The sequence below is a fragment of the Athene noctua genome, chromosome 1 (assembly GCF_965140245.1).
Source record: "Athene noctua chromosome 1, bAthNoc1.hap1.1, whole genome shotgun sequence".
Classification (NCBI taxonomy): domain Eukaryota; kingdom Metazoa; phylum Chordata; class Aves; order Strigiformes; family Strigidae; genus Athene; species Athene noctua.
Window position 1 is genome coordinate 110,203,723 of NC_134037.1, and position 71,313 is coordinate 110,275,035.

At 45.0% G+C, this 71,313-nt stretch overlaps 2 protein-coding genes across 2 annotated transcripts; one reads left to right on the forward strand and one right to left on the reverse strand.

The window, feature by feature from the left end:
• Positions 1–5,592: 5,592 nt before the first annotated feature.
• On the reverse strand, positions 5,593–35,666 carry EHD3 (EH domain containing 3). The gene is made up of 6 exons (XM_074897334.1): positions 35,013–35,666; positions 27,989–28,165; positions 23,057–23,154; positions 10,307–10,719; positions 9,179–9,343; positions 5,593–7,659 (listed from the first exon to the last, which is right to left on the reverse strand). The coding sequence occupies exons 1-6, from the start codon at positions 35,237–35,239 to the stop codon at positions 7,132–7,134; spliced, it is 1,608 nt and encodes a 535-aa protein (XP_074753435.1). The 5' UTR covers positions 35,240–35,666; the 3' UTR covers positions 5,593–7,131.
• Positions 35,667–45,166: 9,500 nt separating this feature from the next.
• Positions 45,167–66,953, forward strand: CAPN14 (calpain 14). The gene is given in 20 exon segments (XM_074926486.1): positions 45,167–45,397; positions 47,747–47,816; positions 48,775–48,893; positions 49,487–49,623; positions 50,681–50,855; positions 51,552–51,617; positions 52,939–53,024; positions 54,276–54,350; positions 54,969–55,132; positions 55,987–56,162; positions 58,853–59,058; positions 59,519–59,555; positions 60,414–60,476; positions 62,067–62,124; positions 63,893–63,957; positions 64,365–64,433; positions 64,561–64,639; positions 65,810–65,926; positions 66,589–66,644; positions 66,927–66,953. Coding segments are annotated over 20 exon segments (2,076 nt in total).
• The last annotated feature ends 4,360 nt before the right edge of the window (positions 66,954–71,313 follow it).

Below are 71,313 nucleotides of genomic sequence, written 5' to 3' on the forward strand. Positions count from 1 at the left end.
GGGAAGAAGGAGAGAAAATGGCCTTGAGAGGAATTGCTATGAAAAACCACAAACGAAGCCTATAACTGCTCCTTCCAGGTTCTCATGAGAGATGTGAAACTCTGACCTTGGGTCTGTACTGAAGTGCTGCCAAGGCTCAGATGCTGTGGTGCTTCTGGGGTTTGACTGAGCTGTGTAAAGGATGGACGGGGAGGGAAAAGCTGTTCGAGCCTAAACTTTGACCACTCACAAGCAGCACATGGCCTCTTCTCTGTGCTGTTCTGCTGAAGTGCTGTGCCTGAGGCTTGGCAGGGTCTCCTCTACAGCATCCCCTCTCCTCATAGATATGGGGAATGTGGCTTGCAGGGCTGGGAAAATACTGAAGGCAAAGGGCTGGAGCAACTGAATCAGCAGAGTTTAAAGGAAAGTACTGCTGTCAAATCTCACTACGTTGTCAGTCGCCATTCCTGCAAAGTGTATACGGGGAGGGGGGACCAAAAACACCAAAAAACCCCACCACTGTAAAGGTTGCATGGTTGCACAGACAGCTTTGAGACTGGCAGTAGCCCATGGACTATGGTTTGGTTACTGTGGGCCTGGATGTTTACAGGGCATTCAGCCACTTTTGTTGCATAGCATTGCTATACTTGATGGCTACAGCTGGTAAGGCAAAGCCCATGTGTAGCTCTGTCAAGAGCTTATTGCTGGTTATAGCACGTACTGCCTGCCTCAGGCTGAAGCAGGTTTGAACCAGAACTTAAAAACTATGTCTCAGTGTACAATCAGTACTTGACCCATAGTGGGATTTTTGATTAAGGTTCCCTGTGAGACCTGGGGTTGACACTCACTGCTTGCATAACTCTTGTTCTGTAAAGATCTCTGTCTACTCCTACGTATGCAAGATATCTCTGGGCAGTAAAATTTCTTTCTCAATTGCTCTTCCAGTCACTGGATTATCTATTGCCCCTGAGCAGTCTACAAAGCTCCAGACTAGCATTAAATAGCAATCACTAGATCATCTCCTTTCCGCTTTCAAGGCTGCTCAGTTTCAGAAGAGTCGGGTCAGGATGAAGGCACGGCTCAGGAGGAAGAAGGGATTTAGGTGTGCATTGCTAATGTATGTTGACTGCTGGTGGGACCCTAGGAAGCATGCAACCATTAATTTTTATAATTTAGTTTGCAAGCTGTGATTTCTTGACAGAGAGGATGGTCATTGGTCTGCTTTTTATTCCTTTGGCAGGATGAGTCATCAAAGATGATGATATTAATTAGAGAACTAATATTCCTTTGTGGAAAATGGTGTGAGTTCCCTAGTTTGCCAAGGGCTTGCTCCACGCTAGAACTGGATTGATGGGTGCTAGTTAGCTATTAGGGATGATTAAGCTGCTTCTGACCTTTCTGCGTATACAGAGGAACTAAAACTCCCAATTGGCATATGAAGGAACTCTTTACTGAGGGATTGGGTCCTTCCATCCTAATGGGAGAGCAGTTCTGCTTTTGAGAATTTAACATACCTGTTAGCTGCCAGCTGGGACTCTAGCTATCCAGTTCTGGTGCAAACTGGAGATGTCTGTGCCATGTGACTTGTAAGCTTTAAAGACGGTTGGATGCAGATAATTGCCCCTTGTCTGTTTTGTGAATGGCTTAAACACTGTATGCAGACAGGCAGCAAGTTCTTATTTTGATACTTTCCCACTGTCTTCAGGAACAAAGCTGCTGAAGCTCTGCCTTGAAAACTAAAGGCTGCAAGAGGTGAAAGAAGTGGCCAGAGAGCCTTCCCTAGGAGCTGCGCTTCCTTCTGGCCTCTGTGCTGCCATCACCTTATAAGGAGCTTCTGTGATTCTCATCTTGCTGATAAATGCATAGGGTGGTAGACTGAGTGGTGGGTAAAAGCTATTTAAAGAGAGTTTTTAATTGGCATTTGCTTGCAATGATCTCGTGAGGTGTAAGGAGAGGAATCCCACGCATACGCCCTTCATTTGAGCAATGGCCCAGGCAAGGAGGACAATATAATCCAAGGTCTATAAATATCTCCCACATCCATGTCTTCAGAAGATGTTAATGGAGTCCTTGCTGACGCTTGTTTACATGACACATAAGTAGCTGGAGAGGAGCCCATTTTAAACCTAGCAACTTCTACAGTGTTTGACGTGCTCCTGACCAGCGAAGGGATCAGTGGAATGGGCATGACGCGGGGAACGCGTGCCGTACTCGCCAGGGATTTCTCTCCCTTCAGGCAGAGAGGAATTGTTTCAAAATGCGTTCATCCTACTTTAAATACTGGCTTCGTTACTCTATTTGCAGTGCCTGAAGCACTGGGAAAGCTACACAGTGATTGACTTGCCTGCACTAGCCTTGAATTTCTTAACACCTCAAGTTTCCAAACTAAGCCTTCTTTTCCCCTACACTGTACAGAGTGGGAAGAGGAGGGAAAGGCTTATAAACACAAGCAAGGAGAGGGAAAGACCAGAAAATAATAGATGCTGTATTATGAAAACTCCACAAAAATAACTTGGATATTATAGTCAAGCTGCTCCTCTGAAATAACTCCATGCTCTTCTCCATGAGTGTTTCCAAACACCCATCTGTCAAGCTTTGGAGGATCTGAGGACTTCTGAGCTCAGGAAGGGGTTAAACAGTCTATCATGTCCCTTAATTTGCCAAAGCCTAAACATGGCGTCACCTAATCCCCCTTCCCACAGTTTGTCCCTATAATAAGAGAAACACTGAGATAAACAATAGCAGAGGAGGAAGCTATCAATGATGCAAGTATGTTCCAAATTCTAGAGAAGCTTGTCCCAGGTTCCTGCTGGGCTTGTAGGAACACAGTCACTCTGTGTCAGGTCAAATGGCCTGTAACTCCATGTTCCCCAACCAAAGGTTACTGTCATATGGACAAAGCATTAAGGCATAATAAGGAGGGCAAGTTAAAAGAACAGTTTCCAGACCTAAATCTGAATTTCATTGTTGTATGATGCTTATGTTGGAACTTAAGGTGATGGAAAAACTGATTCTAACTTTTTCTGTTTGATTAAAAATCCCTCTGAACTCCAGCATGCTGGCTAAATTCCAGCTCACAGAAGTAATTGCCTTTTGCTAAACTACACACCTCATGCGAAATCTTATTCAGGGAACTTAGTGTAATTACTACCCCTCCCTTCAAATAAATGGTTGTATAGCGCTGTTGATCCAATCTGCCTGTCATGTTCCACAGTAGAAGGAACTTTATTTTTAAGAAACCCATATATTAGCCCATATAGCATGTAGGTAGATTTTTCTTTAAATCCTTCCCAGAAAGGAACAGACCAAATACAGTTCCTACTCAGAGCAAGAATCTTTTTGTTCTTCTGACCTTGTGGAAGCTCTTTGTCTGAGGATGGGTAGAGAGGGGCATAAGAGGATCAGAGAAATGAGTGGCACTGGTATGTTCACGAGATAGAATCCCCCACCCACAGACAGGAACAAATGAATAGGTTCCTCTGTATAACTTCCTGGAGAAACCTTGTTTGGTAATTTGGAATTGCTCAGAAAAAGGAAGCACTGTTGGACACAGATTCCCACAGCCTTTGAGAATGTGGCTCTGAACCAGCAGAAGTGTGCACAGCCTGAAGTCCCAGTGGGCTGGGAAAAATCACATCCTTGTCAATGATGTGAGAAAAAAACAGGGGTGGCTGGGATTGCCCAAATAGCTGTCTCTCTGAAGGGAAAAGAAAAAACATGGTGTGTGTGTGTGCAGCTGCAGTCTGTGGGAAGGGGATGGAGAACTACATGCATCGTTTCAGGGCCATACTGGAGAGAGGGTAGCATGTATTTTGTATAGAGAACCTCAGGGTGCCTGAGGTTTGGGTGTGGCTTTTTGGTGGTGTATTGTGTTGGCTTTTTTAATTTCCCTTAGAGCTTAGCAAAAGTGAAATGTGCTGGATAAACCTACCTGAATATGGAGGACTATTTGTAAACTGCCTCTCTGGAGACACAACCTGCTCAACCTCTCAAGCCTGTTCCCCCTCTAACAGGGTTGCTCCATCTCCTGCCTTGTTGCTGAACCGTAGTGCCACCATATTAAGTAACTGCACGTTTGTCACTAAAATGCTTGTGTCGGTTCCCCCACCCCCGATGGGGGAAGTTGCACTCTTGATAGCGCAAGTGGTTTCTGAGCAAGTGTCGAAAGCAAACCCCCACGCTGCAGTGCTGCGGTGGTGTTTTGTGCACTTGACGTGTGCTGGCAGAGCTCTCGGTGCTGCTGTCCCACTGGCCCTTCTCAGGGAATCCTGCCAAAACGTCCCGGAGGGGCTGGCACAGGGATGCAAAGTGCAGGAGCCTCTGCACAACGTGCAGAGCAGGGGCAGGAGCTGTGGCAGGTGCTGTAGCGCTGGCGTGCCTCAGCTGGGGCTGGGTGACTGCTGCTACCAGTGAGCCAGAGAATCTCTTGCTGTTTCCTGTTTAACAGTGAGCCTTTCTTTGAGATGGCTAAGGCACAACCACGGTCAACGCAATGAAAACTAATCTACGACACATGTTTTACCAACAGGCTAGTGGTTTGGTTTGTGAACTTGTATGCACAAACAATCAAGCACAAGAAAGAGGCTTTGTGCTCTGAAAGCCATTTGATACCTCTTATAATGGATTTTTGGCGTACCTACCCGAGCACCTTGCTGGATATACTGGAAAAAGTCTTCAGACCTCGCCTTCTCCCACCCCCTTTGAGAGAACCAGTAATAATCTGCTTTTCAAGCACGTGTTAAATTTCAGCATGACATGACTGGCGCAAGCACCGCGCTGTATGAGCAGCCCGTATAGAGGTAGGGCTGACTCAGGGTGCTCTGCTCAGCCTCAGCCTTGTCCCTCAGGCTGGAGTAGGATGCAAATTCCACAGAAAGACTTGGGCAGCATTAGCAGACATGCACACTGTAATGGCGGTTAAACTGGAGGTTACTGGGTAGTTGAACTGGAGTGACAGTCTGCTGACTGCTCTCTAAATTTGCATTTATTGCTGCTTGCTCTCCACCCTATGATTTCCTCTCCCCTCTCTCACCCTGTATAAATGCTAAAGGGAAACTCAGCCAACCACCACTGCTCACACCCTCTCTGAGTGCTTCCCCAGAACCTCTCGCTGCCTTATTCAGTGCATCTCATTCTGGCGATAACGATCACTGTAATGAACATGCAAAGAAAGGGCAATGAAGACAGAAGAAAAATTAGAGCCAGCAAGATTTAAGACTAACGTTTTTTGTGTCCTTTCCAGATCTTAATAAATGTGTAGCATTCTCATCTGTGACTGACAGGAGAAAACTCTTTCAATATATTCCTTTTCCTAATTAAGTATTTATCTGGTTGTTACCTCTCCCCTATGTTGAACAAGGTGAATCGTGGGTACGATTTCACTTGCTACAGCAAGTATCAAGGTTGTGATTAGACTGCCAAAAGAGAAAGGAGACGTCGCAGATGTGAACCAGTCATTCAGCAGTGCACACCCAAGTCCGGTGAGACTGATCTGTACATGCATGTTTGGGAATGTACTAAGGATGATCTCCTCATTCTGCTGCATGTAGCCATAAGCTTTTTTTTTCTTTTGAGCTGTGTTTTATTTTGCTGTGTAAAGAAATACGACAGATCTGGCCTTTCTTTTTTAATAATGTTTTAGGACCAGGGTACAAAAAAGGTTAATGCATTAATTTTTAAGACAAGTGATAAAGGTACTGCAGTAAGCACATCCTACATACACAGAATATATTTCTCTATATAATATGAACACAGAGATATAAAATAAGTTATACTTGTCTTGGTTTTTCATCACAGTAGGAGCTCAGCTTATATAAAGTGACAACAGGAATCGGAACAACACGCTGCTCCAAAGCAACAAAAACCAGAAGAGTGCCTGCACGCATGTGTGCGTGTGTGCGTGTGTTTGGGAAACAAAAAAAGAAATTGAGGGATTTCTGCCAAAACTGGGTCTTGAAAGTAAAAATTTCATTGAGCATGAAAAGAGGAGAGGGTCTCTTGCCTCAGAGTAGAGGTTCTGGAGAGGATCAAGTGTTACTGTGTGATGAGGAGGAGGGTGGGTGAAGGCTGTCAACATCTCGGCTGTATTTGTGGAGGCACAGGCAGTAGAGCAAGCTCAGCCCATTGCCCCACGGTGTTCTCTGCTCTCCTGATGGACCATCAACCTGACAGTGTGGGGTTCTTATCTTTACAGTAAGAATGGGACCTAAGTAGCTTTCACTGTGCACGATGAGAGTAAACATATCACTTCACAGGAATGATAAACACCACCATTGTTCAAAGAGAAAACACTATCTGCTGGGTGTGAAATGTTCAGTGAGCCTGGGAGTGGCATTCCTCCCTCCCAACCCACCCGACCACTGCCTCTAGTGCCCCCTCCTCCTGTTTCCCTTGGTGGGGTGGCTCTCTTGGCTGTGCCGGCAGAACAAATCTCCCCAGGGGACTGAATGGGAGGTAGAGGTGATTGGGGATTCTCAGTGCTTGTCCCACAGCGAACAATGAGGAACTCCACCTGCCCAGTTTAGAGCCATTTCAGAATTTATTTATTTATTCGGTTTCTTTAAGGACAGGGAAATGCTTGTAAAATTTGCATCTAACAGTTAATCAAGGTTCCTAAAATTCTTAATTCTGGGGCTTAGTATCTGGTATTTTAGTGTGGGCTTATGTTAATTAGGAGGTGCTCTTTAGTTTGGCCAATAACTTGGACACCTTGTGGTTTCCTCTTCACTATCGAGATCTCAGTCTCCTGAAGTTTGCAAGACCCATTAAATAGCAGAAGGTGCAGCCAAAGCTCAGGAGTGATACTGGCAGTTAGCAGATTTCTATTAGTGCCTATTCCACTCTCAAAAAATGTAGTCCACTTCAGTTTTTCTTCTACTCCCGCTTATCAGATTCTCCTAGTCTCAACATCCTTTCTTTACCTTCATGTTTAGACTACATGTTAGAAAGCAGGGGCATTACACTGTAAGAGTTAATTGCATATTATCATGATGAAGGATTGGACTTTTTTGTTCTGCTTCAGTTTTTTTTCTTCATACAGCAAAATAGGTATAAATCCAAAGGTGATCTCACATCTAAAGGTATAATTTAAGTAAACATGTTTTTCTAGATCTTTTTTCCCCCTCCCTTTCCCTCTCCCCTGTAACCTTCCTTTCATTCTGTTATTTTCCTTTTGGATGGAGGGAGGAGATGGGAAGGGAGCTCATTTGGCAGCTCATGACCCTCCAACTTGACTTTAATGAGATGATTCGCCAAGGCAAACTCCTCATCATCCAGCATGCCATCTTTGTCGATGTCAGCCAGTTTCCATATCTTGCCCAGCACTGTGTTAGGCAGCTTAGACCTTACCATCTCCTTCTTTGCATTGGCACCAGTTATTTTACCATCGACCGGTGAGAGTGTGTAGAAGATCTCATCATACATGGGCTTGTCCCTGGCCACCACCCACTCGGCATCATCGATTCCTTCACCAGCGCCTTCACCATAGCCATGGCCAAACGGACCATGCAAGGTGCCCTCGAAGGCTCCTCCCTTCACCATCTGGGTTGGCCGCTGCGACTCTTCCTGGCGGACGAGCACCATGAGCTGGGCGATGTCATTGGCCAGCATGTCTTCCACGGTCTCCAGCAGCTTGCTCTTCAGAGGCTGGAACTTGCTAAAATCCTGGGCTTGCAACTGATCCTTAAAGTGGGACAACATACCAATAGGTGAGTGACACGGCCGTGCACAGTGCAGTAACAGCGTAGAGTGGGATGCCTGTCTGCTGTTTGGCTCAAAGAACTGCTACTGCAGAGGAGTGGGGAGCTCAGCTTTCCCTCCTCTGATTGCCCTGCACCTCAGCATGTGATGGGGTCTCCCTGGCTGGTCTTGCTCTTACTCAAATCTTTAAGCCCTACAGAAAATGATCTTCCCAGCATACAAAGGGGGGCTGACATGGTACAGAGAGGGGAAGTGGTTTACTCAAAGGCCCAGATGATAGCTATACACAAGTAAGACTCCTTCTTTCCAAGCCATGTAGAAGTGCTCTCCCTGAAGACTAAATTGTTCAAGGTAAACTGGTTGTGCAGCCCTTGCTACATCCTCCAGCTAGTGCTCTGCACTCCCTACCTCTCTGCACTTTGGGAAGGAGATGCCATTCTGGCAAAAGACTATTTCACCCATCATCATAATGCAGGGCACCTTTCAGTTGCCATAAAGACAGTAGCACGTCTGTGAAGAGGTGAGTGTGTCTTTGCAGCATGGCTTGGTTTCTCTTAAGTTTCACAGATTAGCAGAAGTGCTTTGAGCAGGGCCTGCCGATAAATCTCTTCTAAAAACTACAAAAATCCTTCACCCTCTACTCATTAAATCCACTCTATTCACTCCTACTGGACCGGTACAGTTATTTTTAAACAAACACACATTTTAACAAGGAGTGAATGGGATCTTCTGTTGGATACACTCCATAGATCTCATTCCCAAGAACTTATGGAAAATATACTTTAAAAAAGAAAAAGAGCAGATGGTGTGTTTTCCATAGGGAGCTAGTAATGACTCCAACAGCTAGCAACTCTGAACAGGTTTCTGCTTGGACTGAAGCCACGCAGCAATGTAACAGCATCCAGCATTGTTTGAATATACAATATAAGGCTCTGATCCAAGGTCCTTTGAAGTCTCTGACTTGCGTGAACACTGGGTCAGGTCTCAGCTCTGAAGAACAGAAAACCTGCTTCTCTGCTTAAAATAGAGAAGAGGCTTTAAGTTTTCACAGCCTCCTTTCTCTCTTTCTAAAAACGAAGAGTGAAGTAGAAGACAAAAAAAAAAAAATACAGCTCTTGAGGGAGTAAGCATATGTAGGCTTTTCAGGATAGAGCTTTCCCTTTAATATAAATTAGCAGTATTCTTAGGCCTGAAAAATCTGCAAATGGAACCTGGTATTAAAAATAAAGAAAAATAGAAGAAATAATTTGCTGTAAAGTGCTATTCAGGCAAAGATTTGAGAAACTAAGGCAGCTGTATCTTCAGACGAGCTCTATGTGCAAAAAGCGTTCATGCCCAAATATTGCCTGCACATAATTCAAGGCCCATTTCAACATTACAACAGGCCTTTCTCCCAAGCAACAACAATCAATGTCTGTGTGGCTTCTGTTGTATTCCCTGTGGTTATTCTAATGCTCTTTCCTCAGATGTTTGGTGCTCCAGCCAAGGTACCACTGCTTACCTGCATCTTTCTCAGATTAGGGAAGTCTCCTGGTGAGATCTGATGCTCCCGTTCAATCCGCGCATAAATCTCTCCCAAGTTGTTAACAAGCTCTTTCTTTTTATTGTCTTTCCCAAACATTGAGGGCATTTCCTTCTTTAGGGAACTGATGATGTAGGCATGGACCTGAAGGGCATTAAATGATATGGAATGAAGAAGATAAGTGTTAAAGAGCGTATCAGAAAATTCCTCCCAGCACAGAGTATCTGTGCCTAGGACTCAACCCCACCTTGTCCCACCCTTGCCTCTATCTACTGGTTATTGCTCCTGGGCCAAGTGCTGCTCAGCTGCACTGAGACAAGGTGAAGACAGTGTATGAGTCCTGGGCATACAGAGAGTAACATCTGTATGTGCTTCATGGAGGGAGTGGTGCTTTGGGTTTTTTTCTTCCACTGGGCAAGGCCTTCCAGGGAATAATCCCTTTCCAGTCCAAACCCAAACATATAGGTTTTGGAACTCTCTAGACTGTTTAATGTTTTAGTATGAATACCAGTCCTTATGACATTCTGTTGTTTGTGGTTTTTTTGAATGGTGGACCAAGCATTTTCTCCTAGAAATGAAAGCCCCTCACACAGAAAGCTTTTTAGGGATCTTTTGATCTCCTCTCTTAACTGATATGGGGTTCTTCCCTGTATTCTGAGGGGTTTCATTCAATTCATTTCAACTATTCAGCATTCTTGTGAGTCCGCACCTCCTCTGCATCCATCGATGTCAGTATCTCTCTTGGCTAAAACAGTTAAGGCAAAAGACCTAGAGCTTACCAATTCCCTTGGTGTGTGTGATTCTGACATACTGAATTGGTCCTAATTCTCAAGATGCTACCACAGAGCAACTGCTTCAAGCGCTCCCTGCTTTGATCTTTGGCTATCTTCCTCACTGTGGCCTGTCATGATTGACACACCAAGCAAAGGAGGTGCTTTCTTCCTCCAAGTGCACAGGACTAATATGCTCGGCCTAAGCGAAATGGGATGGAAAAAGAGTAGGATACACCAGCTCTGCAAGCTGAACTGGCCAAACCCACTTCCCCATAGCCTGCATACTGCAGACACTCTAACCTCAATGCCTGGGGTGTTCTATGCCAACACTCACCTTGGCCAGCCGTGCTCGCTTGATGAGATCATTCAGCTTCCTCAGGGCTGCATTGCGGGGCAGGCTCTGGATATCCCTGAAAAGGTCCTGCTCCTCTGCCTCAAACAACTTGCGGTTGTCGGGGATGAGCAACGGATGGGACCAGAAGGAGCCAATGTAGACCCTGATGACCTCAGGAGTGTTGACGATCTTTCCCAGGGACCACATGAGGGCACCGTACACCCGCATCAGCTGTTGAGTCTCTATCTGGTCAGCCTTGTTGAGAACAACTCTCATCTTGTCCTCATGGTTCTTCAGGGCCTTGATGACCTCAGAGAATTCATCAGAGATGTCCAGCTTGTGTGCATCAAAAAGGAGAATGATGCGGTCAACCCGCTCTGCAAACCACTCCAGTACAGCAGCAAAATCATAACCTGCAAGGGGTGGAGAAAAAGAGATGCACATGCATGGGAGTAGAGAAGCCTACTCACTGTACCTGAACTGTGCCGTCTGAGGGTAAGCTTGTGAAGAGGAAGCTTCACCAGTAGATCAGGTAGCCTTGATAAAGGAAACATTAAACATCACTCCTTGTCCCAAAGAAGGTGGACATGAGGCACCGTCCTTCACACTGCAACGCCCACAATGTGCGGTTGAGGAAGGCTCTCATCTTTTCCACATTAAGAGATCACCCAAAGAAGTCTTGAATTTGTGCTACAGATGCTTCATTAAAATGTATATCATGGGGAAACTGCAGAAGTCTTGCATGTGGCAACTAGAGAGGTCTGGTTTCTGAATTACTGGCCATCAGCATAGCCTACAAAGGCTGTAGAAAGCTGGATAATTGCAATACTTGTAACCAGACTGGTTTGAGATGCATATCTCTACTGCTTAATAATTCTCAGGTTTTGTCTAGTTGTGCAAGACTAACTTTGTCCCATCCAATTCAAAATCCAGGATGCAAGTAAGCTGCCTTACCTCAGTAATCATCCTGTCATACCTGCTGCACGTGCACAAAGCAAAATGAACTGTGTTTACTTTGCCAGGTACTTGATGCTCAGAAGACAGCATTGCTGTGAACACCAGAGGTGGACTCAAGCTACCAACAGTGGGTTCAAATTTCACATGTCTCAGAACTAAGAATAATGGATGCACAGTGTTAGACTTGGGTCCACCTCTAGGCAATGCGGGGCATGATAAATAGCGCGTGTGGAGAGTTTTAAGAACAGCAGCAATGACAGCAACAAAATGACCTTCCTTCCTAGCTCTGTGTGTTTTTTCATTTCTTTAAAGCCTCACCAGGAGACTGGTGCTTTCCCTCTGCTCTGTCAGCCTCTCCTATGCTGTGCAACATTTGGGGTTATCCGTGTTGCCAGAGCACTGCACTCTGTTAGGAGAGATCAAGACAGAGTATATGCTATTTGCATTCAAATCCTTTAACATACTATTTTAATCTTGGCTTTCATGAATAAATGTATGAATTAGTTCCATGCTTTTTTCTTCTCTCTTTTTTCTTTCTGTCCTCTCCAAAACCTAGGCAGCAACCAGTGCATCCTAGTCAGAACTACAGAAGGGAGAACTCCTGAGCTCTGATCTTGATTTTTGCCACTAGCCTTTTCTCCCTTGCGACTAAGCAAATTAGGGTAAAACCCTGGCTCTCAAGTCAGGAGTAAAGCCTATATGAACCCTCTCTTCAACTGGATAAATTAGTATTAATTGTTTACCAATGAAAACTTTTATACAACTGCTAAGTATTATTACTGGGTAGTGTTTTGTCCTGGTCAATTATAGTTTGTTCCTTGATCGGAAAGGAGGGGAGAGGAAGTGCTCTTGGATGTGGACAGCTTGCCTGGCTCTATTCCATGGGATCTACAGAAATCATAGATGAAACAGAGGGATGTTTATCCCACCAGTGGCCTTCTGCTCATTTAGGACACTGGTGCCACCTCCAGCAGCAGCAAGCAATGCTAGGCCATGGCTCTTTGCTCAGCTATGTTTTATGTTGAGAACTTCAGAGAATTCAGAATTAGTATTACCTTTGACAGAGACCTGCTGAGCATTCAATATATTATATTGGTATCTGTATATCTTGCCCATCCATGTGTCTGACCTCAGTAACAATCATGAGTCAGACCCTCTTAGGACTGAAATAAACTTGATCCTGCTTCCTTTCAGATATTAACAGCCTTTTAACCTTAGATGGTCTCACTGTAGGGAGCTCACCTCCACAGGTCTAACTGCATATCTGCTGTAAAGTTATGTATGCTGACTCCTTCCCAAATTGTGCTAGGAGACAGGACAAAGTCAATGCTGATACCTCATTTTACTTGGACTGAGTTCAGGCTGTAAGCTCCCTCTGCAATCAGATCAATGAATTTGCAAATGGGGACACCCCCACTCCCCCACCCCCCCAAACTTTGCTAAACACAGCATGCACACCCACACCTAATGTTCAGTTCTGCCTGAGCTGCACTGGAAGTCATCTAGCATGGCATATTCTTCAGAGACAGAGCTACACAGCTTCTTTTTCACCATGGAAGCAATGAGTCAGGGCAACTTCGTTTGGAGATGTTTGTGCATTTAATCTTGTCAAATCTCATTGACTGGGATGCTTTCATGTCAAACTGACATGTGTTTGAACTGCACCATGACTACTTCTTCCAGTCTTTTTCTTGGGGGGAATCAAGGGGGAAACAGTCATGCTCTCTAGGATACTTCATAATCCTACAGTGATGTCCTGTCACAGATCATGTGGATGGTTTCCCTCTCGCTGTAGAGAAACAGCCACAGTTAGGCTCTGTGTTGTGTTAACAGGGGCTGAGATGAGGTGGGGAAAGTGTCTGCACCTGACACTCAGCCCACCTTCTAGTGATTCAGTAAAAGTGGGGACTGATTATTTTGGGGGGAAAAAAAAAAAGGAGGAGAAAAAAAAAGGTGGCATTGCAGTTTTGGTATTAGCTGAGGACTTGAGAGACTGACCTTAGCCCTTTGATCTGCCCAAGTCTTGGGGTTTGTCTGAAAGTATCTTCAGGTGCTTAGTTCTGTTGATTTTATCATGTATCAAGCCTGGATCTGCAGGAGTACTTAGAGTGTTTCTGTTCTGTGAGCCTCAGTTTCCTATTCACAAACAAAAATGTTGCTCTAACCAACCAGAAAAAGGAATTAATATCGGCTCAGACCTTTTGTATGTTCCCAGCTGCTACAGCAACATACAGTGAATCTTGAATATCCCTGTGGACTTCATTAAATGTCTAGATTGATTAGCAGACTTTTCTTTTCCAGCTTCTTTGCTTGTTTGGAGATACTCTCCTGACAGCTGTCCTGCATATCTCCATTCAAGAGAGAACAAAGCCCTGGGGAGTAACGCTTGCTGCTGTGACTGCTCTGAAACATCACCATGAACTTGTCTGCATCCCATTGCTGTGATAAAAACCCAACCCATACACTCTTCTTGTATGTCCTGCTTGCTTTAGTGCTTAGGGAATATGTGAGACCTCTCTTGTTGGTGCCCAACTAAGCAAGAAACGTGTCTCTCTGTGTGTGCTGTTCTGACAAGTGCTGATCACACCTGCACTCTCCTGTATGGAGGTACTTGGTGGGAAAACCAAAGTGTATGCATTTTCTGAAGTGACAGAACACTTTAGAGGAAAATTATCATGAATGTTATATTGTTCCTTAACAGGTAGCACGACATGTGGAAAGGGCAGGTGGGACAGACCTCTGTTTACAACTATCTACTTGGAGTCACTGACTGTGGTAGTGTTTTTTCTCACACAGAGAAGTGCCTAGAGAATTGCTACACATGTGATTCATAGGATTGACTTTTTAGTTTTGGTTTTAGCATATGAAAGACTAGATTGTTACTAAAGCATTTGGATAGCAGGGTGACAGTGTAAAACTCTAAAGGCAAGCTATTAATAAAGATGTTGAAAAATATGTTCTTAAATTAATAACATTCAGCTTAGAGCTTTCATTTTCAGAGGACTCTTCAACAGCATAGAGAACTCATGACATCGTGCCTGACTCCAGCTAGAGCTCAACATCTGAGAACACACGAAGCTGATTCTGTAACTAAATCCAAGCATTAGCCTCACTTTGTTTTCTTCTCCCCTGCCCCTTTTTTTACTTCACAGATGCATAGGGCCTGACTCTCTTTTCTGGCAGTGTGCGAGCTTAGACCAGGAACTGATCTCGATCTACAGTCAAATTAGGAGTTTTCAAAGCGTGCCCTTGCTCATTCCACTGCAAATGTGTTATGTCTCTTCACGCCCTCTCTTAGTGTTGCAGAGTGTTGCTAAGGCCTCTTACAAAGAAGCCAGTTACTATTTGTGATTTGGCAGCATTTCAGTGATGGGTGAAGCTATCTATATAACATAGAACAGTTTTATTGTGAACTTATAGGGCATTTGGGAAGCCATCTGCTTGCCAAAGCTGCAATAAATGCAAAACCATTATTACAGGGATGTTCAGACAGAAATGTAAAGGGGAGAATTTTCTGTTCAGTAATTCCTGTCTGTTTGTGGTTGCACTTGCATTTCTGTTGAAAAATATGATGCATATTTAAACATTCTCTAATATCACTGATGCAGCTTCTTTCACAACCTCCAGATAAGGTAAACAAGAACAGAAAATGAATCCCAACTGTATAGTACTAGGAGGACAAGATGAACACAATAATAATTTTCTTCTATCAGATGTTTTCTCATGGGACAGATTTCCTTCTGACAGCATGAAAAGGACTTGACAGATTTAACACAAAGCTGACAAGTCAGCACGACTGTCAGTGGATTCAGCCTACAGAGAAAATGATCTTGTTGCAGACACCCTGCCACCTAGACTCCATAAGGCAGACTGGCTTAATGAATACTTCTCCGTGCATTATTGGAATACCTGGCAGCACGCATTTCACTAAGATCTGGCAGGATTATGCAATTATATTTCTGTCAAGTCAGACCAGGCATGATACAGTCTTTATGCTGACTGTGGGAAGATGGATGATATCTGACCCAGCATAAAATCTGCCTGGTTGTAACATTTTAAAGCCAATTTAAACCAGCAATGAGCGTGCATGTATTAGTTCAGCATTTCTCACCATGTAGCTACACTAGTTGTGGTTTTCTGTTTGTTTGGGGGTTTTTTGTCTGATAGTAAGCACACTACTGGGTTTCCTGTCTTGTGGAACCATGGCCACAGCCCCTGTGGCAGTGGAATTCAGATGGAAAGGAATGGGAATAGTAAGATCCAAAAATGCCCAAAACCCCAAAGCTGTTGCTTTGCACCAGATATCTTGCAGCTTGCTGTCACTACTGCCTTAAATTGCACTGCTGCTTTTAGCAATTCACCTCTTTCCCGCTGAATTTTAGTCACGGGGACCTCCCTTCTCATCCTTCTAAAGGTGGTGTTACCCACAGGTTTAAAACTCACCAGACTGCGGGACTCTATAGGGCAGATTTTTTAATGGCTGTGTCCCTATTTGTCAACTGATAGATTGGCTCTGTGTGTCTGAGGACAGCATCAGAAGATTGGATAGTTGGCACAGCAAACACTGACTACACAGAGAGGGAGCAGCTCTTGGAGATGAAATGAATGCCTATTTCAGGGAGCTAATGACTTGATCTGAAGTTTTAAATTGAGTAAGAAGGTCTGGAGGCTTAGTCTAGCTGGTCACAGTGATATCCTGCCTGAAAGCCCTTCGAAGTCTAAGGAAAAAGACTGTATCATGCAAAACACACGGACAGCCCACTTGGAGGGGAAGAATGGGGGAGGGGGCAGGCATTACCTGAGCGTGACAGATGGCTGTAAGCAAAGAAGGAAGGCAAGACAATGGTCAGAAGAAAAGAAGGAGGGGAGAAAGGGAGGGGGAAATGACACCATCCCTTTGAGGACACACAAAGTGAGTGGGAAGCAGGGTGGGTGGCTGTTGTGAGACAAGGGAGGGATGGTGCAGCAGAGAGAAGAGGGTGCTGGGGAAGAGTCAGAGATGAAACAGCTGGGACTGGGTGGAAAAACAGTGATTTGGGCAAGTTTCTTTCAAGGTGAGGAGCTGGCGGTTCCAGCAAGGAGAGGACAGAAGGGAAGATGAAAAGCGAGGGATGGGTATTGGATGTACCTCACTGCAGCTCATCCTAAACCATCTTTGTAAAAAGCTGCCATACTCCTCTCTGGAAGTGGCTGCCTTCCAAGGGGATATAAAGAGATTCCTGTAATACATATCTGTGGGTGTGCTGGGAAGTAGACAGAAGTCCTTCAGGATGGAAAGATTTTTATGAATGTTACATGTCAAAATTTCTAGAGCAGGCCTCAGCGTATTGGTCACTTCTGCCTTTGCCTGTACTTAAAGAAATAATCTGTCCTGGAGCTGCTGATTCTCAGCAATAGGAGCTCCATCCTCCATCCAGTGCTCTGCATTTCCACCCCCTCAATACCAAGAACTAATGGAAATATTACACACATTTGGGAGACCTTAAAGGTTTCCAAAGCAAAGGCAAAAGGACTCAAAGCACAGCAAATCTGCCTATGTTCTCAGCTAGGAAAGATGGGTGGGTGTCAGATTTCTAATGCTAACATTTACATTACCCAGTACCTGGAGCAGCAGATTGCACCGACTTTTGCTTTCATGTTGTTTACTGCAAGGGTTTCAGGGTTGGGAAGGCTGACAGGGCTCTTGCTTTATGTCAGTAGAAACTGAGTGAAACCTCACTATGCATATTCAAATCAGGTGGAGTAAAACTGATGTGACCACTGTCCAAAGAAAAGTTTCCCTTGTAGCAGGCTGTTTAGTTTCTACGTACACACAGCTGAACCTGTCCCCTTACCCTTTACACGTTTATATTTGTCATTTGTGACAGATGGACTGAGCATTTCCTGGTACTTAGGCAATCCTGAAAACAATTCCTAGCCAGATTGAGACCTCCAAAGGCATCTGGATATAGGACAAATTTTCCAAAGAGGTCAGTGTACAGCAGTGTCGATGCATAGCTGGAATTCCAATGAAGTTTTTACTACAGTGTCCAAACACTGAATTCTCCCAGTACACACAGTTTAAATCTGAGAAGAAATCATGTTTGAAAACCTGGCCTGAAATGGCCATCAGTAACTGATAGCTGCTACCAGTGACCAGGAAACACAGTCCTCCTCTGTTGTTACTCGGGATGCTGAAAGAATACATGGTGGGCATAAATAATGCAAACTGATGGGCATGACTATCTTGCTTTGATGAAATAGATACTTAGGATATTTCTGGAGTGCATAGTGAGCAATAAAATGGACAAATTGAACAGGTGTTCTAAAAATCAGACTTGTTTGGTAACACAAATTAAGTGCCTGCTACACATTATCAGGCATAAAAACCAAAAAAAAAGCAAGCACAGCCCTTTCTATGTGTGCAACTATTTAATCTAAGTTCTCTTGCATTATTTTTTCCTCTTCCAGTTCTGGAACTGCAAAATCTAGCAGTATTTCCAACTCAAATCATTAAAACAGGCCCCCCCCCCCCCCCCCCCCTCTAAACAAAATCATGGTTTGGTCTTCCCAAAACCCAAATGTAATCTTGAGCTTTTGTTTGCACCCTGCTTTCAGGTCAGAATAGTTAGGCTTGTGGCTTCATATATTTCTATGAATAAAAAGGACAAATATAAATGCAGATTTTCTGCTCATTTTTGCATTGCTCTTAGAGGAAGTGCAGAAGCATGTGACTGTAGGAGCTGAGCCTTTCAGTGGAACAGTACGCGTTTGTGAGACTGTGATAAAATCAGGCAAGTTGGCAGAGCAGCCACTGCACTGCAGTAATGGAGGTGAACTGAAAACCAACCAGCACACTTTCACCCTCCCAAGCAGAGTAAAATACAAAATATAAGCAAACATCACCAGTGGGGAGTATTATAGCAAATATTTGAAATGCCTGCCTTTTAGAGGCTTTCAGGGTAGATGCTTTCAGTTGTGTATCATGCTGTTGCTAGCACATGTGACAAAACTCTCTGGAAAAAATATTTTTTTGTTGCCATTGTACCCTAAACAACATTGCCTGAAGTAGGAGAACATCAGACCCCTTGGTGTTTGCCTTTCCCTTCCAAGCATGGTTATTTGAGACATAGTGTGAGAGCTCTGCACTGTGTAAGACTGTTGCCATTAGCATTTTTCTTCTCCCTGTCAGGCTGGTGAGTGACTAAATATCCCTGGTGCTGGAACTGCTGGTCACTGGGAATTTTTCCTTCCCAGGAGAGGCAGCAAGGCTAGCGTGTGGTTTCCTTAGCTATGGGAAGCCTGGGCTGCACTGCAGCCAGCAGAATGGAACTGGGTGGAGGGCTGGAAAAATGCTGGAATAGTACATACTGGAAAGAAAGCCAATGGGGAATGATGCTGTCAGTCCTTACCTCCTGGCTAGGATCTTGTGCTCACTGCTAATGCAGGAAAGGGAGGAGACAACATACATAGGGCAAAGATGAAGTAAGTATCCAGGATATATTCAGGAAGTACTACCTGGAAACAGGGATCAAATACAAGTTGGCCAGGGCATCGCTGAACTTGGCAGACTTGGATCTGCTTAGCTCAGGGCATGTGTAGGTCAAGACTGACAGTGAGCAGAGCGTGCAAAGCACAGCCCCCCAGGGATGGGGCCACTACTGAAGCGCATGAGTTGCTGTTACCAGGTAGCTCAATTAGCATGACAGACTGCTTGAGATGATGAAACGAGGAAGTCCTAACTCCTGCCCTGGTTCTGCTGTACCGCATGACCTGACCTGTGATCTTCCCTTTTGTCCTCATTTATTTCAGCACAGTCATCCCTTTCTCATCTTCCTTCCCAGCAGGATGGCCTGGGCTCATTATGTGACACCAGAACAGTGTTTTACAAATGGATTGCATCCATATTATCAAGTTGTCAAACCAGCCAAAACTGTGCTGCTTTGGTACAAATACCTCCCCTACGGGCATTTCTGCAGCTTGCTGTTGCCTCATGCTCAACCAGCAAGTGTAGAAGAAAGGACACAGAGCAAGGGACAAAGCAATGCAATGATTAGCTCTTTACATGTGGACATAGATCCATACCCCAGTATGTGAAAAAGATGAGAAATGGCTGTTCTCCAGGCAAGGATAATACAGGAGCAGTGAAGGGCAGGATGCTTTTGGCTGTGACATCCTAAGAATACTTCCCACCAGGCCTATCAATGAAACCTGTATATCCTAGGGGAGATAGCTACCCCACCTGACACCACGGGTGCCCACCACAAAGAAGCACATGAATCACAGGAGCTCAGCAAGACAAATCACTGCAGGCAGCTCCCTGGCTACACTTTTTACCAGAGTCTGAGAGCAGCAGCTGTGTCAATGCTGGTGATCTCATTGCATGCCGAGGGGATGTGGACTTCAGCTATGACTGACTGCATCACCCTCAACTGCTTGACATGGGCTGCTCTGGGAGTGAGGAGAAAGGGAAGGTGGCTCTTATGATCATGTTGTGGTGTCCTGGAAGAGAGCCAGCGCATAGATCTGTTTCTCAGGATTATACAGCATTCCTTGGAGGAAAGCTTGCTACCCATCTGCAAAACCCTGCTGCTGGCTACATGAGGATGACTGCTGCCAGGACTAACACTAGCGTGCTGGTGCTTCCGCATGCTGTCTGTCCATCAGGGAAGGAATTGCCTTATCTGTCATGTTAGTCCTTCCAACAGCAACGAGGCAGTGAATTTAACTCAAGAATTGAGCTCAGACAAAAGAAAAGCTTCAGAACATGGTCTTGGCCCCTGAATCATTCCTTTAAACCCAGTTTCCTTGCTCCTGCTCCTTGAAACATGGATGCAACACCAGGAACAGCTACTGCCTTGAAATTCAGGCGTACAAGGTGGCCCTCATGGATTGCTAAGCTTTCATACCATGGTATTCTGCTAAGATGGCACTACATAGATTAGCTAATGCTCTTGACATCTAATGGGAAAGGAGACAGACTTGTGATGTTCCCAGTGAGAGGAATTTCCTATTTTTAGAAATGCTGCTGGTTCTCATGGGATGGGCAGGCTGGGAAAGTCTGCCACATCTTTTGCATCTTTCCTTCTCCCCTCAAATTTATGACAGAGAGCTGCTTTACTATTCACTCCCTTCCCTGACCTTGCATCCCAGGTACTCCAGTCTGAGGGTCTTAAAACTTACTACTAGCAAACAACAGGGGTAAGAAGAGCTCCCCTCTTCCCAGCAGCTAGGAAACTTCAAAGTGTCTCTTGGGAAACCTCTGTAAGACTCCCTCAGGTCTTGCTTCATTCCCAAGTGAAATCTGAGCAGGCTGGAAAGGTACAGAAGGGCAGGAGCATTTTCTTGTGTCAGCAGTTTTTAGCACTGTCTTGTTTTCTGCCTAGAAACCACATTATTGCTGTATCTGCCTCCAAAACCAGCTTGCTACTCAGGGCAGCTGGCTCAATAAGCTTGGAGGCAAAGGTGCCAGTCTCACCACTTTTTCATATTCCTCTTCCATGAGAGCTGGAAGGTGAGCACTCCCTTTCTAACACCAGCTTCCCTGAGATAAGTTCAAGCCAAAGCCTGGCAGCAGCCCTTCCTAAACATAAGCAACTCAGCACTCTTTTGACTCTTTTTGCTCCCTGGGCTGAATCCCCTGCAGACACAAATTGCTGGAGTTCTGCCAGCTTCAACAAAGTTATGTTGATCTAAACCAGATGAGGATCTCATCCTGTAGCTATTGAAAGGCCATCCGATGTGGCCCACATGGCCAGTTTCAGGCTGTCCTGGATATAAATGTCAACATAGTGAGATCCCACCTACTCTGTACTTTTAACTGTTGTAATTAGGTCCGTTGACAGCCAGGTTGTGACAGTCCCCTTGTTTCATTGGAGGTGTAACAAAGCAAATTCCTGGGATGGTAGGATGAGCAGGAGATGGCTGTGCTCCATCTAGAGTTCTCAGCTCCTGGCAAAAGGGTGGAGTGACCACACACTGTAGTCATGGAGCCAATGTACAAGCACTTAATTGCACTAAGGGCAGAAAGGTTGCTCAGGAAGAACTGACCCTACACACTGAGACAGGCCTTTAGCCCTACAAATAGGTATCATGTACAAGAGCTTAGAGAATTGGGACTCCTTTTCAGCCTTCTCTGCTTATGAAGAACATTCCCTCAGCTGTTCCCAGATGTTTGGAGAGGTGTTACTGGCTTGAGACAAAGTGCACCAGTGACTTTCCTAACAGCACAAAGCTGTGCATCAGCGTGTTTTGGCATTGCTGGCATTTACTAGAGTAGCTGTAGGAATGAGACACCAAGGCCCACTGGGAGGCTGACGGAGAAATTTTGCAAAAGGAGGAGCAAGAAGTGCCAGTATATTTTGCAGGAGGATATTTTTAGTACTGGAAATAGCTGGAAAATAGGAAAATCTTGCAGTACATTTTACTTTTAACAAGATTAAAATATTACTCACATACATTTTACTTTTAACAAGAATATTTCTTCCTAAGCAAGTTTTGTGCGCAGTGATAGTTCCACAAGAGAACTGGCTGCTTTCAGTGGCATTTTTTGAATTAAAAATGTTTACACCATGTAATACAAATTTTTGTTTATCTCCACTTTTAAACACTTTCTGCTGAAGGGAGGAATGCTTGCAGAGCATGTTTTTCAACCTTCTGATGAGGGCTTACGTATCTTGCTACCTTTTGTAGACTGCCTGGAAGGGATTTATGATCCTCTAGCAGTGCAGAGACCCATGTTGAAAAAGCTTAATGTGAGTTTTCAAATAACTCTGGTTGTCCTTTATAGCTTTACTGATGCTTCTTTAGCTAAGGTCCCTGTGGTGGAAGATCCCAGTAAACCAAATACGATCTGGCTCTGTGCAAGGTGGTTGCTCAGTTAAAAGATTAGAGGAAGTTTCTAAGAAGAGTTTCAATTCAAAGAAGCATTATAAAAGTGGGAAAGGCATGAGTCATCAGAAGTCTTCTGGGACAGAACACTGAAATATGGGAAAGGCCTCGGCACTTTGGGTAGAGCCTGTGCTGCTGAAACTTAATTGTGCATTGTTAATGGGTGGTGTGAATGAGAACTGATCTTCTCAAACCCAAATGCTGCAATTACTCCTCTTGGCTTTCTTCCAATGAAATGATGCATAGCTGCCAGCTTTGTCTAAGGAACCTGCAAGAAGTGTAAGCTATGCCACCTTTACCTTACAGAGTAAGAAAGGACCACAGATGTTAGGTTTAAAGTATCAAGATGTCACCCACTTCAGACGGGTCAGCCTGAAACACTCAGAAGAACACTAAGAGACTCTGTGCTATTCATCAGATCCATTTAGTGTCCCCAGGATTTCCACATTCCTCACTGCAATGAGGAAACTGGGTTCCAATGGTTCTTATGCCCAATCCAGCCCTGCACTAGATTTAGTAAGCCTGGACAGTGCAAGAAACCTGCTAGGTCAACCGGAAAGAAACCAGGTTGATTGCCATGGGAGCCTTGCCTATGGCTCATCAGTAAGTCACTGAAACCAAGTGTTTCTGCAAAGTAGATAGCTATTAACTGACTCCTTCTGATGGAAATCTGTTCCACTGGGAAATATTGGACTGTGACATCAGTACTGCTGACCTTGTAAGCAACCTTCCCTGAAAGCATTTAAATTCTCTATAGCAGATTGCAAATCAACTCCAAAGCAGTACTGGTAAAGTCATGCTCTATCTCTGAGAGGCTCCTACTAGTGCTTCTGTCTACAGCTTGTACAGCTGAGGCAAAACTCTTACAGAGTCCCTTTGGTCTTCACTGCTGCCATTTCTAAAAGAACTGAACTTGGGACTTACCTCTGCTAATTCTCTGTTTTTCTCCAGAAAGGATTCCTGGTGTATCGATGACGCTGATGCTCTCTAACACGGGATTAGGTAGCTGGGCACAAACGAACCTGCATGAAAATAAATGTGTTTAAAATAAAAACAAAAGGTATTTATGATGTGCTGAACATCAGAGGCAGTATGGGACAAACCAGGCTCTGATCTCAGTCTTCAGTTGGAGCTATCATTGATTTAAAGAAATGAGAAAGAAGCCAGAACTGAGCACTTTATTTTGCTGCTTCTGGAACACAGGTTTCAGTCATGACCTATGACAGGTTTTTTTATGTGGCCCCTAAATTGTGAATTATTAGTGAAAATGTGGAAATCCAAACGTTTTCATTTGTTGTTTTGAATTTAGCAAGAAGTGGTATTTGTTTTTCTTCGCTTAAGCATTCCCCCTGCAGAGTTCTGAACTCAAGTGAACTGAAGTTAACTTCTTTTGAAAAAAAAAAAATCAGCAATGTTGTAAGATTTTTGTTCTCTTTCAAATCTGGTCTTAGACAGAAAGTGTGCTATTCTTGCACAGTGGAAATCCTAAAGCATAGGCAGCATGAGATCTCAAGAGGGTGCTTAGTCTATCCTCCTATCTCAAAGCAGGATCAATCAGATGTTTGTCTAAAATGTTCTTCAAATCCATAACAATGCAGACTCACCAACAGTTGCTGGAAGTCTCTTCCATTACTTAATGACGCTTACAGCAAAACCTTTTTCTTAAATGTCTGATCTAAATCTCCCATGCTACAAAGCCTTTCAGACTCAAACACAGTAGATGTGGAAAATTATTTATTTCTCCTCTCTTGTCACAATGTATACTTCTGTCATCCTGTGTACCCTCAGCCTTTCCTCTAAAGAAAACTGTTTGGGATTTCTTTTTCCCCCCTGTATCTCTTTGAGTTCTCTCTAGCTGCCTTCCCAGCTTCTTTTTACATCTCTGAAGACCCATACAGCTTTCCCTTGCGTCCTCTCAAACTGCTCTACATATTTCTTCAGGCATGATGCCCCAAGCTGACGTGCTGTGACCTTGCCAGTGGTGAGCAGAGAGGATGGATTGCTCCTTATCTCTTACATATGACAGTCCTGTTTATGTATCTCAGTAAGATGCTTGCTTTTTTAACAGCAGTATGACACTGTTGACTTACATTCAGTTTGTAATTCACTCCTCCCTCCTCTGCAGCTCCATTTCTGCATAACTGCTCTTTAGCTAGTTGTTTCCCATCCTGTATCGATGCAAATCTCTGCCTAAGAAGAGTAACTTTTGCTTGTTCTTAGTGGGTTGCAGCTCATCTGTTTCAGTTGCTGGTAACAGCGAAGGACAGCAAAAGCCTATCCACTTACGTGGCTCTCAGTAGCATTTCATGGATAGCCTTTTTGTGATGGCATTCCAGGCAGCTATAAATATGTGTGTATATGCATATTAATAGGATGGTGTGACATCCAGGCATAAAAACCATGTTACTGTGGGAGGAAGAAAACCACATAAAGGATGAGGGTTGGCACAAGGGCCATAAGATGCAGTCAAGGCAGACAGAGCCCTGCAGCGCTCTGAGTGGCTGGTTGTGCTGAAGTCCCTGCAACTGTGAACTCCTCCAGGTCATGCTACAACCTCACCCCAATTTTTCTGCTTCTATGACTCCAAGATTCTGACAAGAGTGAATCCTCATGGGTTAGGTAAGTGTCTTCTCTGCTGCCAGCTATTTCAGACCATATATTACAGCCTCTCTCCCACAGTCACAGCTTGGCAGGTGGCAACATGGAGCATTTCTGAATGTGTAACACCTCGTGTTGAAGGAGGAGGCTGGCTTGATTCTTCTGTTGATTGCCAGGCACAGCAGCAGAGAACAAAAGGCTTGGGAGGTCATGTCATTCCCCTGTCCGGCCAGCCCAAGTCTGCTCTCCATGGTTATAGCCTTGAGCATTCCTTGTGGTCTAATATTAAATAGCTCCAGCAAGGGGATTTTCCACCAGTTTCTCTAGGGAAAGTACTCCCCAGCAGATTTCAGATATAAGGTCAGAGGCCAGCATGAGTGAGTGCATTCTGGCTCTGTTGGCAAGGTTGTTAAGGCTGCTGCCTCCCTGCTGTCCCAGCAGAACTGCAGGACCTCAGGGAGCATGACCTAATTCTGTCTGGGGCCATATGAAGGGAAGAAGAAAGTGGTGCCAAACAACTTTCACTACCTCTACAGGCAGAGCATGGGGGTGAAGGAAGATGTCTCCTGCTGGTGACAACACAAAAGTGGGACTGATTCCACCTTAGCTTCCCAAAACAGACTTTGGGGGTAGGAAGAATCTTGCAACAAGACCAATGTGATATGAAAGTAATGGCTGAGATTCCTGATTCCACTCCAGGCCCTTGGTGCCAAACAAGTCCTCCTGATAATGAGGTGCAACCTGTAATCTCTCTGCTGGGATCCCTCCAGAGCTGGGGTATTGCCAGCAGAGATGGAGTGAAAAAAACAAGACCTTCTCAATACCCAGGAACCACCTGGGCAAGAAGAGGCAGACAAGAGACAGGGTACTGCACAGCTGCTATCCTCCTTTCAGCCTGGGGCAGCTCGTCAGCCCTATCTCTGCCCTTAGCCAGGAAGGTATAGGCAGGCACTCCATCTCCTGGGAATGGAGGGAGGGAGGAGACAGGCTCCAACCAGCACAATTACCTGCTGTCTCCCAGCCAAATCCTGACTGTACCACTCTTCCCTGGCTTCCTGTAAGGCAGCCGATACCAGTCTCTGCTGGGAAGGGAGTACCAGCTGACACTGGATGCTTACTCCTCCTGCTCCTCCACTTAGCTCCCCTGGAGCAGCAAGGTCTGCACCCCCACAAGACACAGTGGCATGGGCTGCCACCTCTCAGCCAAGACCAGCATGGTCTGTGTGAATGCTACAGCCTCATGCTGCTCTGTTCCTTTCTACTGGTTCCCATATCCCATTGTTACCTTTGACCACCCACGGGTAAAGCAGACTTGCCCACAGTCACTCTCTTATCTCAGTTTAGAGGGGTGGCTCCTGGAGATTACCACCCTTCTCCAAACCTCCAGCTCAGAGTCTCCTAGCTGAGGTCAGTGCCTTAGCATACACATAGTAGAGACAAGATATGTGCAAGGCAGAGACAGCTCTGCATTGTCTCTTGCCAAGACGCCAGACCTACAACAGGGCTAAGCGTGGGTGGCTTGATCCAGTCCACTGGGTGCACCCTGATTTACATCTGCTACATTTCTGGCCCTCTGAGTCAATTCTTGAATGCACTTAATTTCCTAATTAGCTGGGTATTACCAACTGCATTTTCAGCACTGTGATGCTCACACTGCTGAGCTAGTCCCCCTTAGCGTGTCTTCCTCTGCCAGTTTAGAAAAAATTACCCTTTTTTTTATTATATGTCAGCAGAAAAGGTGTTAATTAACTGTTGTGGCTACTCCCTGCATTGCTAGCAAGACTGCACCTCTGCTGCTGCTGAATCACTGCTATGCACCTCTGTCCTGCTGTCCTCACAGGCACATGCTTGACTAACTCGTAGGAGGAGTAGCAGGAGAGTAACAAGCGCACAGCCTGATGCAGTGAACTAGGCCCACGGATGCAGAGATCCCTTCCTGTATTAGGAGAAAACTGCATTCAGGACAGATCAATCCATCCACTTCAGGAGTGTTTGCTTTTCTGCCCTCCTTACTTCTGATGTTGCTTCTCCTCTGCAGTGTCTTAGGACAAACCACCTTCCTCCCCCGTGTAGACAGTAGGCAGTCACCTGATCTAACTATTGGCCAGGTGCAGATGTTCTGGGCCCTATGAAATATTTAAAACATCTAAAAGTCTCTCTGGTGCTGAACCATGATGATGTATTTGAACAATAAGCCTGGGCAGTGATCAGATACTGCTTCCAGAGGCACTGTGAGGTTCTCAGCATAGTAGCAACTCCAGCTAGGACCCTCTTCTCTCGTCGAACCTCTCCTCATGCTTCTCTGCAGGTCCTTTCCCTGTCTCACTGCAGCTTACATCAGCACTCCTGTGATCAGTGCCAGTAGATGCTGCATTCTCTGGACAGACACCCTCTAAGCTCAGCAGTTAGAAAGCAGAGCCACAGCCCAGCTTTCCTGGTTGTTTGGCTGAGCAGCTGCCATGTTTGCAACGTCTCCTATACTGTGTCAGCAGGGAAGGCACTGGTGATGGGTGTAGTCAGACAGTTTGTTCCTATCTGCCTGTTGTAGCACACTTTGTGCTCATCTAGTATATGGGTGTGTGCTGCTGGCTTCCTGCAAGGCCTAGATCCAAAACTCAGTATGGTTGGGCTAGGTCTAGGGGATGAAAAGGTTACATTCCTCGCATCACAAAGCCACTGTCCAAACCCCCTGCTACAGTATTTTTATGGGAAAGGCATTAGAGTTGTTGTGAGTTTGCACCTGAGGTTGTATGTATAAAGCATCAGAATGGAGAGTTCCTGGTTTTGTTGCAAGGGGGACATTCAAGCAATGTTTAAAAATGGGAGAAAGCAAAGATGTGCATATTGTGTCAGTTCCACTCCTCTGACTTTAGTGGCTACATCTGGTTGAACTATTAAATTTCAGGGAATTGAACTAATGGCAGAACAAAAGAAGCTAGGAGTATAAAAGCAAAGGAGAACGAAGTGTAGTAACAAGATTTACCTCTAGAATCCTACAGGATGAGCCTGACAGGTTGTGCTGTGTTTTTCATTGTTCAAGTAAAATGAAGGTTTGTCCCACTTGAATTTGTTAATCTGCCCTTCAGTGAGTGACTGGTGTGCATCTGGCAGGACTGGGATGGCTTTGCATCAGCCACATGGACGGGGGAAAAAAAAAAGGAAAAATAGCATAATGCCTTGTCCCTTTAAATTTCTAGCTATGCTGCTCATTAGGTTCTAGCTCTTTTCTCTGGAGCAACCAAGTTCTTGAGTACTGACCTGTTCAAAAAGGCATTGCCAAAGGCGTTGAGTTTCCTAAACGGTTTTTTGGGATCCACCACCAACGCGTTTCCAGGTACAATTCCTTCTACATCTCCTTGCATGACTGCTATAAAGGAGTCAGTTGTAGGCTCTGGTCCAATCCTCATCCCTGGGAAATCCTGCTCCAGCAGGTACCTGTAGGCAAGAAAACAGGGTGTGGGCATGAGACATGAGCTGCCTAAGTCCTAAATGAGTTGTACTGAAGATTGTAGTGTAATTATGAAGCTCAAGAATATGGATCCTTCTGACACTATTTTTAGCACTGTCAGTGAATCGTTTGATAAATGTCATGGTAGCTTTTCTACTCAGGTTCTCCACATTTAAAGCTTTCTTATTTCAGGTGGATTAAGAAATTGAGATGATTATAGCTGCTGGGAAGAGATTCTCATCATGTTTGAAGATTAAAATACACAAAATGATCAAGACATTTGGAACACTTAGCATAGCAAAGTAGAAACAGCAGTTCACTGAAATCAGAGTTAATCCCGAAGCCTTAGTTGCCTTTGGTGCCAATATCAATCACTGCTGCTCATTTCAGCAGACTCATCCAAATAATGTGCTTAGCCCCCAGTCCAAATCAGTCACTCCAACAGCAATTTTTCTTCTACTTGAATTTTGAAGTCTCAAGTCTCCCTTCTTGTATGCTTCTGCAATGCAGCTACAGGTCTGCATCACAAACTGCTCAAGCATATTAAGCATTAAGCATGTGGGTGGCAGAGTATACCCCAATATTTGTTGTCAAGCTAAATAGCACAGTAAGCACAGCAAACACAGTATCCCTTACTATTTCCTAAGCCATTGGCAGCCTCTCTGAAGGTACAGTTTGGCAAATTTCAGGGAAAGCTAGTCACTCATGGGGCCATATGACTCTGAACAGGACCCTGGCAACATATTCTCACTCAACCTGCCAAATTTAGGGTGGGTCAGTGGTGTGAATGGACAGTTCCCTTTGGCTCAAAGCAGCCAAATGCCATCACTGAGGTCAGGTCTGTGTGAGTGCAGAAAACATCCCACTTGCTGGTCCTGTGCTGAAAACTAAGACCATTTTATCCCTGTGGTTTGCAAGAAGTAGCTGGAACTGGTCTAGCCCTGAGTATAGGATGGTGTCAGACCACCTGACCTGGTGATTAGCTCTGGATTGTTACACAAGGAACATGACTGCCAGGTTATGGAGCTGGTATAATCCTGTGTCACTCGTTGCCAGCAGATTGCTGGCACTTCCTCTTCTGTTGCTTTGACCTAATCTTTAGTAGGTAGAAAGTAGAAGTAGAAAGTTAAATAAAGAATTGCTGTGATGTTAAAAGTAGACTTAGCAGATGGGGAAAAAGGAAATGGGAGATGGGCTGAGGACTTTTCATGACTGAGACCAGTGTGTTTAACCACCAGCATTGGTTCACTCAGGTGAGTCTTATCAGAGAGGATAAGTTCCTATGTGAGGGACCACACATGAAGGCTTGTGATCACTTTTTTGGGGTTTCTGATTTCACCATCATTTTAACAGATGTAATCACCATCCAGTGTTTGAGGAACAACAAAAAATTGTGCTTGTTCAGCAGGGCTGTTTATTGACACCCCATCAGCAAATGCATCTTCAGCTCCCAAGGGGCAAGGCCAAATCAACTGGATCCAGAGGTAAAACAAGCAAATGTACACCCAGGACATACTGCAAATTGCTGCTACTTATCTGGCTTGGTACACATTAATGAAGAAAATGGCTGCAATAAGAATAACTAGCAATTATATCCATAACTCCTTTAGGAGCTGACCACCTCCTTTATTGGTATTTTATCATGTATTTTCTTATATTTTTCATCTAAAGTGATTCCCAAGTCCTGTGCTCACCAGAATGCCACCAAGTGATTTAATGGGGGCAAATATGAGCTAAAATAGCAGCTGTTTAACAGTTCCCAAAAAACTGAAATAATCCAAGAAGGGAAGAGCCCTCTAGCCTCCTATGCTAGCATGGATACATCCTATCTACCTAAAGCCTGTGCAGGTGCAACTTTCCTATAAAAGTGGGTCATTACTCAACAAAAGCAGACTGCAGCCAATGCTGGTGTGTTCCACCTCCCTGGCTGGTGATCACAATACACCTTCCTGGAAGCTACAGTAACTTCCATCTAGCTTGAAGCAGCTGAGAACAAGGAGGAGCTACTTCTCCCACCAAGAGCTCTGTAGACTAGCATATGAATGTTCTTGGCTCCATTCCCTGGAAAACTCTTTACACTGAAACAACTGTTTGCTAGGTTAGAAGCCACCTGGCCAGACTCTGAAACTAAACTCAGGCCTCCTGGATGGCAATTCAAAGTGTTAGCTCCTGATGGACATTGCTGTGATGCTAGTCACCGCTACTGGCTTTCCTCTGCTCACACTTTTATACTTTGCTTTTGGTCTGACATAGCATATTTGAGTGATACACTGACAGACATTCACCAAATCCATAGAAATAAATCTTTGAGTTCTCCCCTTGCAAATACTAGAGAGAAAAGAAACAGGTAGCCATAACAATCATCAAATGCAACAAGTGAAATGCTTTGGAAAAACACCCATTACTCCCAATGCCAGGTTGCAGCCTTGACATAACAATAACCTGCCTGCTTTTTTATGGGTTTGAGATGCACATATAATATTATAGCTTTTGAGCAACCAGAGAAAAAAAGCCTTTGTTTGTCATTTATAGGCAAAGCTTCTGAGAAAGTCTAAGCAAGAGTCCTGCATACAATAGTAACACTCCCCCAGCCAGACTGCTTGAAAGAATTTTATCACAGCTCCACTCAGCTAATGTTTAAAAGCATTTCTGTATTTCTTCTATAGGACTTAAAAACCAAAATAAAATCCCAACAAAAGCACTCTCATACAGTAGCTACAAGTCAATGTTAATTGACTTAATGTGCAACAAGTGGTATGAAATCAAAGAGATGAAGATTTGCACTGCCTATTAGTGTAGCATCTATTTCAAGTAAGGCTCCTCTGGGAGATGCAGGTACATTGTGCAGCAGGGTGTCTGCAGCATAAGAATCTCGTTGTATACAGGACAAATACAAGGGGCTTTATTGACACTGTCTGATGGGAGGTGGGGGAGGCACTTCTCTAGGCAGTGACACAGGCTGCCTCTGCTAACAGAAGCAAGCTAGAGAACACATGCAATTGTCACATCTGTGAGGATTTCTGGGAGAGAAGAGCAAACAATAGTTGTGGAAAACACTGACTGACAGTGAGCAATTTCTCCTGCCAGTGCAGCATGTCTTACTCTGAGCTGCTAAACACCTTCAAGGGCCTGGGGGGCCCTTGAACACCAGCCAGGTTGGTGAAGCCTGCAGGGAGTGCCAGACAAGAGGTGAATGGGACTTTTTTATGACTAATCTGCTTTTGGAAAAAGTGTCTGGAGTTGATATGTGGCTGGGAGCATCATACTCGTTGCTCCATTTCAGGCCTGTCCCTACTCCTGGTGAGGAGGAAGGTGAGGGACAAGGGCAGGAAAGCTGCATTAGCAGCAGCCTGGCTTGGGGTAGCCTTTTCCAGACAGGTTTGGAGCAGCATAAGAGCCAGGCAAGGAGATCCCAGGCTCTCTGGGCAGGAGTGCCGCAGGATGTGGGGGAAGGGGCTGTTTGCCCGTGATGAGTCATGCAGGAGCCGCGCAGGATGCTGCTGTGTGGCAGCAGAGGTGATGCAGAGCGGGAAAGGGAAGGAGGGCAGAGCGGGAGGAAACGGTGACAACTGCCTGGTGCAGGCAGAGATGAAAGGGTCAGGGCCACACTGGGAGGTCACACTAGAGCTCTGCGTGTAGCCTGTGACAAACAGTCTGAAGAAGCCAGGACGTGTAAATGATTAGCTGTAGGAGGAAGGGCTGGCTACAACAGAAAAGCAAGCCATGTTGACAGTTAGTAGGGCTCTGGCAGGCTTGTTTATTTTATTAGCAGGATGACTGGACAGAAGCCAGGATTATTTTTAGAAAAGACCACAGAACCTAAGTTAATTAGGAGAGCACTGTTCAGTCCTGCACCTCCACCCTCTTACAGGAAACATAAAACCCAATAATGTTAAAAAGGCAGGCTCCAGTGACACCCTGCTGTGGCTGTCATATTCCCAAGTAGAGGTGCTGCCTTGCCCTCACCATCACAGACTTTCAGACCTCAGCACTGCAGAAAAGCACAGCTGAATGTATGCTGAGAGAAATGGAAGTGAGCAAGAAGGGAAGATAAAGCAGGAATGGAAGAGTTGCAGTTAGCGATGTTACATCTTTCACACAGCAAAAATAAGGCTCAGTTCTCTGGGTCCCTCAAAGCAGGGGAGAGAACAGCCTGGTTCTACTGAAAACAAGCCAGTGCTCTGGTCTCACTTCACTGGCTTTGACCCACACGACTTGCCTCCCTCCTCCCCGCCTCAGCCTGTAGGAATGTTTCTCACTGCTGACCTTGACTGCCTTCTTTCTGCCATCAGCTCCTAACAAGAGAGCAGCCTCACTGCAAGATGCTGCAACTTAGGTGCTTTTGCATTTCTTCCGTGTTTCACCTCAGATTCTCCAAGAACAAGGAAAGATGTTTGGGAGATAATTCCACCTCAGGTAAATGACTAAGGTCCTTTGTCTTTTTTTTTTTTAGTGGTGTACTGGGATGAAGGTGAACTGGGACTCAGTTCATTCCACATGAGTGTTTAGTGGCATAAAGTCATCTCCCCAAATTGCATGGCAGTACAAGCAGGATGCAGTGCAAGAGTGGAATGGATACATAAGGATAACATCAATTATCCCCCATCCTGACAAGAATTATGGAAGAGATGCCCAGAGGCTGTTTCTTGCTGCACCCTATTGCCAAGACATAATAGTTGTGTCCCCTCCCACTTCCTCCCCCAGTCCCCTTTAACTCCTCCCTGCTCTCAGTTTTAGCTCCCACTGCCTTCCCACAATAACTCTGGATGCTAATCTGGTGCTTATTCCAGCTCTCTAATGACCAGTGCCTGCAAGCCTACACTGAAAGCCTATCACGAGCTACAGTCGCTTTTCTGGCACCTCCCGCCTTTGGTTGGTTGGGAACATACTGGAGTAACAGACCCTCACACTCCTACAGTTAAGAGGCCCTGGGTTTCTTCAAGAATTATCAACTTTCACCTTCCAATGCACTATTCCACACAGAGAAGACTCTGCCTTCCTGGAAGGCCTTCTCGGGTCCATTTTGCACTCCTGTGAAGCAGAAGCTCCTCCTCACTTCTGCTTGACCACAGTCTCTGCTTAGGCTCATCCCAGCCCCATGCACAGAGGAGGCTGGGAGAAGAGGACACAAGCATGAATGAAATGCAGTGGTCAAAGACAGGTTCAGATCAGCTTGTGACAGCAGAGCAAAGACACTGCTGCCATCCACATTAGTGAAGACTCGATCTTCTCCTTTTGCCTAGAACATGCTTTAGACACCTGAACTTCTTGCAAAAGGAGCTCAGGTTTACAGAAAAAGGACTTTACTGAACAGAAAGGCAAAGGCAGTAAGTCCCTGCTAACAACAGCATGCAGGTGAGACTGCAGGGAAATGCTGATGCTGGCAACCCAGAGAGAAGCATTAGGAAGAGATGCTCTAGGTACACAGCCAGCAACCTCAGGAATTGATTATTCAGGGGGAGTTCTGCTCTGAGTGTCAGTAACCCAGAGGGCAGGAAAAGCCTTTCAAATAAGTTTCATACAAAGTCACAGGACAAAGATCTGGGGGTGGAACCAGAGCTATGCTATCTAGACTAGCCTCTCAATTTTCAGAAGAGCAACTCACTTTCCAACCATGTGCTAATGCTTCTTAGGGTCATTCATACCCCATCACCATTCTACCTAGCCTGCTCACATGAGGAAACCCTTTTTTACTCTTTAAACTTTGTTTGCCAGGTGCATGACAAGGTAGGAGAAAGGCATTCTGTTCTTGACTCCTGGCTGAGGCATTAAGTAGCAGGAATATTACAGCACACAAAAGAAACCCCTGCATTTCTCAAGGTCACTCCTTAAGAGGTACGGTGAGTTTGATTCACCTCTCTCCACAGCTCCCTCCTCCACCAAGAAATACTGATAGAACAAAGGGCTGGCTGCTTGTGGCTTACATCCAGATTTACACTGGGGTAATTCCGCAGATTTCAACACAGCCACACCAGAAAAAGGCTGGAATTTAACGCTGAGCTTATGAATCACATAGGAAACGCAGACAACGCAGCTTCAGCTATGATCCCAAGAGAAAAGCTGCTGCAAGTTGAACTAACAGCGTGGCTGAACAGAGATCCCCGCAACCAAGTCCAGCTGGAAAAGTTTAACCCTCTCTTTGACACTTTCAAATCAAACCTGCTGCTGGCAGCTGCCTTTTCTTTACAGTTAGGAATGGATTTGCTGCTCTCAGCAGCTCAGCAGAGTAGGACAGTTAAAACAGAGCTTACATTTGGAGCCCTGAAGATGGGCAGGTCTCTTGCACGCACGTTTCTCAAACCAGGCTCTAAGCATTGCCTCTGGTCACAGTGCAGAGGAAGACCCAAGCATGAGCCACAGACCGAAGCACCCACTTCAAGGTTCCCGATGCCATAGGTTGCCCCACCACCCAAAAATTATATCGAGTTGAAAAGAATGGCTGTTGGAGGGGCTACCCTAACCCCAGCAGTCACGGGGACACCCTGCAGGAGGCTTCCCACAGCCTCTGCACTTTGAACGGACAGGAGGGCCCCTAGTGACTCACGTCTCCAGACTAATGCCCTGCCTGCACTCCTCGGCCCTGCCCTGGGCTACTTATTGCCACGTCGGTGTTTCAGGGGACATCTCACTCACCCTACTCTTGCAAAGGAACACTCTCAGTTTGAGTGGAGGTGGCTTTCCAATTGAAAGCTGTTGATGAGCACCAGGGCCACAGGAAAGGGAACAAAAGAGGGATCCAGGCATAACACAGACTCCCTCTGCCCCACCACGACCCACGGGCATCGAGGGTGCTGGCACGCCCGAGAGGGAGGGCGGCTGGCAGCCGGGTTTTACCTGATGAAGGTGGTCTTCCCAGTGGAGTACTGCCCCACGAGGAGCACCATGGGCTTGTTGTCGAAGTCGGCATCCTCCAGGGCCGGCGAGTGGAACTCGTGGAACTTGTAGTGCTCTTCCAAAGGGAGCAGCTTGGTTTTGTAGAGCTTCTTCAGGCCCTCGCTGACCGTCTGAAACACCTCGGGGTCCTTCCTCCGGCGGTCGTCGGTGCCCAGCCAGCTGAACATCTTGGGGCCTCCTGAAGCCAGCTCCGCGGCGACCACCGAGGCTGGGGCGGGGGAGGCGGCGGGCAGGGGAGGCGCCGCTGGCTAGCTGGCTGCCGGCGCGGGCTACCCCCGCATGCCCCCTCAGGCCAGGCAGGCGGGCAGCGGGGCCCGGGGGACGGCCGGGCAGGCCTCGCTCCCCTCCAGCGCCCACCCGCGAGGGCCGCCCTGCGTTACGCGACCCGCACCGGCGGCTTCAATCAGAAAACGGTCCCCGCGGGAGGCTAAAAAAGCCCTTTCTCCTCGCAGCCTCGGCCGAGCGGCGCCGGTTGACGCCGCCTCCCTTCACGACGCCGGCTCCCGGCGTGGGCATGCCGCGGAGGCAGGGCGAGAGGGGCGGGCGGTGGCGCCGGCAGCGCCCTCCAAGCGCGGCGGGCGGTGTTTAAGGGCGGCCCTCCAGGAAATGGGCCGGCGGCGGAAGTCGGCGGCTCCTGGCAGGCGCCGCCTGTTCTCCCCGGCGGGTGAAGCCGCGCCGGGCGGCGCCATGTTGAGGCGGGGCGCGACGCGGAGGAAAAGCGGGAAGGGAAGGGAAGAGAAGGGCCGGGCCGGGCCGGGCCGGAGCGCCCCCTGGGGGCTGCTGCAGCCCGGCCGCCATTTTATTCCCTTTCTCACCTCGCTTTAAAATAAACTTCTGCAAGTGCAAATTTGACAGGGAGTCGGCTGTTTCTGAACGCTGCCGCCTCGAGCTGGGTCCCCAGCCCTTCCCCAAGCCAATGGCTTGGCTGCACTGCTGCTGCCCCTCACTTCTCGGGGGCTCGCAGAGACGAGGCTGGCTGAGCCCAGAAGAGTTCACTGTTTAAGCAGACGAGACCGGCAAATTAGCTGCTGTTTCCACTCCTCTATTCCTCCAGCAATTAGGGCTGACAGGACAGCTGCTGAGCGAAGGCTACAGGGCTGAAGCATGCATGGGTTTTCCAGCCTGTGGCTCAGCATGTCCCCAGGGGCCATAAATGCCCCGCTGCTTGGCTGTCCTCATCATCACTGAACAGCTGGGACAGAGTAGGGAATTCTTTTCCTAAAATACCTCCAAGCGACTTTTTTGCTTGAGTTGATCCAGCAGGTCCAAGAAATGTGGCAAGAGGCATTTTTGGAAGTGGTCCCGCTGTGTGGCAGGCTCCTGCCCTTTCCCAGGAGCCTGGGCCTTGCTGAGAGGCAGCAGTGATTAAAAAGCGGTTGTTTTTCATTGGGCAGGGGGACATACACCCAGAGACACGTGTGGCCCTGTGTGCCTGGACAGTGGTCCAGATCCCTTTCTATGCCTCTGGCTGCAGGAGCAGCCATTTTCCCAGCTGTTCCCGTTGTGTGATGCCATGTACTTGTACGCTCTGAGGCATGGCCTGACCCATGAGGTGCGAGAAATGACTCCAGGGACCTGTTTTCTGTTTCTGGAAGAAAATAGCAAGCTGACTGTATTTTCTGAAGGTCAGGCTTCTCTGCTTTCCTGCAAATGCCTAGAGCTAGTCTGAAAGTGGAATTAATGTTTTGAAACCTCCTTAAAACTAATTTCCCTTTAGTTTTACAAAAGTCTCTCTTCTTGGCTTTAGTAATCTGATGTCTCCTTTCCAGTGAAAACTGAAAATGAAAGGCCCCATAGAAATCAACATGTTTTGGCAAGAATTCGTCATTCTGTAGGAAAAAAATCGCTTTCATCTTCTAGATAGTTGTGCCATTTAAGGGCTACACTCCTCTGATGCCGTTCTGGTATTTCTACAGCTATATATGGAGTCTCTTTGGTGCTTGCTTGTGATATCCTCAGAGCTGAGTAAAGGTCAGGCCAGGAAGCCTTTGATTGTAAATCTTCCCAGGCCACCTTGATGCCCTTCCTGAATGCAATGAATGGGGGAGGAAAGCAAGGTTTCTGTTGTGCAAGCTGCGGGAGCTAACTGCTGCAGGTACAACGGAGGCACGCATGTCACACATTTACAAGAAGAGGATACATACTAATCATTAAGTTGCGCTAATCATAAGTATGTATACCTGATGGCGAAATGGCCAAAAAAATGTTTCCTTGCCTTGTCTGAAGACATACCCTTTCCTTTGAATTCTTTGTCAGCGTGACAGATCACAACCAAACCTGACAATTTTTATAGACTTTCTTTAGGTGACTCACAAACATTGCACAATTTTATTTCTTTTTCAGTCTGTTTTCTTAGCTATTTTTCTCTGGAAGGCTGACTTCCTCAAGGACTCTCTTTACCTTGAAGTACAGAGCTTGTCAAAAACAAAGGGAAGTAAAATTAGGAAAGGAAGTTTAGAGTATAATTAGTTTTTCCTTTTTGTCAGAATCTGGAATGAAAATTTTAATCTGTTTCCATTGTTTATTCCTTTTAATTTCTTAAACGGAATGTTTTAGTGGATGGTTTTCTGTTGGACATGGTGCAATCTTTGGGCATTTTTTTTTTTTAAATTTACGTTTTTAAAATTTTGAAAGCAGAAGAAGAACAAAACCAATTAATTTATTTTTTTAAATTTTTTTTCCCCAAACAATTATTTTTCCTTTTAAATGTCACTGCTGGAAGAAGGGCTGTTTTCCTTGAAAGGTTTTGAGCCGTTCAAATGCAAAAGCTCTCTCTTGAATGCCCTGCACAGAAACTACTGTACTGCAGTGCTCAGGATGTACCTGTATCTGATACCAATGGGGGTCTGCTACTGCTCTCTATGATAGAATTTGTCTTTTTCTCTCAAGCCATGATGCATTAAACTTTTAACTCTGTAGTTTCTCAGTCATGCCCTGCTGTTGGTAACATGGCTGACAGTCACTTACCTGGATGCTTGCCTTGACCAGGAGAGACTGCTGAAGAATATTCAGTTGCGTTTTGTTGGAAGTGAATGAGGCTGGACTAAGTCATATAGCATTTGCATTCAAAATGTAACCTAATTTTGGGGGGTAAACCACAACATTGTATAACTGAAACTTGTTTCATGTGAAATCAAGTCATGGTGACGTGTGTGTTTGCTTATCTCCTGCCCTAGGTTGGACAGATTTACTTCCTACAACAGATCATCTGAGGATGGGGACATTAGCAAGTCGCTGAGTTTGAAAAAAGGTGGTGACTCAGTCCATACCTTAACAATTTGACAGTTTGAAGAAGCCTGTGGGAGCAGTGTAGTTCAGAAAAATTAACTTCCTGCCATGCTGTTACTGTCCCTGTTTGTTCATTACCAAGTAAGAAATCCAAATAGATGGTGTCAAAAGTTCAGGAAGCAATGGTTCAACAGGGAACAGCTGGGTTTATGGGAAGGGGATGAGGGGAGAGGAAGGCACAGTTGGATCCCCAGAATTAAACCAAATACACTAACTTGATAAGTAAGGGAAGAAGAGTTTCCTCTGGCTAAGCTAGATCAGAATTCTCAACCTCCTGCTGGTGCCATGTGGCCTGGGAGTAAAATCGTCTTCAGCATAGTCTATCCTTTTCCTCACTCATTGCTTTGCTTTTACAACTCAGAAAGCTGCTGCCTTCCTCTCCTGGCCCCACTGCCTCTTCATATTCCTCTTAAATATTTCCATTATGTTTCTCCTACCATTGTTCTCAGGTGGCTTGGTATGCAAATGCTTTCCTTTCCTTACCCTCTCCATGCTGCTCTTACCCCTTCATTGCCTGGAGTGTAACAAGATGCTGATACCCAGAAGTGCCACCAGAAATGGAGAATCATAGAATCACAGACTGGTTTGGGTTGGAAGGGGCCTAAAAGATCATCTAGTTCCAACCCCCTGCCATGGGCAGGGACACCTTCCACTAGACCAGGTTGCCCAAAGCCCCGTCCAACCTGGCCTTGAACACTGCCAGGAAGGGGGCAGCCACAGCTTCTCTGAGCAACCTGTTCCAGTGCCTCACCACCTCACAGAAAATAATTTCTTCCTTATATCTAATCTAAATCTACCCTCTTTCAATTTAAAACCATTACCCCTCATCCTATCACTACACCCCCTGATAAAGAGTGTGTCCCCCCCATGTTTCCTGTAGCCCCCTTTAAATACTGAAAGACCACTATAAGGTCTCCCCAGAGCCTTCTCTTCTCCAGGCTGAACAACTCCAACTCTCTCAGCCTGTCTTCATAAGGGAGGTGCTCCAGCCCCCTGATCATCTTCATGACCTCCTCTGGACCCACTCAAGAAGGATCCTCCTTATGTCAGGGGCCCCCAAGCTGGACACAGCACTGAAGATGGGGTCTCACAAGAGTGCAGTAGAGGAGAATCCCCTCCTCGGCCTGCTGGCCACACTTCTCTTGATGCAGCCCAGGATACAAGTGGCTTTCTGGGCTGTGAGTGCACGTTGCTGGCTCATAGTCAATTTTCCATCCACTAATACCCCCAGGTCCTTCCCCTCAGGGCTGCTCTCAATCCACTCATCTCCCAGCCTGTATTTGTGCTTGGGATTGCCCCGACCCATGTGCAGGACCTTGCCCTTGGCCTTGTTGAACTCCATGAGGTTTGCATGGTCCCATGTCTCCAGCCTGTCCAGCTCCCTCTGGATGGCACATCCCTTCCCTCCAGCGTGTCGGCCACACCACACAGCTTGGTGTCATCAGCAAATGTGCTGAGGGTGCACTCAATCCCACTGTCTGTGTCACCAACAAAGATGTTAAACAGCACCAGTCCCAACACCGACCCCCGAGGAACACCACTTGTCACTGCTCTCCACTTGGACATTGAGCTGTTGACCACAACTCTTGGAGTGTGACCATCCAGACAATTCCTTATCCACTGAGTGGTCCATCCAATATAGAGAAGGATGTCATGCAGGACAGTGTCAAATGCTTTGCACAAGTCCAGGCAGATGACATCAGTTGCTCTTCCCTTATCCACCAATGCTGTAACCACACTGCAGAAGACCACCAGATTTGTCAGGGATGATCGACCCTCAGTGAAGCCATGCTGGCTGTCACCGATCACCTCCTTATTTTCCATGTGCTTCAGCATAGTTTCCAGGAGGATCCACTCCATGATCTTGCTGGGCGCAGAGGTGAGACTGGCTGGCCTGTAGTTCCCCGGGTCCTCTTTATTTCCCTTTATAAAAATGGGGGTTATGTTTCCCCTTTTCCAGTCAGCGGGAACTTCACTGGACTGCCACGACTTCTCAAGTATGATGGATAGTGGCTTAGCCACTTCATCTGCCAGTTCCCTCGCGTCCATCACATGTGGGGTTGCATAATGTATATATGGTGATTGGGAAGCATGCTTGCCTCTGGAGAGTTCACTCCTTAAATTTGTATGACAAAGAAAGCATGTTGTATTACACACAGGGGACCTGAGCCATGTGATGGCTGTAATAATGCGGGAAAGAAATCCTCTGAGCCCTCTGCCATTCTTGCAGTGCAGAAGCTTGGAGGTTTCTCCTGTCATCCATCCTTGGATGGTTTTGACTGTCTCTGTAATAAAATGTATACTTCCTTCAGACTTACGTAAATGTTCTTGTTAGAAATTGTTATGATTTAGTGATTGACAAAGTGGGGAGACTGCCATGGCCCAATCTGTTCTGAGAAAATGTGGGGGTTTTGATGGTATTTTCTTTCTGAGCCTTTTCTTACCTGAACGCAGAGATCCTGTTAAAATGTATTAAGACGCAGTTGAACACATCTTCCTGTTCTACCTTATCAGTGATATATGGAGAGATGTGGAGTTTTGTGCTTTGAATAACAAAATGGCTAACTAAACAAGGAAGCTGCCTTCTACTGAAGTGATGGGTGAGTCAAACAGTAGTCCACATGATGGGCTGACCTGTTTTTTCATGTCTTCTGTGGAATATTCTGCATTGGGCTCTTCAGAAAGTTTCTGGCATTACTCAATATGCTTTTTTTCCCCGCCTCCTGCTTCTACCACAGTGCTTGATAGGTTAGGACTAGCTCTTGGGGTCATGTAGGCAAGACATATATAAACACACACGCACGCATGCACATAAATACACACATAGGTAGAGATAACATATATACTATTTATAAGCAGCAGGCATTGCTGCCAGCAGAACAATCATCCTTTGCTGTGAGGACACACCTGGACAAGGTAGGACATCAAACACCAAGTGCTATGTAGAGGGGTTTGCTGCTGGCATTCAGCAGTTGTCTGTGGCTAGCACAGAGTTAGGATTTTCCAGGGGTTTGAAAGGAGCAGAACTCTGTCACCACGGCATGGTGCTAGATAAAGCTGTCCTCTAGGATCAAGTGGGTGTATTAGTTACACGACGCTGCTGGCCGTGCTGAATGCAGCAGCTGCTGCTGTACTTTTCTCTGAAGTGTTGAAGGGAAAGGCAAAAAGTTCATATCAGCAAACATGAGAAGAATGGGTGTGATGTAAAGCAACTAGATGAGCCGCGTCAGCTGCCCTGCATGTCACAGCTCCAAAGCTTCTGCCTGCCAAATGGTTGGGAACGCAGGCTGGTGTTTTAGCTAACCCAGATTTTGTGCACCCTTGTTCTCTCAGTTTTGCTGTTTAGGGGCGGTTTGGCTGATCCTTGATCACAGAAGTATTCTGCAGAGATTGAAAGTTTCATCTGACTTTAACAGGAGTTATGAGCAGTCAGAATCGCTAATGATTAGAATGATTATGAATAGAATGTTCTAACCTTAAGTGCGAAAGGACAGATCTTGAGTAAATGGGATTTTCATATTTTCACTGATTTTGATGTAGCTTGGACAATTTCCACAGCAAAGAAAATGTATTTTAAATTCTCAACCAGAGTCTTTGCAAGTGAATCTTTGCTCAGAGAGGTATTGTTTGAAGTTCTGAAACCCATCCAGGCATTTTCACTACGGTCTTTTTGTTAACATCAGTGGGAGGCTCTGGGGCAGGTTCACTGCTTGGCTTTGAAAATCTCAGCACCAGAAGGTGTTCATCAGGTTTTGGGCCAATAATCTAAGCACAGGAAATTCAGGGCAAGGTCCTCCGCCTGTCTGTACGTTCATTCATTTTGTGAGAAAACACAGTTCAGTGCTTCTTTCCAGTATATTTCTATTTGCTAAAAAGCCCACAGGAATAGTGGGAGTCAGCTTTGAGTTTTTATTTCTGAAATAAGCAACTGTGTTTAATCAAAGACTCGAGGTTGTACCTGCAAGTGCTGTTTTCATACTGTGTTTAGAGACTAATGAAGATTAACAAAGCCTAATACAGTCACATTTTTATTTTGACTGATGACTGCTAATTTCTGTAGCTAATGTTCTGTATTACAAGAATGGTTGGAAAAGATGGCCTTGCATCATTTGTTGTGCTCACCCTAAAATTTATTATTTTGCTTGCAAACATTTGCTCTGTTCCACACAATCAGGAGCAGCTCCTCGGCTCATATACAGATTGTGTTCATTAAATCAGAGGAGCTGGGCTGAGCTCTGTCAGCTCCAGGTTTAGCCCTTGATTTGCCCACTGTCCCTGTATTCCCTGAGATAAATCCTCTTGTAAAGAGAGTAAGAGGCTCTTGGAGAATTCTTTCATGGTCCAATTACTTTTACTAAAAGTGAGGGATTTTCTGTGAATTCTTCAGATTCTCATTTTAAGACTCAGGAACGAGTCATCTAAGATGTAGAGAGAGATCAGTGGAGATCATAGGATGCTAATGTAGTGGAAGGACTTATATTGGATGGCAAAACATACTAACTTGGGGAATGTGCAAAGAATAGAGAACCACCTCCATCCAATCTACTGGTTCATGACTTCCACCTACAGGTTTTAACCTCTGTCTGCTACACTTGGCTGCTTTCCCTTCAAAATTTTAATTGCTGGAGGAGACATGCATACACACTGCTCCACCTGTGCTGGAGGATACGGTGGGATACTCCGATTCACTCTGGTTTGGTAACATTGCCAAGTGGAGTACAAGTGATTTCTTGGTATGCCATGGCTGGTCATACACAGCTGTATCTGACACCTGCTCGTACACATGGCTGCGGCCAGACAGCAGGCAGAGGGTTAAAACACGAGGTGGAACACCTTGTAGCTGTCTAAGCAGTGACTGTTCATGACACATGAAATGCTTCATTGCATCTTTTGTTCAAAGATTTCCAGGTAATCTGGGGAAGAGGTTAAAACAATACACCTACAGGCAGGTTCAGCCGGGAGGTTTTCAAAACATTTAAAGTAGCTGTGTCATTGACTCTCAACACACACTGTTACAGTCAGGGCTGCTGGCTGAGTTTCGTGAAAATAAGGCTACGTATTCAGGTGATTTAAGCCTCCATTTTTGAGAGCATTGTTTTTTTCATACTATCTCTGGATTTCAAGGCCTACCTATAAAGTTTAGTTCTTTTTCAAATAAATGCCAGACTGAGGTGAGAACTGGTGAAGGGTTACAATGATTTTATCAGGCGTTGTGGATGCTCTGCACACCCAAAAATCAAGTCTCAAGTATTTGCTCTTCAGTGTAGCTCAAAGTCTGTCAGTTGCTCACCACTTCTTTTCCTGGGGAGCAGCAAAATGAGAAATTATTCTTCATACATGTTTTGTCTATCTATAGAAAGTACAGCCAGTCTCCAGGCTGTTTTCTTCTTTGTTTTTCTTTTGAATCTATCTCTCTGTTGCTCATGTTTCTGTAGCTGTGAAGGTCAATGGCTGTAAGAAGGCAGGGTTTGAAGGGAGAGACAGTATTTTTCATCTGGAGAAAAAGTAGGCAAGTTGTTAGGCACTTAAATCCTTTTTTCAGGTCTGAAATGTCTACTGTACAATAGAAAACTGAATTTTATTTTTGAAGATTTTCTCTTGGTTGCCCTTGAGGATAAAGCCTTGTGGGTCAGTTTAGAGTGGTTTTGTAACAAATGAGGGCTCCGTGTGGGAGAATGGCACAATCTGCAGTTGTATGGTTTCTCACAGGGAAAACTGGTGACCTTCAGCTTCGATGGGAGTAACAATCAAGTGGTTCCTAACAGAGACTAGTTTCCTCAGGTGCCTGGGGCAATGATTTGAGTCTCAAAGAGCCTCCTCTGCAGGGAAGGCTTCCAAATACTGTATCATTCTGACATGTGAACCACTTATTGAACTTTGTATCTCGATTCATTTTTTCAGTCCATGCTGTAATGAGAAGGCTATGATTATGATCGCTTTGTTACCACTGATGGGTGTGATTTGCCTGCTGAGATTTTAATCATGATTTCTCCCAGAAGCCCACCACTTGAAGCAAAAGGTGATGGCTGCTAATGTTTAGAAGAGCTATGAAATCACTCTTTGCTGTTTTCAGTGAGGGGATGAGAAACATCTGTCTTGATTGTTACAAAAAAAAAAAAAAAAAAAAAGTCAGCATGCAATTTCATGTGTGAATCTGTGGTAATCAGCAAGATGGAATGTGATCTCTTGGGGGAGGTTGTATCATTCTCCAAAATGAGGCAAAAAGGGCAAAATAACTATTGGGGAGGGTTGTGAATAATGGCTTTGTAACACCTAAGGTATTCCATTTTTCTGTTAGCCTTTGCCTTATCTTGCTAGTTTTCTTTTCTTGGGAGGAGGGGAAATCTCCATGTGCCAGAATGTGATTGAATAAAGACTGTCATTCGTGTTGCAGCATGTTATGAAAATATCTTGGAGAGGCTAAATAGTCCAGAGGGAGACTGAGAATAGCTGTGTCTATGGCTTCAAAGCCTCAGTAAAAGTCAATGGGCTCACTCATTTTGACTTCACTCAGATCTACAGCAAATATAAAGTCTTGAAAACGCAATGATAGGTGCTGGATCGGATGGGTCTCCCACTTCTCCCAGGAGTGCCACCCACACCCACCCTCCTCGCTAGCCAGAGAGAAAATTTAAAAAGCTATGATTAAATTGACTTTTTACACTTATTTTAATGATCAGGAATTGTTCCGGAGAAGACACACCTCATCCTAAGAAACAAGGGGTTTCCAGCTGGACTGTGCAGGGTAAGACCCCTGCAGAATCCTCAGTGGAAAAAAATTACCCAGGCATACTGCGAACATCACCATGTCTTTTCTGCCCTGCCTGAAAAAAAAGAAATTACCTGTGCCTTTAGGCAGGAGCGTCTTTCAAAAACACACCCCACCCATCCAGCAGAACTACCAGGCCTTGCTGGAGATGTGTTTGAAGAACAAATGCCTGTTCACAGATGACAGCTTCCCTGCTCACATCAGCTCTATTGGAACAGGAGTGCTGCTAAAGAAACTACCCCGAAATTTACAGTGGAAGAGGCCACATGTAAGTGACTTTCAGTGAATAATCTCATGATGGAATGAGTGTAGCTGGTAGCCAGCAAATATGTTAGAACTGGGCAGACTACTCTTAGACTTTAATTTAGGTGTGCCTTAATGCGTCCAGAGATCACACTTATTGTGTCAGCTATCATTTTGGAAGCTGGGGTACATGGAGTTGAAGCATTTGTTGCCCAAAATCATAACCAGCTTTTTTCAGTTTATATCCAGTAACACTCGGGGCAGGCAGGGAGAGCAGGGAAAGGCAGTGGGGGGAGCCAGTGTCCTTGGAGCTCACAGTTCTGATGATCCCACTGTGATTCCATGATGGCAGTTCTCATGGCGATGATCCCTCTCTCCACAATTCAAGATCTTAACCTTTCAGATTTCTGAGCTTTTAGAGAGTTCTTAGCCTTTGACCCCTCTCCCATAGACCACATACCGTTGTGATGTTGGAGTCTGCTACTTTTGCCAGCAGTGGCAGGTGCCTTATCCTCCTACTGGGCTGTTTTTTTCCTGCTTAACTGTTTACTGTACTTAGAGCAGTCTTTTCCTGGCTGTCTCTCAAGGTTAGGCTTCTGCCATGACCAGTAACTGACTATCAGTCTGTGAGATGTTTTTAGTTCTGGGTCCTCTGTTTTCTATTTGTGCCCGTATTTCCAAGGCCTTTGCTGCTATCCCATAAGATACAATAAGGTTGCAAGGGCTGGTCACAGAGCAAGTTCTCATAACAAATGGTTAGATAACAAGTCCAGGAAGCCAGGTGAGAGCGCTGACACAGCTCGGTAAGGCCTGTTACTAGCAATGCAAGTTCTGTTTTTACTAAGCCACTGAGCAATGTACTGACAATCAGATTTTCCTGAAAGCAATATGCAGAATTATCTGAGAATTTCAGTAGCACTGACTCCTTATGTTACCACGTCTGGAAGGGAATTCTGCCAGGTAATAGCAGATAGCATCTCCTAGCTGAGTTATTTTCTAGCTGTCATATTTTGTCAGATTTAACCGATTTCATAGAAGGGCTGGGTTTCTGCAGAACTCGTGAAAATCGCTGGGAAAGTAGAGGCACCTTTACAAAGCCAGCAAGAGAGCTTGGGAACAGCAGCCCTCATTCTCAAGAGTTTCATATGTAATTCAGTCTCGCAGATGGTTTGTGTTAAGTCATGATCTGCAGGTGGAGGAAGAGTGTGGTCCTCAAGGGCCTGAGCTGGGTTGTGCCTGACACTGCAGCTGAGGCAGCTATATCAGCATAGAGGTATTTGGGAGAGAAAGGTCAACATGAGTCTTCTCCTCTACAAAGGCCTTCAGGTGCCCCTCCATCCTAGAGATATTGGAATGGACTTGAAACCTTCTCTGTCTCACGGTCCACCGTTCTGCTGCTGTAAAACTACCTTGTGAAGAAGGCTGCCATTTGCTCTGAATGCCAAACTTAGCCCAGCACAGGCTTTATGAGGATGGATTCTGTGCATCCTTCAGTCCCTGTGCTGCAGAGGAAATGCTGAAATTCTGCCATTCAGCCTGCAGGCTTGTAGCTTGCTGCATTTCTGACTGATGGCCTGCAAACTGAACACCCAAATTCACCAAGGATAGGGGTTGGGGCCTAATTACTGTAACTGCCTTCTGAGGGTTTGCCGGTTCTCTGCTACTGCCTAAAGCGGAAGCCAACAGTGTGAAAATTAGCTAGAGCAATTTGTGGGTCATTAGAGTGAAACGTAAGTTTGACACTTTGCTTATTAATTTGACCCCAGAGGCAGTTGTGAGAGGAGAAAAATAACAACATTATTTCTCTCTGAAAAATTATTCACAGACTCACTCCTCACAGCAACAGGAACTTCTGTAGCAGCCATCAGCTAGTCTGTAGCTCGAATGTCATTCCAATTGTGGAGATGTCAGCTGGGGTAGCTGAAAGTCTGAACAGTTATGCTCTGCTATTGTAGACTCTTTTGGCTGAAACCTGTCAGCAATTACAGAGGAGTAGGACTGACAGGCCTGAAGCGTAGTTTTCTCAGTGAGCACCGGTGGCTTATGTCAGAGTCCAAATTCAATGTAGACCAAACACAAATGTGTGCCCAGGCTTGTGTCAGATTAGTCACAACACATGGTAACACTAAAGCTATACCTTAACCAGAACAATGTCTGCTGGGACAAAGGGATCCTAGGTATTTTGAAAGCTTTGAACAGGTGGAAGTGTTTTGTGTCACATATCCATGAGGTTTTTACATCCAAGAACTCGCTGTATTTCCCATCTTATGAGATTGCAGCTCTGGAGGCAGAAAGTCCTTGACATGAAGCTAAACGAGCTCATGTTACTGACTTCACTCTCTCCCTCTTTTCTTTTTGGTTGTCTGCTTCCCAGGCTTTGCACAGAAGTCCTGTATTTTATGCTGCAAACAGAAAACAACTTGATCTCTGCCAAGGATTGGTGGGTAAGGAAGCTCCTTTATATAAATATCTCAGTATTCTTATACAAGATAGCATTTTGTGTGGAACTTTGACTGTATAAAACTTGGCATACAAAATAGAAGGTGTGCACATTCTTATCTCTTCACTTCGCATGGTGTGGATGAAGCAATCATTAAGGTGGGATAGGCTCGGTAAAAAACCTAGCAAGCTTCAAGGTGATATCTGAGGAGTGAGAAGTGTCTCCACAAGCTGAAACCACTATTCTGTATTGCTTCTGTGCATGCTAGTGGTGCAATATGAAGAGATCCTGTGTGCTTACTAGTCTGCAATGTTGCTGCTTGACAGTTGAACAGAGACCACAGAAGAAGGAAAATCAGACTTTTGCTATCTTTGTACCTAAGGCTTGCTGTGAGTGCATCCTATTCCCAGCTTTGCAGTTAGAAAAATCATTCTTTCATTTGTGTTAGCTAAAGTAAAAGGTTATATTGTAATCTGTAAAGCAGGAAGGGGCAGGACTAAATTAATTTTGAAGTGCTTTAAGCCCTTAAACACAAAGTCTGAGAAGTACAGTCTTGCATGTGAGATCCATTGGAAATTATTTTTCTTTTCTGACAAGTTAATGTTTTCAAAGAAAAAGGGAAAAGTTTCTTTTAATAGTGTGCCTTTACAGAGAACAGATAAAAAACCATGCAATATCAGTAAAACAATGGAATGTTTCCACTGAGAGCTATTTCTTGTTAAATTTCTTATTTAACCAAATGGTATCCAAATGAAAAGATCATGAAAGAACAATTATAAGCCAATGATGTTTTGGTTAAATAAAGCACACATGTGGATTGTCTTATTTTCTGTGTATGATTTGTTATAATTGTAAAGACATCAGCACAACAGCTCTTTTGCTAGGATCTTGGTGGTGTTCCTGAATTGGCTGACAACTCTTGCTTCTCAGCCAACTGCATGTGTCCATTTGTCTTGGCTCAGAGAACTGCTGGTTCCTGGCGGCCCTGGAAGCCCTGACATTCCACCAGGACATCTTGGCTGCAGTCGTGCCACAAAACCAGAGCTTTGAGAGGAAATACGCTGGCATTTTCCACTTCCGGGTACATCTGCTCCCCCAAAGTGCAGGAGGTTTTCAGAAATCCCCTGTCATGTTTTGTGTCACACCCTTAAATAATTTGTACGTGGTTCCTCTTGGCCAGGGGCAAGTGGCCAAAGAGTATCCCGGCCTGGCGAGTAGCCCATCACCCCTCCCACAAAGCAATGCAGGCAGTGGATCAACTGCAAGCCACTCTGAGGATATACCTCTGCTTGGCCCTCTTCTCCAGCTGTGTCCTACCCACATTTTAATCCAGACAAAAATCTTTTCCCATAGTGTCAGTAGGACTGGAGCACGTCTGCTCTTGATGCAACTCTGCTATCCCTGCAGTTAGGAACTCCTTCCCCAGAAGCCCAGCTGTGCCTCATTTCCCTGTTTAATCCTTTTACACCTGATACATGCTCTGTTTTCTCCTCTGGCAGGATGAGGGAGAGGATTTGGTTCTGTGGGTGAGCTAGCATGTCTTGCTGATCCAAAGCAGCTCTCTCTTCAAGGCAGTTCACCTTGTGCCCACAGCTAAGCTATCTTGCCTTTCCTGTTGTTTCAAGGGGAGGTCCCTTTCAAGGGAAACATCAGCTCATTCCTTTTCCCTGACAGTTCTGGCACTTCGGTGAATGGGTTGATGTGGTGGTTGATGATCGTCTGCCGGTGAATGAGGCAGGAGAGCTGGTCTTTGTTTCCTCAGTCTATAAGAACGTGTTCTGGGGAGCCCTTCTGGAGAAGGCGTATGCTAAGTAAGTGACTCACTACAAGTTATGTAAATAGCCTCTCTAAAATATGTTGGTTGGTGCCTACGCAGTTTGTTCTTGTTTATAAATGCATCTCCTAGTCCTTGCCACTTTTGGAGTGCAGTAAATGGTTCTCATCTTTCTATTATTACACAGTAGAAGCTGCTACTGCAGTAGCTGTTATCAATTCAGGCCCTTGAGTTTAGATCCAAGGATTTAGGAGTAAGTGTGAAAACAGACCTATCCTGGGGAGTTGTCCTCTTGAGTGTTATCGTGGTTTGGAGTGTATTGGCTAGGGTGATGCCTTCCTTGTAAATACCACAGAGGAGCAGAAGGCCAGAGATAGGGATTTTCAAAGGTGAATGATTCCTGATGCTTCCTTTGATGTATTACCAATTTGAGAAATCTCCAATAAGTTTCACTTTGGGGGTCTGCTGAAGAATCATACTTTGGTTTTGGTAGAAGTTCCTGCTCTCAGGTCCCCCAGAGCTGAGGCGTTCAACGTGTCACATGACACAATGAGAATACTGGCTTGTCTCCAGGGTGTTTTGTCTAGAACGGTTATCAGGACTAAGAAAAAGGCAACAAGGCCTAACTGTTGGAGTTTGTTAATTTTGGGCTGAAATAATCTCTGCGGAGCAAGGAAAAATTCTAATTAACAGTGAGAAAAAGATCACAGCAAAGGAGAAAAAGTTCAGTTATTTTCATTTGGGGTTATCATTAGAACAGAAAGAGCTCAGAAAGTTGTTCAGCAGTGGTGAAGAAAATCATACTGCAGACTGAACTCTCAAGGCACTTTATTATTGTCTGGTGTTATATTCAGACATCACTTGCTAAGGCAGAGTTATCAAAGAAGTATGGGCAGGTTCTCACTACTGTACAACGGAGGAATGATAGTGAGTGAAGAGACCCTTTCAGACTATGGCCAATCTTGGAGGCAGTTTGCCAGATTTCTCTCTTCCTAAATGAGAAAGTTTCCCCTACAATAAACATGAGTTACAGTCTCCTTAACCTATCATCTGTGACTATAACTCCAAGAATATATTGATGTCTTTTTTGCTAGACTCTATGGCTCCTATGAAGATCTGCAGATCGGGCAAGTTTCAGAAGCTTTGGTGGATTTTACAGGTGGTGTTAATATAAGGATCAAGCTTGCAGCAGCTCCTCCTGATCTGTGGGATATCCTGACAAGAGCAACCTACAGCAGATCTCTCATGGGCTGTCAGACACATTTAGGGGTGAGACTTGGAGTGACATCAAATGGCTTCACAGCTAAAAGCCTTTCTAGACCTGTTTCCCTCTGTTCAGCTAGTCATTGTGACTCAGAAAATACCAAAGCTGCCACATGTGGCTTCTGTAGAAATCTCTTTCTTAAAGTTGACATATGGATTGATTCTCTGCAGCTCTCAGCTCCCTGTTGTGATGTTAGGAACAGGTTTATCTATTGGAGAACCTCTATTAAGTAAGGACCTACTGCATTTTCTCATTTTTGTTAAATAAATTTTCCATTTTTGAAGGTGGTGCAGTGAGGCACAGACTCATGGAATAAACTTATAGCTAAGATAGAGAAGTGTCTAGTTCAGAACATTAATTCAGATCTTGGCTTCCAAGCCATGTGCCAACACTTCAGCTGTTGGGAAACCCTACTGTTCTGAAAATCAAAACCTTACCTCCTGGACTTTTAAAAAGTGAGATGGTCTCTAGCCAAAGATGCACAATTTAGGAAGGGACCTTCCCAATCAACTTTCCAGTTCCAAACATACTGCAAAATATAGCTGTTAGGATCTTAGATTTACAGTTCAAACTATTCTCCATTTGCACTGAGAGTCATTATTTACACGGGTAGAGGTCTCTGGTACTGGTACAAGTTTGCTGTGTAAGTAGGGATAGACTAAAAGGTTTATTTTCCTTTTGTTTCTCTTCCTTGTATACAGTCAACAAAGGTCCTGAAGAATGGGCTTGTTGCTGGCCATGCCTATACAGTAACTGGCATTAGAAAGGTAAGAGTAGCCCTAAAGTCCTGGGTCCAGGTTTGTTTGGATGTCAGCAATTTTTATTGCAGTCATAGGTTCCACCCTTAATCAGGGAAACTATGGTATCTCCTCCCCCAATGCTTTTCTCTTACTCTAAGACTAAAAGACACTGTATACTTTGTAAAAATTCACTTTCAAGTGTGTCCATTTTAGTATCATGACCTTGACATAAAGGACAATGGTTATAGATCAGTATATTTCTAAGGGTGGGAATGATTCACAGCGCTTTGCTGAGAGTATCACCTACAAATGCATCTTAGCTGTTAAGGACGAAAGGACTGGCCTTTGGGGATGCTTGGAGGATGTGTTGAAATCTACTTGGGGTGAAAAGCCTTCCTCTGAAGTCAGAGAAGAGGCCATAAAGAAGTAAAGATAATTGAATACAAGGGCTGAAACGTGAAAACCCCACCGATCTGCAGTGGATTCCACTGACCTGTGGAAGTATCACTGGCAGCTCCCTAAAGATATTTGTCTAGAGGTAAGGGACAGTAAAATAATAGGTCCCAAAGAGTGGGAGGAAGCTTGACCTTTCTCTTCCTGGATTGATGGATGACTATCTTGTTCAGCCACAAAAGGAGGTTGACAAGGGTGGCAAAGGGCTTTGTGGGACTTTGGACATATGATATAGATGTGGGTGAAAGCATGTTCAGTATGTCTAGCAAGAGATACTAGGAAAGCTGGAAGGGATACTATGAGCTGCATGATGCATGTCTGTGTCTCCCACACATAGCAGGAGGGTTTTAGGTGTGAACTTTATCAGTCACATGTCTGTCAGTCTGGCTCTTCTGGTGGGATGAAGAACCAGGCAGAAGTAAAGGACTGAGTGAGCATGCAGAGCTGGTGTGAAGTCAGTCATTCTACTGTGTGGTGCCAACAAAGCCCCTAGTCAGCCCGGCTCCCTCTTCTCCCACATGGCATCTCAATTCAGGTCACCCCATGGGCTGCATTGTGCTGTGCCACTGCACTGGACAGGACTTAGCTTTCACAGTAGTACAGTTCTGCCCCTACGTAACCACAAAATGAGCAGATGTTGGAAAGGCAGAGGAATTTACCATCAAGCCTCCAAATTAGGAATCTGTGAGGCCACTGGTTTCAGTTACAGAAGGTAAACATCTTAATCTCTTTGTGCTGGCATTCAGAGTTGCATGTTCATAGATTTTTATCATTATACTTGCTGGCATCTATGAGGACAAACAAAATCTTTGTTAGTATCTGACATAATACAGTAATGTAAACTGGATGAGAACTGCTGAGACCTTGGTAAGCACAGTGTTACTGTTTTCTGCAGGTGACCTGTCAATATGGACCAGAAAACCTAGTGAGACTGAGAAATCCATGGGGAAAAATTGAATGGAAAGGAGACTGGAGTGACAGGTGAGTTTAAAAAAAAAGGGAAGGCCTGATGCTGAGTGTGAGGAAAGGTTTCTTGGAGGAAATATGCTGCCATCTTCAGGCATGAATTAGTGCTGACGGCATCATTAAGATAAGTAGTTGCCTGCACAGCCCCTCTGGCGTCAAAGACTCAATATTTGTATTTCTCCAGCAGATAGTGCTCACGTGGTTGGGCTCACTTCACACATGCAGCTTCAACAAGCTCAGTTCTGCTTTTCCATTCACTGAATGCCAGAGGAAATGTAATATGAACATCAGACGCTGACCATGTTGCTGTGATCTGAATGGCACGTGAAGTGAGAGATAGCTGTGCAGGAGGCTCTAAACAAACAGCATGTTTCAGGGCACACAGCCCTTTATTACAGGAGGGACCTTGCAAAGCCCTCCACAGGCTGTGAATTGTTGGAGTTGGGCAGCTGTGAAGGAGTCCTCTGTCCTGACTGACTGGGGAAATGCAATTGGGTATGAGATCAAAGGAAGCAACTAGGGAGGCAAATGGGCCCCACGTTTGCATCTGCCTGAATTTTTTGACTGAGATCCATGAAAGACAGTGGTTTGCATTCTAGACCACAGGCAACCATAGACTTGTGTCCTATTCCAGTTTGAAGCGGAGCATGTGCCTTCCTTCCAAGCTTCACTTCATTCCCTGCACAGACCCTGTTTGCTGAGGCTTGGGGGTAGGGAGGTGTTGGAAATGTGAGTGACATTCACCTTGTCTGCAGAGCAGTAACTTCTCTGATGCGTGTCTATCACATAATGACAACATACCAGCTGCTCCTGTTGAAGAGCATAATGAGCAACATACTGTAGGCCTGCCTTTTAAACGACTCCCAGCTGCCTCTTGTGCTGTCCTAGTCATTCATTCATTATGCCAAACACTCTTCCTATTATGTCTCCTTTGACAGAAAATTAACCAACAAAACAGGTCTAGATTTTTATATTTTAAGTACTTTTGGAAGCTGTGTGTGCAAGTGAACGGACTGGCTGATGGAAATGGAGCATTTCTGGCTTCTGCTGGAGAAAACTGGAGCCTTTTAGCTACATCTCATAGGACCCAGAGTGCTTCTGGAGAGTCTCCCATGGCTGAGGGCATAGGGGGCCTGTGTTTAGTGGGGAGTAAATATGGAGATATGTGGGGACAGGGATTTGGCATCTTTTTATACAGGAAAGCTATGTACTCTGCCTTGAATTTGAGACCACATTTGGTTAGTCACCTCATGTTTTTGCCCTTAGCTCTTGCAAATGGGAGCTGCTGAGCCCAAAGGAGAAGATTTTGCTGAGGAAAAAGAAGGAGGATGGAGAATTCTGGTAATGGCCAGTCTCACCTCTCCCCTCTCTGCCAGTAGCTTTAGGGCTGAGTCTGGAGATGAAGCAGCACACTGTCATTTACGTTGAAACATGTCATCTGCTTTATAACAGCCCAGGCTTCCTTGCTTGCTCTGCTCCTCTGCTTGGGGATGTGAGAAGTGGTAGCCCTGCTGACACAGAAGAGATGCGCTGTTCTTCAAAGGGAGAAGCAGGATGCTGCCAGGTCTCCCAGGGCTGCTGGAGACATGGGCAGCTCTCAAGAGTTCTTGTCCCACCTTTCATTTTTAAGATAGCTTTGGGAAGCTCTTGCTTGGTTTGTTCGTGGTTTCTCCATGGCTTCTGCCACGAGGTGGCAATGTTGTCGCCCATGTCATTCCACCGCGGTTTAATCTCTGCTGCTATCCTTCGCTGGAATTCTAGTCGTGCATTTGCTACTGCTAGATGCTGCTGTTGGAGCAGACGCTCTCTTCTTTACTGCCTAATAAAATATGAGCATTACCATATGTAACACAGAATGCTGCAGCTTCGAAGTTCCCTGCTCCCTTTCCTTTTCTTTTTATAAGCCATATGGACTAAACTAAACTGCTGACAAGATGTCTCTTGGCACTCTTTTCCCAGGATGTCTCTGCGAGATTTTAAGATTCATTTTCTAGATCTGATGATCTGTAAATTAACTCCAGACCTGATGAGCCAGGAGGATGGGAAAAAGTGGATGTACTCCCTGAAGAGTGGGAGATGGGTTAAAGGAAGCACAGCAGGAGGAAGTCTGGGATTCTGTAATGGTGAGGGGTACTCTTTTGGATGACTCTGGGGTAACATTGCTCTGCTGACTCAGTTACCAGCACCTCATACCTGTTAACACAAAATTGACAGCAGAAACATGCTCTTCCTGCATAACCCGCCACACAAGCATCAGAAATAAGCAGCTGAAGAACTTTGAGTAGCTTCTGCTACCACAGAAGCTGCATCAATTGCAAACATGGGGCAATGGGCTGGTTATGTCATGAAATGAGCTGCAGAATCCTAGGATCAATTGCCAACACTGAGCTTCCTTGGGGCATTAAACCTGACTGTTAAAATGTGCATCCTTAGCACCTCCAGAGAGTGGTATTTTAAGTAAAGTGAATGGGGAAATGCAGAGACTCAGCCATTCTGGAAGCAGAGCAGGTGGGGTCTGAAGTCAGCTAGCTCTTACAGTGATACATTTATAAACAAAACGAGCCTTTAGTTGCAAGTGAGTGGAAATGTAGTTCTCTTGTTCCTGGGCCTTCACCATGTCTTACATAGTGGTTACACTGCTAAACTTGTAAACTGCACTGTTAGGTGTTGGAATGGGCTGCCCAGGGAGGTGGTGGAGTCCCCATCCCTGGAAGTCTTTAAGAGTTGGGTAGACATAGTGCTGAAGGGTCTGGTGTAGTTGGGAACTGTCAGTGCTATGTCAATGGTTGGACTAGATGATCTTCAAGGTCCTTTCCAACCTAGATGATTCTGTGATTCTGTAAGATCAAATCTTTGTGGGGTCTGGAGGTCCAAACAGCCAATCAGACCACAGTCTGATGCCAGGCATCATGTGGGAAGTTGGCAACCCACTTTGTAATGGAAAATGACATCAAAATATTTTTCTTGTTTTGCTTAGGTACCTTCTGGATGAACCCTCAGTACTGGCTGAATGTTTTACCAGTTGAAGATAGTAAGAAAAACCTGGTGTCCTGCAATGTGGTTATATCCCTGATGCAGAAACACAGCAGCAAACACCGGAACCGAGCTCCTCACCACTTCATTGGATTTTTACTCTACAAGGTGTGAAGAATTGCTTTGCCTTTCTTGCTTTCACCAAATAGGAGAACTTCCAGCCCCTGTAAATTGTAGAGCTTTGCAGACCAATAGTTTTGTTGTGCACAGGGTGATCTGTGCTCTTTTCTCTTTGCCTGTGCCCAGTTTTCTCACATGCCAGGAAGTTCCAGCCTACCACATGGTATGCTGTATGTCAGCCTGCAGAGCAGTGAGAAATGCCTCTTGCTTCAGAGCACACCGGGCTTTATTTTGCCCTCTCTGAGAATATGTGCAAGAGCTGGGAGAGGGTGCCAGGAATCCCCTTACTTTGGGGCAGAGAGAGCACTTCCCTCAGGTTATTTCCAACTGCGGTAAAATCGTGCTTGAGAAGTATTCCTAGTATGATGTGGCAGCTGCCTATGTATGAATACTGCTAGTTCCCTGTGTATACAGGGGTAAGTGGATATCACTAGAAGGAGTGAGAGTTTCCCCCCTCAATTCTCTGCTTATCTGAGTGCCTTCCAGAGCCACTCTCCTCCCTTGAACAGAGCCACAGCTCTTTGTTGCTGCTGTGAGTTTGCACAGTTATAGAGAAATGGCTTTGGGGAAGGCTTTTTAGGTGGAGGGGCTGAGATTTCTGAAGGCAAAGACCCCAGCTGGATGTATGTAGCTGCTTCTCATCAATGATACAACTATCTTGTGTGAGACCCAGAGGTCCCTGACTGACAGGCACTCTGTTTCTTGTCTTCCTGCAGATGGACCTACAGGTGAGTCCCTTGTCACTGTGCTGGCTGTTTGCTGAGGGACCTGGACTGGTGCAGCTGTTATGACAACACTGAAGGTGTTGTGTTTGCCTTTGTTCTTTGGCTGACAGGTAACTGTATTTAGTTACATGAAGCACCCCAGTAGGACACTATTAATTTAGAGCTATCCACTGACTCTTCTGAAAAGCAGCCATATCAGGAGGGCTCAGTGGTCTTAAAACAGAGTATTTGTTGTTCAGCTTCTGACTGAGTCTTCAGAGGTATTAGAAGTGGCATCAGTGTTTACCTGATCAGCACTTTGTCCCTGCTGCAGTTGTGGGATGGTGTCCCAGTTCTTGGCTGTGTCTAAGCTGGACTCACTGCAGTGCGCAGGGGAGCCAGAACTATTTTTCTGCTGCCTCCCAGACTTGGGATGAGGCAGGAACAGAGCCTGTGTCCCATGCAAGTCAGGGGTCTTGAGGGAGCTCAGGCTCCTTACTGGCTGGGGATGCTCTGGAGCTGATGCTACGGGTGTTTTCAGCTTCCTCAGGCTAGCTATATTTCTAGCATTCTCTTTAGACAGGAGTCTTTGGGACCTGAGGAAGGTCCCTGGAAGTGTAACCCTGATATAAGTCCCAATTTTGGCCCTGACCTCAGGGAGCTATTTAAAATAGGGAAAGGTTTAGCTCCTTTCATCTTGAAAGGGCATATCTTCCACTCTGTTACCACTCAGAATACCTCTTAAATGAGAATCCCTTTGAATTCTAGCAAAGAAAAGTTTTGGTGTATGGTCAGGGCAGCACAATTGTGTTCCCAGTTACTGTATTTCCGGCATGGTAACCATGAGGTAAGATGCTACTCCTTCCTGACTTAAAGATTTTGGGCATTATCAGGGTTACAAGTGAGTTAAGCTTCCTGATAGAGGGGGTCTGAGTGTGGCCCTAGCATACTGCTGTGCCACATCCGAGGGAGACTGGTGGCAGACAAGACTTTAATTTCGGGATTGTCGTGGTTGCCAAGATCAATACAGAGAGATGGCTGGCTGAGAGCATCTAAGGTATCGGAACTATGGTCAACAAAGTATTGACTGGAATATGAAAACTTTGGAATTTAACATAAGGGTCATAAGGAGGAGTAACCCTGAACCCTTCAGAAGAAAGATTGCACTATTAGTAAGAAAAATACTGGCAAAGGAAGAAGAATAACATCTCCCCTGTGAGGCTGCAGAGTAAAACAGCTGAATGTTTTGAGGAACAGCCAAGATCAGAAGGTGGCAGTGATTTTAGCTAGCAGGATTATTTATTTGGCTTGGCTACTGGACATTCAGTGGCATTAAAAATTAGTTCAGTGTTGCCTGGGTCAACACTTTATCCATCCTCCTATTGCAGGAAGTGCCTCCAGAGCAAAACATCTGTAAGAGCCAAGAGTGCCAGGCAGATCAAGGACACATGCATGGAGTCATGGCTAGGAATTAGGTTGCTCCTGCAGTATGCTCAGATCACAGGGGCTCTGAAAAATCATCTGCAACCAGTTCCCTTGTGCAAAAGCTGGGGACAAAGTGCATGGTGCCTGTGGGATAGGAGGGGTGTTCTGCCTAGTGAAGAGCAGTCTCTGGAGTAGTCCTGCCTGCAGACATTTCTGCCAGTATGATAGTGACTTTTGCAGTAGCTGCTTTGTCAGGAGCCATTTCTTCTCCCCAGTCCTTGCTTCGGTTCCTTGCAAGTGCTTTTGTGTTGTTGATAAGGTTGCAGGAAGCCTTGTTCTTTGTCATATTAGTATTGCGCAGGGGCAGTGCATAGTGAAAATCACCATGTCCTGGGATGAGACAGAGTCCTTTGGGCCCTGTTATCTGCTTGTACTGTAAAAATATCTGAGGTGTGAAGGCAGGCTGTCTATGTTATGCCTGTGAATTCTCCACAAGCCCCTTTTGTCTGTTTATTCAGCTGGTTCAGAACATATTTCTCTTCTGTTTTTTTCCCTTAGCAGTACCAAGAAAGCAACAGAAAGCTGCCCCCAGCTTTCTTCACCCGACATCAGCCTGTGAACAAGCATCAGGTCTTCCTTGATGAGCGGGAAGTGACTCATGACTTCCACCTGGAGCCTGGTGTCTATGTGATTGTCCCATCCACTCTGAAGCCTCAGCAAGAGTCCGAGTTCATCCTGCGGGTCTTCTCCAGGAAGCATGTTCTTCGGTGAGATGCTGCTTTGCTTTGAAAAAGCAGCACGATCTCTTTTGGAGAGGCTGGCTGTGAGTTTCCCCCACCTTAGGATTCTCAGTGGCTGAAGCACTGCTTTTGGCCTCATCCTTTCAAGAGGTGTTGAGCTAGGTCCCCACAAGAGATTCTTGCAGCCTGCTCATATGTGAGACTGGAGAAGGACAACAATTTTTAACGCATCATCAGTTTGCCAGGAGACCCTGCTGTTGATACTAGGATGGTTGCTTTGCAGAGATAGTGCTTTAGAGACTTCAAATGCCAGTTGCCCCTGGAGAGATGTATGGCCATGAGGGCTTCACTCACTGCAGTTGTAAGACTAGGGAAAAAAAAACATATGCTTCAACGGTGGGTTGGGGCCCCTTCTGGGGATGGGGGATGCCACCTGTGTTGAGACAAACAAATAACTCCTTAATGTGTCTGCTTTTTGCATCTCCAGGGAAATGGGTGGGAACACCAGTTTCACCCTCTCTAAGGTGAGTGAATATGTGGGAAGTGGAAGGTCTGTGGTTCAGAATGTTGTGCTTTTCCTTCTGCTCTGCCCTATGGAGAGGCTGAGTGAGAACATGAGTGCTTGCTTGTGCTCCAGCACTTTTGAAAGGATAGCTTGGGTTTACAGGCAGAGTCCGTTGGACTCTGTGGACAGATGCAGTCAAATGTGGGGGACGGGCAAATTTTTAGACATCTTTGTTAGTTGCCTTTTTGCAAGCTTCTTTTAGTGGTGCCATTTTACTTGCTCTATAGCCTTTCCTATTCATGGCTTTTTTTTGAGACCCATCGCCCATTCTTGCACTTCTTCCTGCTTCTTTCATGCTTTGAGAGTTTTGAAGATATCATGGGACCTGAGCAGTACTGTTCCCATGCACCAGTCAATAGCTTATTTTCAAAATAACTGAGCTCAATGGCAGTACATGCACATCTCCAACTTGTGCCAGCGAGTTTATGGCATAATCTGTTTCCCTGGTGTAAACGTGGGCATTTCTTCTTTCATCTCCTCTATTCTCCTATACGAAGGAGGACAGAGACCCTTCTCTCTCTTCTTGGCATGGAGTAATCCCATGCTTTGTTGCTGCACAGCTTGGTGGGGGGAAATATTTCTCCCCAGAGTGTTATCTGAGCATTTATTTCTAAGAAATAGCATTTCTGCGAGGTGGAGAGCTATCTCAGCAGTGGGCTGTGTTAGTAATGTAGCATTGATTGCAGTGGTGGGGAGAAGGTGGAAGGGCAGAGAATGGGAGTACTGTTCTGAGAAAGCATCTTTAGTAACTGTCTTGGATGGCAATGTTTTTCTTCCTTGTGTTAATGATTTTTTTTTTTTTTTTGATATCTTAAAGGAAATTGTTGATAGGTATGAAGGCAAGATTTGGGAGGATTTCTTCACAAAGCATTTTGCACAGGTAAGTGTGTGCGTGAGCTGCCAAATTTCTCCAGAGCTATTATGTAGCTCTCTGAAAGTAAAATCATGTGGATGTTCAAGGGAGGTCTGGGTGTGGAAGTGTGTGGAACAGGAGGTTGGACTGTGTGTACAGTGCTGATCCCATGCAGCAGATCTGACCACTGAACTTAGCAGTATGTTGGCATTGAGATAGGCACACTTGTCTACACAATAGGGTGTGAATGCCTGGAACGTAATGCCACAGGACATTGTGGATGTGACAGTATCAACAGACACAAAAGGTATTAGCAAAATAATGGCCAGCAGGTCCCTAAACATATACTAAAGGACTAGGCAGGGATGTATCCTCTAAGATCCCTTTTCCAACAGCTGTGGGTGCCAGGGAAACAGGAGAATGGACTGCAGAAGCTGATCAGGCTCACGCGCTCTCTCTAAATGTTAATTCCTATTGCTTGTATTGCGATCAAAGTGGTGGGCTGTGTGGATCTATCTTACCCTTTAGGGTGTTCTTACATATGTTGGGGAAACTTGCCTACTAGAGAATACCCCCTGAAATATTGACACGTGTACATCCTTCATCACAGTTTGATGGCAGCTAAGTTGCTTTGAGAGGTGAAGTAGGTGTCAGGTGTCCCATCACCTGCTTTGTTCACTAACTTTCCTAGTGAAAAGCGATCCTTATTGTGAAAGATTCTTTTTAATGATCTCTCTGGCCTGATTTGGGATGGAGTTGACCTTCAGGGATCCCACTACCTAAGGTGAGGGATGCAAGTGTTTCACCTTTCAGGAAAGGTGGCTGCCTTTATTTAGTACCATACCCTGGCAAACACGATTTCACAAAAACACATTTGCATTCTTGATAGCAATATTTTGACAGAAGCTGTTGTTAAAAACAAGGAATGCTTTTACTTTTTGCAACTTGTTTAAGATTTTGAAAATGGTGTGGCTTTCAGACGTGTTAGAAATTGCCACATATTGCGAGATGCTGGTCCTTTGCTGTCAGGAGGTCCAAGTACGCGCAGAGGTGAGCAGTACTGCCATTTCTTAATATGTTACCCTGGCATGCCTCAGTGATCTGAAACAGGCTTTTATTTTTGAAGAGTGACATTTGAAAAAAATCCTCCAAACAAATAAATGTCACAGTTTCTAAAAAACCTGTAAACTTTATTATAACGAGGAGGAGGGCAAGTCTCTTCTCTGAAGAGTTTGAGGAGGAAGTATTCCAAAGTTTCTATCTTTTTTTGTTTGTAAAAGATAAAAGGGAAATATTTGAAGCAGGTCTCTTGACAGTGTGCTTGATGGGACAGATGGTACCAGGGCTGAAAGGTTAATGGTCTGGATTCTCACTCAGTGTAAATCTGCACTACCACATTGATCTGTTTGGAGCCCTGAGAACTTAGCCCAGAGCAGACTGCAGCTCTTGCAGACTGAGAATCTTGTCATGTTCAAAGGGAGTCTTTTTTATTGATTTTCACATGGCTGGACTGGGGCCAGAAAAGCAGAGAATGAAGATGGGACATGCTGGGAAAACAAAAGAGGGAGAAAAGTGATTTAATACTTAAAAACAAAAAAAATTTCTTCCATATCACAGAATCCTGAAATAAATGCTGTTCAGCTCCAGAGGATCCTGAATAATATATCTTGGAGAAGTAAGTGCTGAGAAATAATGTTTCTGTAAAATAAACCCTCTTAGAGAAAAGCCTCTGCTCCTGTATCTGTTTCTTGAATTCTGGGAGGAGAAACTGGCTTGAATCTGACTGAATTGACTCTTCTGATGCCATGTTAGATTTCCAGAGAGAAAGGATTTGCTGGGGTTTGAATCAACATGGTAGGAATTTTGTAAGTGAAGCTAATCTGGTTTGAATTTCAACAACTCAAAAAATGAGGGGAAAGAGCATGCATATATATTTTGTGTGGACGCAGACTCTGAATTTGACCTCCAAACCCAGCTTGACCTCAGACTTGATTCTGAAACTGTATCTCATTTCATCCAGTGCCACTGTCACAGTCTTGGCAGTGCCACTGCTTGAAGGTGTAGAAAGTTAGCCTGGTCTATAGGCAGTTATGCAGTGGAAGGGGGTCTTGTCTTTACCTTGATGTGCCTAGTTCATGCCTGCTATTCCTATTTACCCTTCCCTGCCATGCATGCATAGGGCTGTTCCTTGCTCTCTTTGTGTTTGGGAGACGGGATGGAGGTGCAGGTGACATGTGTGACTCATGCTCATGAGAACAAGGTGAGTCCTGTGGTTGTCTGTCTTGTGAAGATTGTGACATCCACTCTGCCAGTGGCAGCCCAGAGCACCCCACAAGCTCGTAATTTGGTCCCTAGTTACAAACAATGCTACCTGGACAGCAGTGAGGTATTGCAGTGGCTGTTTTCTCTGAACAACAGCAATGAAGTTATAGATACAAGGATGAATCCAGTTTTCCTTCCCAGTTTATTCACAAGTAATAACTAATGTGCAACACAGAAAATACACTGCCCAGTCATAGGCAAGAAAGAACACAAAAGACTGGTGTGATGCCTTTTCTGTTTAAGCAGAATTTGACACTGCTCCTTTTTCTACAAAGGTGGACAAGGATAGCTCCTCTGCCTTTGCAAAGTGATCCACCAGGCACCATTTTACTTGTGAGAAGTCTATGTTGAGCAGAGTCTTTATTTTTCATAAGTGATCAATTTTAGGATACTAATTTAGAAACTTTGCAGTACTTGATTCATATTTACTAAACAAGGCTATTAGAAGATTAAAACATTTTCAATTTCTGCAGAGAAGGGATTGGTGAGTTATGGTTCTGTTGCTTGCTCAGTGGAAGTCTACAGTCAATCTATAATCATGATATGTAGACAGATTAGAGTCTATTTCTGTTTACTCTTCATGTAACTTCTGTATGAATCAGGTATGCTAAGCTTTGATGTAGCATCATGTTTTCAGTGATGCCTGTACTTTTAATTATATTAACAGAGCTGGCAGTGTCTCTGTGAAAGAGAATGCAAGGGTTTTAATTAATCTGCAGTGCTGCTCCCCAAAGCTCTTCAGGTCAAGTGACTTTGCTCAAGGTCAAGCAGTAAATTCTGTTTGGGATTACAGCTTTGGATGTCCTTTTCCTTCTATTTTCTCTAATAGCTGGAGATAGCGCACCATATTTCATTCCATATTACATGCCTGCAGGGAGCTCATATTGGATTTTCTGAGACTAGTAGAATCCATCCTGTTGCCTCATATTTTTATCATCATAAATGATATGTCTTTGCAAGTGGGTGTAAAGTTTCACAAAAGCTTTGGGGCCTGAGCCCTCTCAAGCGAGGGGGAATTTTGTTAGAGTTCATTTTTCTGAGAGATGTTCAGTGACTCCTAAAAACAGTATTTTCATTTTCTTTCTTTTTCTTTTCTTTTTTTTTTTTTTTTTTGTGTCCAGATTTCCAGAGTTTTCACCTGAGTTTCAGTCTGGATGCTTGCCAGGGTATCTTGGCACTCTTGGATGTATCCTTGGCATGAGTGATACTTTTGACTCATATAATACTTCACTGAAGCATTATTTCTTAGGGCAGGCAGGGTGTTACTGTGATTTCTTTACCACCAGGACATGGCCCTGCTTACTGAACTTCTCACCCTCCATAATAACAGTTCAGCTGTGACAGAATGGAATTGGTTTGGGAAAGGGTTGATTCCTGCTGCCTCTGAAATCAGCAGCCAGGTTTCCATTAACTTTAGTGGGAGGAGGATCAAGCCTATAGACAGGCTTGTGGGCTAAGAAATCATTATCCTCATATTATACTTGTATGAATGTTATAGTGGCTGTGAGGTTTTGGTTTGTTTGGGGTTTTTTAATGTAATGGGTGCTCTCTGTCGTGTAACTGAGATGTTCTGACCTTAATTCTCTCACAAAGCTGAATGCCTCAGGCACACTGAGTATTCAGGAATTCAGAGTCCTGTGGAAAAGGCTGCTTTTCTATTTGGTATAACAGTAATTTCTGTGCAGTTTTGCAGAAGCTTCCTGCTCACAATCCCTTTGGTGTTGTCTGTTGTTGTGGTTTGAGGGGGTTGTTTTGTTTAAAAATGTTTATTCTTCCCCCCCCTTCCCAGGAAGTTTTTCAGAAAAGAGACACTAGCAGATCAGGAAAGCTTGACCTTGTAGAACTGCATACAGCTGTACGGGAGACAGGTGAGGCCACAGCACATCTTGGCATGTCTCATCCTCTTCCTCATAAAGGCTGGAAAAAGCTCAGGGCTGGGAATCATCTTGAGAATTGTAGGTAGAGCCCAGGAAGAGTGGAAAACATCACAGGCTGCATGGTTTTAGCCATTTCTGTTTCCCTCTTTAGCTGGGCAAACACATTTGAAAATTATTTTGTTGTGGGATGGGCTACTTAATCTTTGCTCCAGTATGGTCCAGTACTGATAGTTCTCTGAAACAGAAGTGTCTGTCTATTTTAGACCCAGTTTTAAAATCCCTTCCTGTTCATTGCTAATTTAATTTTAAAAGACTGTGTGGGATTGTGCGGATACATGCAGGAGGTCAGATCTAGCTCATATTAAATTGGTACCTCTGCTGAAACGACAGCTCAGGGACTGAAGCTGGAAGTGTGGGACTTGCACAGAGGCAATACTGGTGCCAGACTGCACTGATATAATGTCTGAAGTTTGATCTAGAAATGGAAGATGATACATATGGGTCCAAGTTATGTTGTTGTTCCTGGGCTTTGAGTGGGGGCTTCTGCTCAGTCTTGTAGCTTCTTTTGCATGTTTACAGATTAAATATCACTCCTGTGTTTGGTGTGTGGTTCACCCAGTTCATCAGAGTCAGGGAAAACACAGTGAGAAACCCAGGGGGACCTCTGCTTAAAGCAAATTAAAATCCCAGGCCATGAATAGAAAATACTTTTATTCCTTGCAAATGCTGCTTGACATTGGGACTGATGCTTTCTGTATGGGCTTCCTCTGGATTTTCTTTTTCACCTCTTTTCCTACCCTCCTGTGGAGTATTGCTCTTAAACACAGCTTCTGTTATTACCTTCATACACCATGAGCAAAGGATGCCCATGTGTATTTTATTCCATCTCTGGCAGGACTGTGAGTATAGGGGATTACGTCTGAACCCTTATGGATTTGGAGTAGAGATCTCCATGTAGTGGTCTGTTTTGGGCTGGCTAATATCTTAGGGGAGGTTTGAAAAAACAAGCTATTGGAGAAGGGCTGCAGACCACTCATTTGTGCATGCTCACAGCTGTGTGCACACCAATAGCACATTCAGCTGTGTACAGCTGGAAGCTGCCATCTCATTCTGTTTTCTGTTTGTTTTTTTGTTTTTGTTTTTTTTTCCCCTTTTATGAAGGCATTTCACTCAGCAATGAAGTCTGTAATTTGATGGCAATCAGATATGGTGACCCTGACTTAAAGATCAGCTTTGAGAGTTTTGTGTGCTTCATGCTTCGAGTGGAGATCATGGGAGGTGAGACTGGCATTACATGGCTGGCCAGGCAAGCTGGGCTGCCCATCTAGCCCTGGCCCTTCTGATGCTGCTCCAGGTGACAGTGGAAAGGTCAAAATTCGGAGAAGTGGGTTTCTGAATAGACCAAGAATAATCAGTTTAAAGCAGGAACACATATAGAGGAAATCACGCTCCCTCTCTTTACCTTTCCACCGTTCAGGCTGTATATATCAGAGTGATTTAGCTCCCTGCAGGTTTGTGCCAGTAGGAGGAGCTAGGCGAATTACAGATGAAGACTGCTCGTTTTCCAGGAAGAAAGGAGCCTTGGAATATACCTTTCTTTGCTGGGACTGCAGCTGTGATGATGGGACAGCTGATACTCAAGTCTGTGAACTTGTGCTGTAGACGCTTTGCACATGTCTCAGCATTGTAGTGGGTGGGGTTGGGACTGCCTGCATTTCGAGGTTTCACAGCTGGATGGACATAAAGTAACATGCCTGACTTTATTCAGCTGCTTCCTGTGTCCCAGCCCTTGGGGATCTTCCAGTGGCAGAACAGAGAAGCCCACATGTGCTTGTGAATAGCCTACAAGCTCTGCCTTTGAGGTTTTTCCTGAGACAGAGTGTCTCGGCTGTTGATCTCTTGGCTATCAAGTTAACGCTCCTCATTTATTTCTTTCACAGAGGCCTTTCGCAACTTAACACAAGATGGCAAAGGGATATATCTCCGGGAATCTGAGGTAAAGCCCATTCCCTGACTGTCAAATGCAGGCTCCTTCATTGCAAGTGGCACTGCATGTTTTGTTCTCTAGCATTAAAAACGGTATCTTTACCTGATCACTTACAGAATAGGTTAGAAACAACAAGCAGCTTCAGGCTTATAAGTCTTCTGCTCTGTTATGGCTTCTGCTCCTTCTGGCAACAGAAAATCTCCAGTGCCCCATAATGCAGTTCATCTGTGAACATCGCAGAGCTCTCGCAGGGATGGATGACTTCAATTCACTTTCCCCATTATTTTACAGTGGATGATGATGACACTGTATTCCTGAAGCAATGCTGTAGAGGAGGGAACAACCGGGCCTGTGCCAGGATGAGGAAGGCTGCTTTGAATCAACTTTCTGTGCACACTGAACTCTCTGAACTCAGCCCTGCAATTTACCTCATATGAAAAGTCTTCCTCTCAAGCAGACTTGGTGAATTGAAGTTTTGCTAATTAATGTATTTCTTTTAAGTCCTGTTTCACTCGGACAACCCTTCTGAGGAAAGGCTGCTGGGTGCCAAACACTACGAGTGCAGCTTGACACTGTGGAGCGTAGTGGCTGAGTTGCCGGGGTCACCTCCTTAATGCTGATGTTACACTATTGTTGTTATAGGATGGCACGCACTGTGGTGGGGTCCAGAGGCTGTGCTTGGCAATGGGGAAATGGCCCCTGCCCTGTGAGGCTTGTCACCTAATAGAGGAGATCCCAGTTCTGCAGCTGCTAGGCCCATGGTAGAGGGCAGGAGTCTCAGTGCTTGTGGGGAAGGAGAGGTGGGGACTCTGAACAAATACCCTTCCCTAGCCATGACTTAGAAAGATGGTTTGCAAGTATTCATCAGACCATCTCTTTTGCTTCTATAAATCAGCATAGCCCTACTGAAGTGAACCTAAGTTGATTTGACCAAGCAACGAGCCGGGCCTCCAGTTTTTTTGTTGTGGATGGAGGCTGTGATGTTTGCATATTTATTTCAGAAAGGCAGTGGGTTTTCTTTGCAGATTGAAAAGTACAGTACAGTGAGAAGTAAACTGATCCCATATTGCCTTTAAGTCAACAGAGATTGGCAGGGAATAGATGTTCTCTGTAGCATGATACAGGAGCAGTCTGGTAAAACATTTGGATATTTGTCAGTTACTTTTTATAAAGCAGGATGAGAGAGAGTGTGTGTGTGTGTACTTTTAAATGATGCAGGCAGTGTAGGTTGTAGCTAATTAAATAGTGGAAACTGGGTGCCTAGATGTGAACAGTGTTAGAGAACATGTTATAAGTGGGACTATTCACATCAAATTCTATGCTAGAATTAGTTGATGCATCTGTCTGTAGGATCCTTTTTCATTTTCTTACCATTATTTAACTGGGCTGGAAATTTCCACCCTAAATGCCTGTTACAGGTCACTGCTTTGATTATATTTTTTTATTTTTTTTATTTTTTTCTGCATTCATATGGACAGCTCAATTGTGGCTTTCTTCCAGTGCACTGCCTAGTCTGGGCACTGAATGAAACAGCTCCAACAGGAGTGAACATATAATGAAAGACCATACTCTAATGCCTTTGTATTAGGGAGTTATATTAAGCTTGCATAGACAGCCTTCCCTCTGGCTTTTTGTGACTTTTCAGGTCAGGAACGGCAAGGTGGACTGTGGATAAACACGAACAAAAGACAGAGCTCAGGTATGTGCTTACCACTGCACTGAAGCCTGTGCAACAGTGTAAACATATTTAGAGAGAAACCCCATTGTGTATAAGTGTTCCCAGTCAGGAGGCATTAAACAGTAAAAACAACCGTGCACTTTATTCCACAGAACAGTTTGTTTCTCAACAGTATCATTTTCATACTGTTTTCATGAGAAAACTGTTAGAACCAGATAAATAGATAGCTGTGTTTGTACTTGTTTATTACAGATGATCTATCTATCTATCTATTGCGAGTGGCCCATCTGTGGTGTCACTGGAGCCACAGGGTTCAGATCTGGGAAGCAGAGTGGGTTAGAGGTAGCAGGGATGTCCAGGACCCTTGAGCAATGGTGTCGCAGTGCTGTCGTCCTGCTGGGCTCCCGAAGAGGCTCCGTTCCATTAGCAGCTCCTGTCACAAAGCACATGTCCTCTCCCAACTGTCATGACTCTGTTTCCTTTTGTGACTTTCAGCTGAACACGATGGTGTAAACTAAATTAGCCTGATTTCATTTGCACTCAACTCAGTGGGGAATATTATAAACACTGATTTACTGTGTGCAGGAGCAGCACTGGAAGAACCGAAAAGGTTGACTGAGAGAGCGTAGGTCTTGCTTTCTCAGCAAGCTCCAAAAAAGATGGTCCCCGACACCCATGGGGATGGCCAGGGGGCTCTGCCTGAGTGCAAAGTGTTCACAGCAGGACTCTGTTGGACATGATGGGGTGAAAATCTGTCAGTCCCAACTGGGTTTGTTGTACAATGTGTGTAATCAGCTGAGCAAGGGCTAGGAATATGCTGGACATAGCTCTGTTGCAGGCTGTGTGCAAAGCTGTGGTGCAGGACACTCGGTTTCAAATTGCAGTTCATTTTAATGTTGTACACATTGTTTTTTATATCAGATTTTGTACTTATTTACTTCGCACCTCTTTAATGCAGAGCAATGTAATTGCAGGGAGATTATTTTGCTATTGATTACTTGATCCAGGAAAGAAACAGAATTCATCCATGCTATGAATCACTAAGCATTTGCAGCAATAAACTTTATTGAGCCATGTGACTTGCTGTTACAGAATTGTAAAGAATGCTTTACTGGAATGATTATACCAAACCGTGTTACAATTCAAACTGAATTATCTGGCTCACAGTAAAATGTTTTTGGCAAGGGCACCTACTCGGACACTGTGAGGCTCTTATATTGCTAACAGAATAACGTTTTCTGGGCAATTCTGAAGATATATTACTCTTCATTTACAATGTGCATTGTGGAAAAAAATGGTCTAAAAGGCTGCTGAAGGATGCATTCGTTTGTAACCGTAGTGTTTATAGACATTCTGAGCTTTGCAGTGGGTGGTATTGCTCTAGCAAAAAAAGAAAGAAAAGTGGGGCTGCAGCTTGAGACTAGTATTGCTAGTAAAAGTCCTTTTCGGAAAAGGCGTGTGCAAATAGCAAGAATAGCAAATGTTGGCTGAAGTGTGAAGCTGGATGATGAGGTATACTGTAACAGTAAGACTGAGATGAAATTGAAAGGAACTAATCAACCCTTTGCAAACAAAATATGCAGCTAGAGCTTATTGCTGCAAGATACACACACACAACTGAAGTATTTAATGTTTCCTGGATATATAGTTGGTGCACATGTTTAGTGTGCAGTTGGGGTACAGCAGGTACCTGTCAACCTCCCTGCGTGCATTCTGCATGGTCAGGGCTTCTGTCCGGATGGCAACAGGACAGGCTCTACTCTCAAGCCTAACAGGATTCAAAAAGGGGCTAAGACATACAGGAACGGCAAGCATAACTGGAACAGTCACGGCCTCAGTGAAGAGCTGTGGCAGAGACCTGACAGCTGGCTTCGGGCAAAAGGGGAAGAGCTGTCCTCTGGGGACAAATTACCCCAAGGCAAATCACCCCAAGATCATGGGGCTCTTGCCCTTGGACAGCCAGGGGATGACCAACTTTGGAGAGATACCAAGCTGGTCCAGGTTTGAGATCGAGCATTTCTGCCTATCTGTGTATTTCTTTCTGGGCAATCAATTAAATTTTGAAGGTCTGCATGCTGTCGAGACACTGCAGCTTAGTTTTCTATCTGAGGTCATATCTCTCCTTTTCACCAATTTTACAGTGGGGCCAACAAGACTCCTGCTTTACCTGAAAGCATAGTACAGTCCTTTGCTGTGAGATGTTATATTCATGTAAGTGGCTACTCCACAAACCACCATCGTGGCTGGCCAAACTGTGCCAGTGGACTTTGACCATATCACGAGATGCTCTGTGTAGAATGAATAATGTTGCTTTGTTTTTAATTATTAAGCAGAACATGTAATACTAACTCCATGACCCACAAAAGGGACCTCTAAAGGGCACGTTGTCATTGCACTGGAGCCATAAAACTGAGGACTTTGAAGCTTTTGGAAGGAAAAGCCTGGTTCCTGGGACAGGGAGTACGCAAAGCCTGGCCACTGAGCAGAGTGAGTGTAAGGTGTCCTGGCAGTGCAGACCTTTGCACAAGGCAGTGATGGGAATGAAGAGACAACGTGGGAACATGGAGCCAAAGCTACCACCATTTCCAAGTGTCCACTAGTCCTTATTCACACCCTCTCCAGTCCTGCAACCCCACCAGGAGAATCTGTCTAAACAGTAGGATTTCAAAATTTGCAAATCTTAAGGATTTTTTTAATTTCCTTTGTGAGCTTTTCAGGCCAATGTTTCAAACTTTCTGCCCAAACACAGAAGGCTGTGGAGACTTTTCTCCCAACGTTAGTCCTGATGGACTCTGGCTAAATGCAACCCTGTGCTCCAGTGTGGAAGAGGAGTGAAAAGCTGGAGTTTCCCACCGGCATGATGTTTACATCCAGATTCAGAATAGTTAAGGACAAAGATAGCCTTTATTATTATTTACAGTGCCACAGTGCTGAGGGGAGGAAGATCAGGTCCCCAGGGTGCTGGTTGCTGTGTGACCCAGAGAGCAGGGCTTGCCATCT

Excerpts from the sequence above, each read along its gene's own strand:
- EHD3 (XM_074897334.1), bottom strand. The coding sequence starts at position 35,239 with ATGTTCAGCTGGCTGGGCACCGACGACCGCCGGAGGAAGGACCCCGAG. Across the intron at positions 23,155-27,988 it reads GGCAATGCCTTTTTGAACAG|GTTCGTTTGTGCCCAGCTAC; the intron begins GTCAGTACTCAA and ends ATTTTCATGCAG. Across the intron at positions 9,344-10,306 it reads AGCGAGCACGGCTGGCCAAG|GTCCATGCCTACATCATCAG; the intron begins GTGAGTGTTGGC and ends AATGCCCTTCAG.